The following is a 60,494-nucleotide window of genomic DNA, read 5'->3' as shown; positions in this document are numbered from 1 at the left end:
ATGTCACAAAGTGCTATACAGAAACCCAGCCTAAAACCCCAAACAGCAAGCAATGCAGATGTAGAAGCACATAAACCTTTGAGTATTACTTTATGGGTATTACTTTGAGCAGAGGTGTAAAGTAACTAATTAAAGCTAATCTCGTTACTATAACTGAGTAGCTTTTCCAAGTACTTGTACTTTTATGAGTATTTTTCAAAGTCAGTCATTTTACTAATTGAGGAAAATGTCATTATAGTAAAAGTACTTCTACGTGAGTAGGATATTTCAGTACCCCTGGTGAGTGAGTGAAAGAGGGAGTTTGTGTGTGAGTGAGTGAAAAAATTAACTCATAAAATACAACTCATAAAATAAATGAACTTAGTTCCTACTGTACATTAATTTCCTCTCTTCCCTTTTTAATTTAATGCATGGAAAAGATAATGTGTAGCACCGTTCAGGTAACCTTAATTATCAAGGTCAATGTTTTTTTTTAAGTAACTCAATTACTTTTTCTCTGAGTACTTTTTAAATGAGCTACTTTTGACTTTTACTTGAGTCGTTTTTTTTACTCAAGTAATTTTACTTCTACTTGAATAAAATGTAATTAAAGTAACAGTACTTCTACTTGAGTAAGCTATTTCAGTACTCTTTCCACTCCTGACTTTGAGCACCATAAAATAACATAATTTCATATTTTGTGAGTTCTCTCTATTTACCATGCATAAACAGTTTCCGTATGTCACGATGGACAGCAGGCCTATTCATGAAGATTACTAAAAAGGTATGAAGATGATAGAGTAGCTTTCAAGTGGGGTAATTGTTTTACTTTTTTTCAGTGGTCAACACTTAAAGCATTTATTTTATGAATTGTTTTACTCTCCTCCATCATTTGTTTTTGTTGTTGCCTCAACTACAGTGCCTTGCAAAATTATTCATCCCCCTTGGCGTTTTTCCTATTTTGTTGCATTACAACCTGTAATTTAAATTGATTTTTATTTGGTTTCATGTAATGGACATACACAAAATAGTCCAAATTGGTGAAATGAAATGGAAAAAAAGAACTTGTTTCAAAAAATTCTAAAAAACAAATAACGGAAAAGTGGTGCGTGCATATGTATTCACCCCCTTTGCTATGAAGCCCCTAAATAAGATCTGGTGCAACCAATTACCTTCAGAAGTCACATAATTAGTTAAATAAAGTCCACCTGTGTGCAATCTAAGTGTCACATGATCTGTCACATGATCTCAGTATATATACACCTGTTCTGAAAGGCCCCAGAGTCTACAACACCACTAAGCAAGGGGCACCACCAAGCAAGCGGCACCATGAAGACCAAGGAGCTCTCCAAACAGGTCAGGAACAAAGTTGTGGAGAAGCACAGATCAGGGTTGGGTTATAAAAAAATATCAGAAACTTTTAACATCGCACGGAACACCATTAAATTCATTATTAAAAAATGGAAAGAATATGGCATCACAACAAACCTGCCAAGAGAGGGCCGCCCACCAAAACTCACAGGCCAGGCAAGGAGGGCATTAATCAGAGAGGCAACAAAGAGACCAAAGATAACCCGAAGGAGCTGCAAAGCTCCTCAGCGGAGATTGGAGTATCTGTCCATAGGACCACTTTAAGTCGTACACTCCACAGAGCTGGGCTTTACGGAAGAGCGGCCAGAAAAAAGCCATTGCTTAAAGAAAAGAATAAGCAAACACGTTTGGTGTTCGCCAAAAGGCATGTGGGAGACTCATTTTACATTACATTTACGTCATTTAGCAGACACTCTTATCCAGAGCGACTTACAGTTAGTGCATACATTTATTCTTTTTTATTTTCATACTGGCCCCCCGTGGGAATCGAACCCACAACCCTGGCGTTGCAAACGCCATGCTCTACCAACTGAGCTACCTCCCTGCCGGCCATTCCCTCCCCTACCCTGGACGACGCTGGGCCAATTGTGCGCCGCCCCATTGGTCTCCCGGTTGCGGCCGGCTACAGCAGAGCCTGGATTCGAACTAGTGGCACAGCTAGCACTGCGATGCAGTGCCTTAGACCACTGCGCCACTCGGGAGACTCCTCAAACATATGGAAGAAGGTACTCTGGTCATCAAGGAAAAAGCTATGTCTGGTGCAAACCCAACACCTCTCATCACCCAGAGAACACCATCCCCACAGTAATAATAATAATATGCCATTTAGCAGACGCTTTTATCCAAAGCGACTTACAGTCATGCGTGCATACATTTTTGTGTATGGGTGGTCCCGGGGATCGAACCCACTACCCTGGCGTTACAAGCGCGGTGCTCTACCAGCTGAGCTACAGAGGACCACAGTGAAGCATGGTGGTGGCAGCATCATGCTGTGGGGATGTTTTTCATCGGCAGGTACTGGGAAACTGGTCAGAATCGAAGGAATGATGGATGGCACTAAATACAGGGAAATTGTTTCAGTCTTCCAGAGATTTGAGACTGGGACGGAGGTTCACCTTCCAGCAGGACAATGACCCTAAGCATACTGCTAAAGCAACACTCGAGTGGTTTAAGGGAAAACATTGAAATGTCTTGGAATGGCCTAGTCAAAGCCCAGACCTCAATCCAATTGAGAATCTGTGATATGACTTAAAGATTGCTGTACACCAGCGGAACCCATCCAACTTGAAGGAGCTGGAGCAGTTTTTCCTTGAAGAATGGGAAAAAATCCCAATGGCTAGATGTGCCAAGCTTATAGAGACATACCCCAAGAGACTTGCAGCTGTAATTGCTGCAAAAGGTGGATCTACAAAGTATTGACTTTGTGGGGGGGAATAGTTATGCATGCTCAAGTTTGTTTCACAAGAAGAAATATTTTGCATTTTCAAAGTGGTAGGCATGTTGTGTAAATGAAATTATACAAACCCCCCCAAAATCCATTCTAATAAGGGGATTTGTTTGGACAGAAAACAAACCAACCTTGAGTTAGGTCATTAAAACCACTGAAGTTAATCATTAGATCGGTAATGTCCCAGGACCTGATGCCTGTTGCATACCAATTTAAACATTTTAATAAAATATATAACAGGTGGAAAATACAGGCATGAAAAAGTGCTTATTATCTTTGTTTGGTGCAGCTACTTTGAGTGCAGGGGCCAGGGGTTAATTTCCCTATGTGATTGCCTCTTCATATTTGAATATGTGCAAAAAGAGGAGTAGTGAACAGATTATACCAGGAAAGGTTATCTGAAGCTCATGAGCTCACTCACAACATTGAAAACTGTCAGTTGGACACTCGTCAGCATCTGTCAGGTTAGTAAGCATGGTGTTCCTGTATTTGTATTTACATAAATAACTATTATTTGTTTCCATTTCTTTATGGGTAATGCAATAGTTCCACTAATCGTTTTCCCCACATTTTTCCTAACTGCAGATGGACAAGTAGTAGACCAATCTCATTGTGATGGTTGCACACTGAATTCCTGCTGTGGAGATCTTCTTTTGAACCGGAAATGCAGCATTTCACATTTGTCCTCTTGCTTTTAGCATGTAAATTTATGCTACCAGATTTGATTCTGTTTAATTTCAAACACTATGTTTTAATTGAAAAGTCAAGAAATGTTCAAATGAACATCACAATAATCGGTTTAAAAGAGCATCTAATACATGAAGTAGTAGTGAGAGTGGTGAGGCTGGCATAATTTGTCATTTTAAATATGTAAAATGTTAACAATCACATGAAAGATCCTATTTTCACCAAATTGTTGCTTATTATACAGAGTATAATATTAAGTATAACAATTATACATGTTGCTATTATTATTATGTTACAATATGAATATATATTAATTAATTAAACAATGACAATATATTATTATGGCATACAAAATGAGTTTCACTCTGTACCCTCTCTCTCTAGCTCATCTCTCACCAATACTCTGTCACATTGCTGTTGCGGTCTTTGACAGCAAGAACAGAACATGGTCTTCAGGTCAGCATTACTGCAGGAAGAAATACACTGACTTAGCCTTCATTGAGAATCATTCAGATATTGATGAGTTCCTTATGGTGAACTCCAGTTTCTTTGGTCCTGTCTGGATTGGGTTAAGACGTAACGTTAGCTGTGGTGAAAACTGGCAGTGGTCAAATGGGGAGAAGTTCCAGTTTGAAAAGTGGAGACAAAGGGAGTGCGAGAGTGTGGATGAGCAGGGATACTGGACAAGGGCTTCCTGCTCAGAGAAAAAGTCATTCATCTGCCAAAGTTAGTAACTTTATCCACTCTTACATTGTCCACTCTCTTACATTGTTTCATGCTTCTTTAAACATCAATTATAACACAAATCATGTTGTAAAATTGCTAAACAGGAAGTAAAAAGTTATGTATTTAATAAAAGGTAAGGGTAATATCAGACAATATACACATATTCGTGAGATGTAAAGGTGTGTATACAGTGTTGGAGGAGATAATGTTTGTCTGAACCCTTGTCTATGTGTAAACTTTTATGTCACAGGTGGCTTTGATTGGTCCAATCTGTCATTGATGAATAGGCCTTCTACTTGGTCTGAAGCCCAAAGTCACTGTAGGGCAAAATGTTCCAAACTGGTGGAGATTGAAAGCTTTGCAGAACTCAAATCACTCAACAATACAATGAAAGGGCGATCCATTTGAATCGAACACTACCGTGACACCTGGGAATGGGCTGATGGGAAAACCTCTGGATTCCGGTACTGGAATGATCCGGAGCCCAACGATGGAAATTCTGGACCATTCTGTGCTGAAGTTTATCTGAATGGATCTCATTATCCTGAAAAGAGAAGGAACGACGGAGACTGCATGTCACAAACATATTTTAATTGTGTTGCTGGTAAATAACTTTTGAAAGTAATCTTTTAAAATGATTACCTACCTTTCATTTCAGATAATTTTTTACAAATATATTGCTCCAGACACCTCAATTGATAATAGACAGTACCAAAAGGTTGTGCATTCATATCTGACATAATATACAGTCAAGTCCAAAAATGATTGGCACCCTTTAGAAAGATAATAATGAGCTAAATTTATATTACAGTGGGGAAAAAATTATTTAGTCAGCCACCAATTGTGCAAGCTCTCCCACTTAAAAAGATGAGAGGCCTGTAATTTTCATCATAGGTACACGTCAACTATGACAGACAAAATGAGAAAAAAAAATCCAGAAAATCACATTGTAGGATTTTTTATGAATTTATTTGCTAATTATGGTAGAAAATAAGTATTTGGTCAATAACAAAAGTTTCTCAATACTTTGTTATATACCCTTTGTTGGCAATGACACAGGTCAAACGTTTTCTGTAAGTCTTCACAAGGTTTTCACACACTGTTGCTGGTATTTTGGCCCATTCCTCCATGCAGATCTCCTCTAGAGCAGTGATGTTTTGGGGCTGTCGCTGGGCAATACGGACTTTCAACTCCCTCCAAAGATTTTCTATGGGGTTGAGATCTGGAGACTGGCTAGGCCACTCCAGGACCTTGAAATGCTTCTTACGAAGCCACTCCTTCGTTGCCCGGGCGGTGTGTTTGGGATCATTGTCATGCTGAAAGACCCAGCCACGTTTCATCTTCAATGCCCTTGCTGATGGAAGGAGGTTTTCACTCAAAATCTCACGATACATGGCCCCATTCATTCTTTCCTTTACACGGATCAGTAGTCCTGGTCCCTTTGCAGAAAAACAGCCCCAAAGCATGATGTTTCCACCCCCATGCTTCACAGTAGGTATGGTGTTCTTTGGATGCAACTCAGCATTCTTTGTCCTCCAAACACGACGAGTTGAGTTTTTACCAAAAAGTTGTATTTTGGTTTCATCTGACCATATGACATTCTCCCAATCCTCTTCTGGATCATCCAAATGCACTCTAGCAAACTTCAGACGGGCCTGGACATGTACTGGCTTAAGCAGGGGGACACGTCTGGCACTGCAGAGGAGTCCCTGGCGGCGTAGTGTGTTACTGATGGTAGGCTTTGTTACTTTGGTCCCAGCTCTCTGCAGGTCATTCACTAGGTCCCCCTGTGTGGTTCTGGGATTTTTGCTCACCGTTCTTGTGATCATTTTGACCCCACGGGGTGAGATCTTGCGTGGAGCCCCAGATCGAGGGAGATTATCAGTGGTCTTGTATGTCTTCCATTTCCTAATAATTGCTCCCACAGTTGATTTCTTCAAACCAAGCTGCTTACCTATTGCAGATTCAGTCTTCCCAGCCTGGTGCAGGTCTACAATTTTGTTTCTGGTGTCCTTTGACAGCTCTTTGGTCTTGGCCATAGTGGAGTTTGGAGTGTGACTGTTTGAGGTTGTGGACAGGTGTATTTTATACTGATAACAAGTTCAAACAGGTGCCATTAATACAGGTAACGAGTGGAGGACAGAGGAGCCTCTTAAAGAAGAAGTTACAGGTCTGTGAGAGCCAGAAATCTTGCTTGTTTGTAGGTGACCAAATACTTATTTTCCACCATAATTTGCAAATAAATTCATGAAAAATCCTACAATGTGATTTTCTGGAGAAAAAAATTCTCAATTTGTCTGTCATACTTGACGTGTACCTATGATGAAAATTACAGGCCTCTCTCATCTTTTTAAGTGGGAGATATTGCACAATTGGTGGCTGACTAAATACTTTTTTCCCCCACTGTATATTGTATACAATATAGCTCAGTATTTTTATTATTTATTTTATACAGTCCTTTTTGCTCATCTTTATCAAGGGTGCCAATCATTTTGGACCTCACAGTAGCTATGTGTTCGGCTAAATACTACAGTATCATAGACCACTGCCAAAAAAAATCATATTTCTGTTTTTCCAGCAGATGGCTGTTACAATCTCAGTAGTACTGCAAAGACATGGGAAGATGCCAAAGGCTTCTGCACTTTAGTCACTGTAAACAACAGATCTCACATGGATGACCTTTTCAACAACGTAAAAGGCTCTGGTATGGATTCAGCTTGGATTGGCTTGAGGAACAGGACTCAGGGTAAGAGTGGAGCGAGCTCCAGGAAATGGACAGGAGGGCCTGTGTGTGTCAGCATGGACCGCAATTGAACATGGGAAGAGAGAGACTGTGGGGAAAATCTAATCTTCATATGTTATAACAAAGGTAACAAATGCTGAGATAATTCCATATGTACTGTATGTGTTTGGTGAAACATTTAAGTGAATCTGCCTTAGAGAGTGGGATGGGGGGACAAAACGTTTTTATTTGTGTAACAGTGTTGCTTCCATCCAATGCAGTCTATAGATTTTAACCTTCAATTTCTCTGAGTCAAAACCTCCACAACAGACAACAACCATTGCAGATCTCCACAACCCTTCATTGGTTGAAGAGAAAAAGAACTGGACAGAGGCTTTGAAGCACTGTCATCTCAGCCACACAGACCTAGCCAGCGTGATGAGTGACGCATACAACGAGAAGATACTGGAGAAGCTGAGGAATACCAGTGAAGTTGCAGTGTGGATCGGCCTACACCATCAACCATGGAGACGGTCAGACCTCCAGCCACTGTCCTCCAACCTGACTCGAGAGCTACTGACCACTGAAAGTGAGTTACTGGACAAAATGGGGCAGTCGATTCAACATGGGTGTCATTCTGGTTAATTTTTTTTCCCGGTTCACCCTTCATTGTTTTATTTAATGCCTCAATAATTAAGTAATATGATTCACGTGATGTGAATTATCTTTTTCTTTCCTTTTTTAAATTTATACAAAGGAGAACTGTGTTGAAGCTGAATTTAGTAATGGTCAACTGCTGCTGCCCTTGAAATGAACCTCAGTTGACTGCAAAGTCAAGAAACCATTCCACTGCTATTTTGGTATGTAAACAACTTCCCTTTTCATAGCAATTAAAGCAAAACTTGAGTAGTTGCTACACTGGCGTAGCACACTGGCTGTGGGGAAATGGAGAGGCACTGGACTACCAGAACTGGAGAAAAAGTGAGTGGAGGGGAGAGAGCGAGAGAGCGAGAGAGAGAGAGCGAGAGCGGTAATTCAGGTAACGTGGTCAAACGTTTTGAGAATGACAAGTATTGGTCTTCACAAAGTTTGCTGCTTCAGTGTTTTTAGATATTTTTGTCAGATGTTACTATGGTATACTGAAGTATAATTACAAGCATTCCATAAGGCTTTTATTGATAATTACATTAAGTTTATGCAAAGAGTCAATATTTGCAGTGTTGACCCTTCTTATTCAAGACCTCTGCAATCCGCCCTGGCATGTTGTCAATTAACTTCTGGGCCACATCCTGACTGATGGCAGCCCATTCCTGTATAATCAATGCTTGGAGTTTGTCCGAATTTGTGGGGTTTTGTTTGTCCACCCACCTCTTGAGGATTGACCACAAATTCTCAATGGGATTAAGGTCTGGGGAGTTTCCTGGCCATGCACCCAAAATGTCGATGTTTTGTTCCCCGAACCACTTAGTTATCACTTTTGCCTTATGGCAAGGTGCTCCATCATGCTGGAAAAGGCATTGTTCGTCACCAAGCTGTTCTTGGATGGTTGGGAGAAGTTGCTCTCGGAGGATGTGTTGGTACCATTCTTTATTCATGGCTGTGTTCTTAGGCAAAATTGTGAGCAACCCCACACATGAATGGTCTCAGGATGCTTTACTGTTGGCATGACACAGGACCGATGGTAGCGCTCACCTTGTCTTCTCCGGACAAGCTTTTTTCCGGATGCCCCAAACAATCGGAAAGGGGATTCATCAGAGAAAATGACTTTACCCCAGTCCTCAGCAGTCCAATCCCTGTACCTTTTGCAGAATATCAGTCTGTCCCTGATGTTTTTCCTGGAGAGAAGTGGCTTCCTCGCTGCCCTTCTTAACACAAGGCCATCCTCCAAAAGTCTTCGCCTCACTGTGCATGCAGATGCACTCACATCTGCCATTCCTGAGCAAGCTCTGCTCTGGTGGTGCCCTGATCCCGCAGCTGAATCAACTTTAGGAGACGTCCTGGCGCTTGCTGGACTTTCTTGGGCGCCCTGAAGCCTTCTTCACAAAAATTGAACCTCTCTCCTTGAAGTTCTTGATGATCCGATAAATGGTTGATTTAGGTGCAATCTTACTAGCAGAAATATCCTTGCCTGCGAAGCCCTTTTTGTGCAAAGCAATGATGACGGCACGTGTTTCCTTGCAGGTAACCAAGGTTAACAGAGGAAGAACAATGATTTCAAGCACCACCCTCCTTTTAAAGCTTCCAGTCTGTTATTTTAACTCAATCAGCATGACAGAGTGATCTCCAGCCTTGTCCTCGTCAACACTCTCACCTGTGTTAACGAGAGAATCACTGACATGTCAGCTGGTCCTTTTGTGGCAGGGCTGAAATGCAGTGGAAATGTTTTTTGGGGATTAAGTTAATTTTCATGGCAAAGAGGGACTTTGCAATTAATTGCAATTCATCTGATCACTCATAACATTCTGGAGTATATGTAAATTGCCATCATAAAAACTGAGGCAGCAGACTTTGTGAAAATTAATATTTGTGTCATTCTCAAAACATTTGACCACGACTGTATTCATTTGTGCTTGTTAGGTAAATACACTAGTATTGCAAAAAATCAGTGTTGGAAAAAGTACCCAATTGTCATACTTGAGTAAAAGTAAAGATACCTTAATAGAAAATGACTCAAGTAAAAGTCACCCAGTAAAATACTACTTGAGTAAAAGTCTAAAAGTATTTGGTTTTAATATACTTAAGTATCAAAAGTAAATGTAATTGCTAAAATATACTTAAGTATCAAAAGTACAAGTATTTCAAATTCCTTATAGTAAGCAAACCAGATGGCATCATTTTATTTTTATGTATGCATAGATACAAATGAAGCATGTGTGTTTAGTGAGTCCGCCAGATCAGAGGCAGTAGGGATGATCAGGGATGTTCTCCTGATAAGTGTGTGAATTGGACCATTTTCCTGTCCTGCTAAGCATTCAAAATGTAATGACTACTTTTGGGTGTCAGGGGAAAATGTATGGAGTAAAAAGTACACACTTTTCTTTAGGAATGTAGTGAAGTAAAAGCAAAAGTTGTCAAAAATATAAATAATAAAGTAAAATACAGATACCCAAAAGATGATGCAATCAGGGTGAAAATAATTTATGAACTAAAATAACCAGATCTCAAGGTTAGCCCTCGGGGGACGTTTAGTAATGTACTTAAACAAAATAAACAACACCCATAAAGAAACAACAAATCAATCATATAAACCAGGGAAGGTAAGAGAAGGGAATATTTGGGAACGGGGTCCAATTAATGAAAATAAACAAAAGGTCCCTCCTCTTCTACACACCTAAACCTTCCTATCACACTCTAACCCTAACCCACTTTCCTACCTGTTTACCAAAAATACAGGGGTGACACCCGCCCGGCTAACCTAGTGTGTAAAACAATGGGTTATCTACGTGTGAATGTACACCCATGGGCAGATCTACCTTTCCCTTTTCCAGGACCTAGGTAGGGTGGAGTACATCAGGAGGACAGGCTGGAACACAAACAAAGATAAATTAACACAACCAATACCCAAACAACAAGTGTCCTCTCCCCCCTCTCTTCTTCGAGCTCACATGGCAAACAGGTATACTCTCGTCAATCAGCTACAGCTGCCAGGACTCCGGACCGAAGTCACGCCCACCATCGTCAGCCGCAACTCAGCACACCTGTAATGCCTAGAACACACAAACACACTACAAAGGGAAATGGGGAGAAAGAAAAATACGTCACACGTAACACCCTTCATTGTGGTTCATCTTCAAAAAACGTGTTTAATGTCTATGAATGCATTTGAAGCACCGCCAATTTTATTAAGTATCTTATTAATCATTAACTTTGTTCCCTCCCCATTATAATTTTGCTTTAGTGCCAAACACAATACATTTTAGAAGACCCACTTTGGGATTCTACTATAAGATTCTGGCAACATTGTCATATTAAACAATAATAATAAATAATAATAATAATAATATGCCATTTAGCAGACGCTTTTATCCAAAGCGACTTACAGTCATGCGTGCATACATTTCTTGTGTATGGGTGGTCCCGGGGATCGAACCCACTACCTTGGCGTTACAAGCGCCGTGCTCTACCAGCTGAGCTACAGAGGACCACAAACAAATATATTTCTGTTATATTATGTCTAGGAGTGTGACATACACAATAAAAGAGCTGTTAAATGATATTTGCATTATTTTCTTTTATAACCTTATCTTACAGCTACATCTTACATTTTGTCTTACATTGTACATTTACGTGTACTGATTTCTTTGTTCCAAAAGCTCAATTTGAAGCTAGTGCTCACACACACAGCATGAAACAGGAGTTGGCAAACTAAAAATATCAGATTGAATCATTCCACTTTTCAGGGAAATACAGAATACAGTACATTATCTACAGACCCAGGGGATATCCCAAAACATTACAAGAGGCTTAAGAAAATTGTAAGGAACGATTTTAATACAGTATGTTTCCACACACTGTGGTTCAATGCCTGCTTTTACACATGCAGCCCAGTTCTGATGTTTTCCCACTAATTGTCCAGTATCTAAACGTACATACAGAATATTATATTAGTACTCAAACACACATCACACTCACACCTCCCTTTATCACTAGTTATATTGGAATTCAATTTCTTGATCAGAAAAACATACTTGAAACATTAAAACCACAAATCTTAGATTAAAACAAGGTCATCAACATGGATTGAAGCCCTTCTATTAAAAGTTACACACTTTCAGGAAAGGAAGGGTAATAAAAGGTCGTAAGATATCTAGATAAATATCTTACAGTAAGCGATGAATATATGCAAAATTAAATACAAAATCAAGTGGACTTAAAAGACCATAACATATGGCAATTAAACTTTTGACACATTAATGTGTTCATATGCATCCAGATTCTTCAATACAAGGCAACAGTTTCTAATCAAAATCATTTTCTAATAATTACCAATCAAACCCTTATGTGCATTTAATGAGACGCAGTGTCTTACCACAGTGTCTTACCACTAAATATGGAATCTATTGCATACCAGTATGTCGGCTTCACAGCTAGGTTCAGCGAGGTGAGCTGAGGGAAACAACTTCATCTGCTGTGGAGAGGAGTGTGCTACCTAGACGAGACTGATCAAATCTACTATAGAAACCTGAGGAAAATTGCTGTATTGTTTCACCAACAAGGGGAGTACCAGGAACTGAGTTGAGGGATTTGTGACACAATCACAGTTGATAATTAAACTTTCAACTGATAGCACAAAAAGGGTGATTTAAATTACATTTAAATGACAGATCCCTGGCTCCATGCCTCGTTAAAAAAAACTTTATGGTATTCAAACTTTGCATGTCCTACTCATCATGTCCATTCACTCACAAACTGTCTCATCATACAGATATTTCTCACGCCAAAAGGAAAATGTATAAATGCCTTGAAATTCTGAAAGTGCAACCATTCCTATATGGACTGGGAGGCAGAGGGCTGGGAGCTACATATACTAGGCACCTTCTTTAAATCTGTATTTTTACAATTTGTTCAATTTTTTTGCCCTATGGAAATAGCACAGTTGCAAACGCTTAGTAAGTCTGTCCCAATATTGTTATGGCTTGGTGACACATACAGTGGCTTGCAAAAGTATTCACCCCCCTTGGCATTTTTCCCATTTTGTTGCCTTACATCCTGGAATTAAAATTGATTTTTTGGGGGGGGGTTTGTATTATTTCATTTACACAACATGCATACCCCTTTGGAGATGCAAAATATATTTTATTGTGAAACAAACAAGACAAAAAAACAGAAACCTTGAGCATGCATAACTATCCCACAACATGATGCTGCCACCACCATGCTTCACTGTGGGGATGGTGTTCTCAGGGTGATGAGAGGTGTTGGGTTTGCGCCAGACATAGCGTTTTCCTTGATGGCCAAAAAGCTCAATTTTAGTCTCATCTGACCAGAATACCTTCTTCCATATGTTTGAGGAGTCTCCCACATGCCTTTTGGCGAACACAAAACGTGTTTGCTTATTTTTTCTTTAAGAAATTGCTTTTTTCTTGCCACTCTTCCGTAAAGCCCAGCTTTGTGGAGTGTACGGCTTAAAGTGGTCCTATGGACAGATACTCCAATCTCTGCTGTGGAGCTTTGCAGCTCCTTTAGGGTTATCTTTTGTCTCTTTGTTGCCTCTGATTAATGCCCTCCTTGCCTGGTCCGTGAGTTTTGGTGGGCGGCCCTCTCTTGGCAGGTTTGTTGTGGTGCCATATTCTTTCAATTTTTTTTATAATGGATTTAATGGTGCTCCGTGGGATGTTCAAAGTGTCTGATATTTTTTTAGAACCCAACCCTGATCTGTAATTCTCCACAACGTTGTCCCTGACCTTTTTGGAGAGCTCCTTGGTCTTCATGGTGCCACTTGCTTGGTGGTGCCCCTTGCTTAGTGGTGTTGCAGACTCTGGGGCCTTTCAGAACAGGTGTATATATATACTGAGATCATGTGACACTTAGATTGCACACAGGTGGACTTTATTTAACTAATTATGTGACTTCTGAAGGTAATTGGTTGCACCAGATCTTATTTAGGGGCTTCATAGCAAAGGGGCTGAATACATATGCACGCACCACTTTTTAAACCAATTTGGACTATTTTGTGTATGTCCATTACATGAAATCCAAATAAATAAAAGTCAATTTAAATTACAGGTTGTAATGCAACAAAATAGGAAAAACGCCAAGGGGGATGAATACTTTTGCAAGGCACTGTAACCCCCTAAACATTTTCCTTCCCTACATCACAAAATAAAAGAGATGGGTGGGAGACTTCCCCCCTCTCTCAGCTATGGGAGCCTCAACAGAAAGGAAGCGTGGCTACACCAACATCCCACCAATCATTACAGACTATCATAGCTTCAGTAAAGGACCCTTATTAGTATGCTTGGGCCATACTAATAAATGTATACTAGGCACCAAATGGAGGAAAACAGACTAAAACAGGGAGGGACTACCTGAACTTTCCGTTTTCCGTTGCAAAATGTTTTGCTACGTTTTGCTGCGGTGTGCCTTAATGAATACAACCCTGATGTATTTAAAAGCCCACCTTAGGATAAAGTGGCACACAACTGTCATTCTTGGTATAATAAAACAGTAGTTTGTATTTCTCCATGTCTCCCTCCACCTATCAAAACAAAGTGGTGCTGCAAAGTCCCATGAGTCCTCCTTCCTGAGAGAATCTTCAACATCCTCTTCCCTTTCCCTCCCCCACATCCCTCCCCAGCTGGACGTAGAACCTGCTCCTAACCACAGATCTAGGATAAATTCCCTAACCATAACCATTATTAAGCAGATAAAAATATCTGGGCCCGTATTCAAAAAGTGTCACCGAGTAGAAGTGCTGATCTAGGATCAGGTCCCCCTGTCTATATAATCTAATTCGTTATGTTCTAAAAGGCTAAACTGATGCTAGTTCAGCACTCCGAGACGCTTTGAGAATACGGACCCTGACCCTGGACCAGTGGTTAGAGGCAGACTCTACCTAGTCCCCTCCCAGCCTTACTCTACTACAATCCACCGTAGAGGTGGATCTTGGCGAAGGAGATGGTCTCATCGTAGTCCTGGTGGCCTTTCTCGTAGATTACAAAGATGAACTTCCTGTCCTCCGCGCCGCCGCTCGTAAGTGATGTCATGCAGGAGTAGCCGCTTGGGCCCGCCCAGATCTGGACAGCCTTCTTCTCCCACGACGTGCCATTGGTCAGAGACCAGCGCAGGGTTAGGTTGATCCCTGGTAGAAAGGAAGGAGACAGAGAAAGAAAGCAAGAGGGACAGAAAGTTTGAGGGTGGAAGTAAAAGAACTCACCACTATCCCCCTGTCCAACCCACTCTGTCCACCAGAGGGCCACCAGAGGGCTCCGGCCCCATCCCCACCCCTTTCCTTACTGTGGGTACTGTCAGCTGGGTTGGTAAAGTACATCACGCCCTCCTTCTGCAGCGCCCCTGCCGCTACCATTGGGTCTATCAGGGTGGAGTCAAACACCAGCTGCTCCACAGGCAGAGTCTCACCCCCGTCTAGGCTGCGCACCACCATGCGGCAGCGGCAGTGGTAGTTGTTCTGGTTGCGCACGTTGATGACGATGCTGCCGTCCTCCATCTCTACAGGCTACGGAGGGTGGAAAGAGGCAGAGAGGAGTTTGATTGAGGAACTGAGGTCAGCCTGATCATGGGCTTTATCTGTTAAAAGCCAATACAGAGTTTCTCAAGCACTTCTCATCAAGGGATACTGATAGTTGTTAGTCAAATAAATCAATATCTTTCCAATCCCTGACACAAATAAAGTTGAGGAACTGCATTGTAATCAGTATACAGCACTATAGCACAAAACCAGAACTACAACTATAAAACTAGTACCAGACTAGTAAAACTACAGACTAGTAAAACTCAAGGGTTGCCTAATAACTATATAGGTATTGTACTGTGTGGCATCCTTTCCAGTCCTTCCTGCCCACTCCCTCCCTGGTTAGCTTTACCTGGCACTCGTCTGGGTTGAAGTCCAGGGCTTGTTTGGGCTGGTTGTAGGGGATGCTCTTCAGCGCGGCGCCATTCTTCCAGTTTTGTCCATGGTCGTCACTCAGAATGCAGAAGACCCCGTCACCCTCCAGGGTGCCATGTCCACACACCACCAGACGCCCCTTAGCAGGAGGGTAGTGCTTCTACGAGTGGAGACATGGAGAGACACAGTCAAAATAGTGTACTCTATCAAAGCACAACAGTTCAATCGAAACAACTGACCTCGGTGCATTGACCCTAAGATTTATTACTAAGGTTTATTACACACAATATAAGGGTTAGGGGTGATAGAAATTGGCCTCATAAAGGAAAGAACATCCAGAATGACTAGCTAAATACTGCTGAGTCCAAATACACACAGGCAGGTTAACAACACTGTAGGAAATGCAGATGTATTGAAAAAGAGAGAGTAGCTCATCGTGGGAGATATGACTCAAACTTACTGACAACACACAGTAGGCTACGTCAGCAATGGTATCACGAGGAAGGAAATAAGGAGCTCTCTTCTCATATGAAAGTAGAGATGACAAACAAATAAAGCGGGGGAAATTATATGAATTAAATTATATGAATTAAATTATATGCAGGGATGAAAGTAAGACGGAACGGTCCGGTATGGAGTAGCAGCAAAATAAATAGTGGGGGTACACCATACTGGTAAAACATGAGCCTATCACAATAGTTAAAACATAGATTTTAAGAAAACTGTAGGCTATTACACTATTTATCATTACCGCATTTCAGTCGTATGAAAAATTAGCGAAGAGACTTGAAAACTTGTGGAATACATGTTTTTTTGTTTTGTTTTAAGTTTTAAATGTCACATGCACAAGTACAGTGAAATGCCTTTCTTGCAAGCTCTAACCACAACAATCCAGTAATCAATAACAATGTAATACTAAAAATAACAAGGTAGAACAAAAACACACGAGATATCAAAATAAGAAGAACACGATAAGGTAAGTAAGCATACTATATACAGGTTCAGTTCCAGTACCATATTTACAATGTGCAGGGATACTGTAGCGATAGAGGTAGATATGTATAGGGGTAAGGTGACTAGGCATCAGGATATGATAAACAGAGTTGCAGCAGTGTATATGATGATTGTATGTGAGTGGGTGTGTGTAGTCAGTATAAATGTGTGTTGGAGTATCAGTGTGCGTAGTGTGTAGGGCCCTGTGAGTGTGCATAGAGAATAAAATACAAAGATCAACTCAGATCGTCCGTGTAGCCATTTTGTTAGCTATTTAGTTAGCTATTTAGCAGTTTTATGGCATGGGGATAGAAGCTGTTCAGGAGCCTGTTGGTGTCAGACTTGATGTACCGGTACCGCTTGCCATGCGGAAGCAACAGTCTACAGCTTGGGTGGTTGGAGTCTTTAACGATTTAATGAATACGCTCCAAAATGCGGTGTGGTTCAACAATAACACTGACATTTTTGCAAAGGCAAAGATTAGTGGCCGAGACCGACACTTTGTGTAGGCCTAATGAATGACAATCACCGAATATCATTCATTCATTTTTTTTTTGTTGTGTTTTGTAAGTGATGTCTCTGCATTTATCAAATGGTACTGTATGGATGCCAGATTTATTCCAATTATTATTGGAGTAGCCTAATGGTTGGAATAGTAACTGAAGTCTGGACACTGAATGTAAGCCTCACACGTAGCCTATTATAATGTTAATTCCTGCAGAATTAAGTGATCCTCGCAGTAAAATGATAGTCCAAAATGTAATGATAATTTTGGCTAGGGAACAGGAGTGGAGAAATATGATTCATTTCTTTCAGCATCTTGAGAGAATGCGATTGCGCACTTATGGACCTGTTGTGTAGCCTAAACGTGAAATTTATTCAGCAACATAAAAGCTGACAGTATTTCATTTTCAACCACATCAAATATGCATCCAAGACAAACTGAAATACTATCAAAAACATGTTGGATCTTTTTCACAGCTTTTCATTTCCTTTAAACCGGTCAAACTGATGTCATTTGGAAATCTCCCTGGTCCCTAAACATCCTCACTCTGTGAGAGAAGCAGAAATGAAAGAGAAAACTTTACCAATGTCAACTAGATTGATCTTTCTATCGATTATGACATTATTCTGGTGAGCAAGGCTTTATTTAGCATTCTATACGAGCATCAAGTAATGACAGAAGAGATGCTGCATGTATCTAATTTTAGACAAGTTGACTAACAAATAGCCTATCAAATGTTGGAGCTTATAAGCAGAAAAATATATAAATTAGGCTTAAAAATGTATTTCCCACACCATATCGTTTAGCCGTCCCTGAGTAACGTGCGCAGGTAGTCTTCATGAGCCTTTGAAGTAATTGTTTGACAATCAGATGAAAACATCATAAATGGTTGTGTTTATGCCACATTAAAAAGGTAGCCTCATACATTTTAAAAATGAAACGACAAATCTTTACTATTAGGCCCATAGAGATCCTATTTGTAATTCTATGATTAGGCCCATAAAAAAAAAAAATAATAATAAAAAGCACGTGCACACATAGGAGGTCCCCGTACTGGGAAGAAATTAAATCTACTTTCACCCGATATACAGTGAGGGAAAAAAGTATTTGATCCCCTGCTGATTTTGTACGTTTGCCCACTGACAAAGAAATTATCAGTCTATAATTTTAATGGTAGGTTTATTTGAACAGTGAGAGACAGAATAACAACAACAAAAATCCAGAAAAACTCATGTCAAAAATGTTATAAATTGATTTGCATTTTAATGAGGGAAATAAGTATTTGACCCCCTCTCAATCAGAAAGATTTCTGGCTCCCAGGTGTCTTTTATACAGGTAACGAGCTGAGATTAGGAGCACACTCTTAAAGGGAGTGCTCCTAATCTCAGCTTGTTACCTGTATAAAAGACACCTGTCTACAGAAGCAATCAATCAGATTCCAAACTCTCCACCATGACCAAGACCAAAGAGTTCTCCAAGGATGTCAGGGACAAGATTGTAGACCTACACAAGGCTGAATTGGGCTACAAGACCATCGCCAAGCAGCTTGGTGAGAAGGTGACAGCAGTTGGTGCGATTATTCGCAAATGGAACACAAAAGAACTGTCAATCTCCCTCGGCCTGGGACTCCATGCAAGATCTCACCTCGTGGAGTTGCAATGATCATGAGAACGGTGAGGAACCAGCCCAGAACTACACCACCGGAGGATCTTGTCAATGATCTCAAGGCAGCTGGGACCATAGTCACCAAGAAAACAATTGGTAACACACTACGCCGTGAAGGACTGAAATCCTGCAGCGCCCGCAAGGTCCCCCTGCTCAAGAAAGCACATATACAGGGCCATCTAAAGTTTGCCAATGAACATCTGAATGATTCAGAGGAAACTGGGTGAAAGTGTTGTGGTCAGATGAGACCAAAATCGAGCTCTTTGGCATCAACTCAACTCGCCGTGTTTGGAGGAGGAGGAATACTGCCTATGACCCCAAGAACACCATCCCCACCATCAACCATGGAGGTGGAAACATTATGCTTTGGGGGTGTTTTTCTGCTAAGGGGACAGGACAACTTCACTGCATCAAAGGGACGATGGACGGGGCCATGTACCATCAAATCTTGGGTGAGAACCTCCTTCCCTCAGCCAGGGCATTGAAAATGGGTCGTGGATGGGTATTCCAGCATGACAATGACCCAAAACACACGGCCAAGGCAACAAAGGAGTGGCTAAAGGAGTGGCTCAAGAAGAAGCACATTAAGGTCCTGGAGTGGCCTAGCCAGTCTCCAGACCTTTATCAGATAGATAATCTGTGGAGGGAGCTGAAGGTTCGAGTTGCCAAACGTCAGCCTCGAAACCTTAATGACTTGGAGAAGATCTGCAAAGAGGAGTGGAACAAAATCCCTCCTGAGATGTGTGCAAACCTGGTGGCCAACTACAAGAAACGTCTGACCTCTGTGATTGCCAACAAGGGTTTTGCCACCAAGTACTAAGTCATGTTTTGCAGAGGGGTCAAATACTTATTTCCCTCATTAAAATGCAAATCAATTGATAACATTTTTGACATGCGTTTTTCTGGATTTTTTGTTGTTGTTATTTTGTCTCTCACTGTTCAAATAAACATACCATTAAAATTATAGACTGATCATGTCTTTGTCAGTGGGCAAACGTACAAAATCAGCAGGGGATCAAATACTTTTTTTCCCTCACTGTGTGTATATATATATATATATATATATATATATATATATATATATATATATATATATATATATATATATTGTGTGTGTGTGTGTGTGTGTGTGAGTGAGTGAATGAGTGCGAGAGAGGGACCCACCTGAATGCCAAAGCCGGGCCCGGGGCGAAGTTCTTAACTCCCAGCTGGACCGAGAGGTTCCTTGGTGAGCTCCAGCTGAGACCGTCGTCCATGCTCTCCACCAGCATAATACTGGCGGGGTCACACTGGTACTGGTGGAAGCACAGAGAGTAGATCAGCAGCACAGAGCCAGTCTCCTCATCCACCACCACAGAACCCAGGTTCAGCCCGTCAGCCAGTGAGCCATCGTCCACTATGAAGGAGGTGGGAGACCACGTGGCACCTAGGGTGGAGGGGAGGTATAGAGGAGGGAAAGGGGAGAGGGGAGGAAAGTATCAGTTGTGAGTAAAGTGCTATAAATTACAGTGCATTCGGAAAGTATTCAGACCCCTTCACTTTTTCTACAGTTTGTTACGTTACAGCCTTATTCTGAAATTGATTTTTTTTAAAGAATCCTGAGCAATCTATACACAATACCCCATAACGACAAAGCGAAAACAGGTTTTTAGAAATCTTTGCAAATGTATTAAAAATAGAAAACATAAATACTTTATTTACATAAGTATTCAGACCCTTTGCTTTGAGACTCAAAATTGAGCTCAGGTGCATCCTGTTTCCATTGATCATCCTTGAGATGTTTATACAACTTGATTGGAGTCCACCTTTGGTCAATTCAACTGATTGGACATGATTTGAAAAGGCACACACCAGTCTATATAAGGTCCCACAGTTCACAGTGCATGTCAGAGCAAAAACCAAGCCATGAGGTCAAAGGAATTGTCCGTAGAACGCCGAGACAGGATTGTGTCGAGGCACAGATATGGGGAAGGGTACCAGAACATTTCTGCACCATTGAAGGTCCCCAAGAACACAGTGGCTTCCATCATTCTTAAATGGAAGAAGTTTGGAACCACCAAGACTCTTCCTAGAGCTGGCCGCCTGGCCAAACTGAGCAATCGGGGGAGAAGGGCCTTGGTCAGGGAGGTGACCAAGAACCTGATGGTCACTCTGACAGAGCTCCAGAGTTCCTCTGTGGAGATGGGAGAACCTTCCAGAAGGACAACCATCTCTGCAGTACTCCACCAATCAAGCCTTTATGGTAGAGTGGCCAGACGGAAGCCACTCCTCAGTAAAAGGCACCTATGCCATGACAGCCCGCTTGGAGTTTGCCAAAAGGCACCAAAGACTCTCAGACCATGAGAAAGAAGATTCTCTGGTCTGATGAAACCAATATTTAACTCTTTGGCCTGAATGCCAAGCATCACTTCTGGACGAAACCTGGCACCATCCCTACGGTGAAGCATGGTGGTGGCAGCATCATGCTGTGGGGATGTTTTCCAGCGGCAGGGACTGGGAGACTAGTCTGGATTGAGGCAAAGATGAATGGAGCGAAGTACAGAGAGATACTTGATGAAAACCTGCTCCAGAACGCTAAGGACCTCAGACTGGGGTGAAGGGTCACCTGAAAATAGCTGTGCAGCAATGCTCCCCATCCAACCTGACAGAACTTGAGAGGATCTACAGAGAAGAATGGGAGAAACTCCCCAAATACAGGTGTGTCAAGCTTGTAGTGTCATACCCAAGAAGACTTGAGATTGTAATCGCTGCAAACGGTGCTTCAACAAAATACTGAGTAAAGGGTCTGAATTCTTATGTAAATGTGATATTTAAGTTTATTTTTTATAAATTTGCAAACATTTCTAAAAAACAGTTTTTGCTTTGTCATTATGAGGTATTGTGTGTAGTTTGATGAATTAGAATAAGGCTGTAACGTAACAAAATGTGGCAACAAATTAAGGGGTCTGAATACTTTCCGAATGCACTGTATGTTTATATATATATATATATATATATATATATATATATATATATATATATATATATATATATATATATATATATATATATATATATATATTTCCACAATATGAGGTTGGAATAATACTGCAAAATTGTGAAAATGATAATGCCCTTTTAGTGTAAATTTAATAAAAAATACATTTCAGCCTTTTTTGGTGGTATTGAGTTTTAGCCTGCCTGGTGACGTCAGCAGGAAGTAAATGAGTTAACAGATCAAAAAGAAAGAGAGTTCCAAACCAATAACAGCTCGTTTTCAGTTTTCCCCTCCCCACTCAGACCACTCCCAGACAGTCCTAGCAATTTATTTTATTTTTTTAATCAATCACAGTGAGGTAATTGTTACCCAGAAATTATTTTATATTGAGATATAAATGGCTGCATTGGACCTTTAAGTGAACATTTGGTGCTTTCTGATTAAAGGTCCAATGCAGCCATTTATCTAAATATCAAAACAGGCTGGAATTTCAGGCAGTCTTTTCAAACAGCTCTTACACTAAAAGGCAATTATCATAATTTTCCCAATTTCACTGTATTATTCCAACCTCATAGCGTGGAAACATATATAAAACACAGGAAAATCACATTTGACGACACTGTGCCTTTAAGATAGAAGGGCCTGCTCAGAGAAGGTCAGATAGACATTTTCTCTGCTTCTGTGCTGGAGGGGTATTCTTGTTGCAACTTGTAATAAACATAGATTTTTTATTGATTTTATCTGCTACTGCTCTCCTTTTTGTTCACCTGGAAATTCCTATTAGTGACACACTGGAACTTTGATATGCCCATAGTATTTTATGTTAAACGATATATAGAAACATTAGCCACATCTTAATTTCTCTATATTCATGTTTATATTTTTCAATATTCATAAATTGTTAAAAATAAGTAAAATAAAAAGGTACTACTCATATTACAAAGCAAGTGGTAAATCTTCATATGACACCAATTTTTGCATTGTAGCATCTACAGATGAAACATTATGGAGTCTGAAAGGAGGCCTGGGTAAGGCCCAAATGTCATAAATATGCCAACTTTGAACAATTATTGCTCAATTATGCTTTTAGATACAAATGTCAAATATATGTCAACAAATCCTTCCTCCAAAGGACTATTCAATGGATTACATTTTGTAAAAATCCCCCAAATCGGGGTATTTTTTTGTCTAATAGAATACACAAGGTGTCATTTCGAAATTTGGTTGTGCATCAGCAGTTTTTCTCTTGTTATGTCAGTCACTGACAATCACTCAATTAGCCCATGTCAGGTAAAATGTTTTAGATTGGTCAATTAGTCTAGTGGCCAGCTATCTAAACATGTAGTAATCATGTTCGAATTACCGACCGGGGGGGCCCCCATTGATCATCAGATATCATATTAAAAACTGCAAACATTTGTCTCCACCCTATGGCAAAATGTGTACAGTTAAAGGAAAGTAGCTGTAAAACAAAATATTGCTTAGGGCCCCCAAAAGGCAAGCTGACTGCATGTGTGGGTATGGATGTGGGTACGCAGTTCCGATTTTGTGGCCCCCAACCCCATCAAAGTTACCCATTCCTGCAATACACTGTCTCTCTGTCTGTCTGTCTGTTTGCTCGCCCTGACTGCCTGCCTACCTCTGTCTGTGGAGCGTCGCATGGCAAGGAACTTGGCCCCCACGTCACTGGCAGACTTCTTCCGGGCCTCAGCGAAGGCCAGCAGACTGCCCTTGGGGGTGAAGGAGAGCAGGGGGATCCGGTAGGTGCTCACCTGCCCCGCCCCGCCACTCACCCACAGCAACTGCTCATCATAGACCAGGGGGTAAATCTGGGAGAAAGAAAGAGAGACTCTCAATTTGGCTCATTGCTTGGCAGAAGCAGCCACTTTCCAGAAACTGAGTGGGCAGAAAGCGAACCTCCGAGTTCCCTCTTGGAAGAAGCTTGGATTTTAGCAAACAAGAACTGTTGAAAGAGACAATTATAAAAAAGACAGCATGTGACAGTGACCACGTTTACATGCACACAGTATTCTGGATAGTAGCTCATATCCCGCTTAAGGTCTTATTAGGGATAAGCTGTTTACATGCACCTTTGATATCCCGTTCCCAAGTATCCCTGTATCCATGAATAAACAGAATTTTCCTAATTTAAGTTAATATGGGTTAAATGGAATAGTAATTGAAATATGGACACTGTCTGTAGGTCTATAACTTCTCATATGTAGTGTTATATAATATTAACAGAATTATGCATTTCTTGCAGTAAACTGATAGAACACATGTTAATTTTGTCTCGGGAATAGAAGTGGAGAAATATAATTTCCTTCTTTAAGCATCTCTTGAGAAAATTAGAATGCGGTGTAATGTGTTATCTTTGACACTTATGCAAGCAGACAGTATTTCAACCACATAAAATATGCACCCAAGACGAACTGAAGTCTTATCATTAATGTGTTTCATCGTTTTCTCAGCTTTTCATTTCCTTAAAACCTGTCAAACGGATGACATTTGGGCATTTTGCACAGGACCAATGTTTCGACTGTTTTAGAGTTATTGCGTTTTCTCCCCGGTACCTAAACGAATCAGACTACTTTACAGGCGTTAACTAGATTACTAATCCGTTCATTCTATCGATGGAAAACATTATTCTGGTGAGCACTAGTTTATTTAGTCTTCTCGGGCAACAAGTTAGAACAGAAGAGAAGCTGCATGTATCTAACTATAGTTGACAAACAAATGGCGGTAATTATAATATGGCCTACCAAATGTCGGAAATGAATTATAAACAGAAAAGTAGCCAGTAGCCTATACGGTCCAGTAGCCTACGGAGTATCAGCTAAATCAATTATTATGGAATTATGGTGGATCGAACTACGCAGGTAGCCTACTTTTTTAAGTAATTTTGACAATCAGATGAAAACATCATCACACACGATAATTGAGTCTGCGCAGACCGCGAAAAACAGTAAACGGGATAAGATGTTTACATGCCACAGTATCCCCTCTAAAATCATATCCCAGGCATTTTATCCGGGTTTCTTATAACCGGGACACAAGCTTTTCCGGGTTATTTTAAACGGGATCTGATGTTTATATGCGTCAACTCAAAAACAGAATACTTGAGTATCCCGATAATAACGGGATATTGGTGTGCATGTAAACGTGTTCAGTGACAGAACAAGACCAATAGGGTGTGTCAGTAAAATAATTATCTGTGCGATCGAAGCTCACTAATGTATGACTGGGAGTAGTGCATCATTAACTGTAATGTCGAGTGGCATGATCCTCCAGAACAAGTGATATTCATGTTCACATATGCCACCAATAAGTCAACTTATCTGCTATTATATTATACTCTGAAGACACAGGATGGATGACTACATTTTGAGGTGCAGGAGGTTAAGGTCTGTTTTGGTCGCTTAGCTTTGCAACGACCTGTGAGTGCAAACTTAGAGCAAGTCTATTCCACTGTTGGTCACAGATAACAGCTATTGGACCATAACTTTATTGTACCCGAAATCATTATACTGCGATGGTTTCTTGCAGTGAACAATCTACAACATATGTACATCTTGCAAAACTGTGCAGAATTCTGCAGAATAAAATGCATTCATAGATAGTGAATCAGGAAGACAACCCATGACCGACAAACCGGTCAAAATATCTGACAAGTTTCCTACCTGGCCAAAAGAAGTGCATAGACACGGAGATAGCGCAACCGAGAAAAGCACTGCGAGTCGGCTTCGTAGCCCCATCAAACCAGCCCTTGCAACCATGCTGGTAGGTCCGTTCGGTATTCTCTCGGCTCTTTGACAAAGAAAGTTGTGATACTGTGGAATCAGTGCAAAAAAAACTGCTACACTGTAAAGCCACAGACTTCCGGGAATCTAGATTCGAGCCGTCTTAAGTAGTCCAACATTTTATTACTCCAACCTCGTGAAAGTGGCAAACAGACACATTTTTATCAAAAACAACTTCCAACTCGTTATGCTGCACTGTCTTTGGTAGATCAGTGAACCATAAACACCGCGGTCATATGACTAAGGTTGGCGGCCACATGATTAACTCGTCATACATTGAAAATAAATCAATACAATTTGGAAGGGAAAAGTTACGACCGTCACAAAGTCAAAATTGGCTATATAGTTAAAATTCATAAAAACGAAAATTAGATTTTTGGTATTAATTTAAGGTTAGGGTTAGCAGTGTCGTTAAGGTTAGGGTTTGGTTTAAAATCGAAATAGGCGGGGTTTATGACTTTGTGGCTGTGGTAACTAGTAACGACCGGAAAAGCTGTGGGAATCAGATGGGCCATGCAATCCGGGATCCTTGGGACGTCTATCCGGGATTCTACCCCATTGAAGTTGAAATTAAAAATAGTTAAGGTAAGGGTTAAGGTTAGTGTTAGGTAAGGGTTATTTTAACCACTTGTATAATCTATTTGCATACACTTCAAACAGACATACATACCCACCAGACGCCACTATGGATTTCTTCACGGTACCCAAACCAAAAACAGATTTAATGCGTCACTCAGTTATGTATAGAGCCATGTCATTGTGGAATGCTCTGCCACCAGAGGTTACTCAGGCAAAAGCAAGTTTAGCTTTAAAATATATATATATATAATATATATATATATATATATATATATATATATATATATATATATATATATATATATATATATATATATATATATTGTATCACAGCGCTTCTCCTCTAGATCTAATTTAACTGTACTGTGGTCCTCTGTAGCTCAGCTGGTAGAGCACGGCGCTTGTAACGCCAAGGTAGTGGGTTCGATCCCCGGGACCACCCATACACAAGAAATGTATTTTTTATTTTTTTTATTTCACCTTTATTTAACCAGGTAAGCCAGTTGAGAACAGGTTCTCATTTACAACTGCGACCTGGCCAAGATAAAGCAAAGTAGTGCAATAAAAACAACACAGAGTTACATATGGGGTAAAAAAAAACATAAAGTCAGAAATACAACAGAAAATATATATACAATATATATACACGCATGACTGTAAGTCGCTTTGGATAAAAGCGTCTGCTAAATGGCATATTATTATTATTATTATACTGTATATAAGAATATGAATATGTATATATTAGTAGTGTGTAAATAGTATTTTAGTTGTCTTTCCTATATATAACTCTTATTTTATTATTTATTTTGAATTTAATGTAATATCTTTTGTTTTTGTTGTCTATTACTGTTCTGTACTTTGTCATGTATTTGTATGTTTTATGTGGACCCCAGGAAGAGTAGCTGCTGCATGTGCAGTAGTCAGTGCTTAATTTGTAAATTGGGAGGTGCCGGAACAGAAAGTGAGCCCGAGAGGGGGGTGACCTGGGGGACTCTGAGGTACCGGAACGCATAAAAATAACAAAAATCTTTCTAATAAAGCATTGCATGCATTATCATCGCTTTTGCTTACTGGCATAGAGCAGTGGTGTGGAGCCAGTTGCAAAAGTTGCACACATGGAGTACATTTTTTGTAGCCTAGAGTCCGGGAAAAATGTGGCCTTTTTTAAACGGATTTCATGCAATTCTATATCATTTTAGATGACTGGAGACTTTCGCAGAATCTTTTTTAATACCTCACAAATGATCAAAATGGCAGGCTACTTTGACACTGACAAACTGAGAATCTGAGATCAATAAAAACGACCTTCTCTTGAATCCATCAATAGCATAGGTGTGTAGAGAAACACATATTGTACAATATGAGGAGGAAATTATAATCCTAAAAAAGTTTATAGTTTCACTGACTCACCCAATGATGTGCAGCTCACTCATCGGCCAAAAGCTTATCTCTCTCTTGCTTTACATTGTAAAACAATGCTGTTCGCTCAATATGCCTATTTGGAAGTTGATAACTTGGTAACATACAGACAGATTAATATTTTATTTTCAGCAGGATCCATTTGCTTTCCAACCTGTGTTTTCCAGCGATTGTATTTGAAATATTGCGAAAGGCCTGTTTTGGCTGCATGCTGTTCACTGACAAGATTTGCCACACGTTCCCGACTGTAGCCTTGTGATTTGGCTACACACAATCCACAGCTAGGCTATTTTTAAAAAAATTAGCCATTGATCATCTGTGGCTAAATTATAGGCTTACTCCTGGTGTAGTATTGGGAATTATTTCATTTCCTTCTGAACAGCAGCACCTCCAGCACACTTCCCGCAGCTATTATTCTATTAGGAAATAAATGATGAAGTGCAATGCTGGAGAGATGAGAGTTGCAGGCTCATGTCTATAACAGCACAGAGAGGGAGAGAGATCATAGAAAGTGTGTCTCATTTCAGTTCTGTGAGAGATACCGACGTGCTTCTCTATCTCACCACAGTAATGGCCACGCGTTTGTCTATATAGGCTACAATGTTGCTCAAACCATAAACCCGGGACCGCCCAACATGAATCAATTCTTAGAATATCAGGCACGTTTTCACATTACGTTTTTTAGGGGACATGACAATTACAGAGGAATCAAAATTGAATTACTCTGATTGGTTTTATTAGGATTTTTACATTGCAAACAGTGAACATTATTGTTCATGCCACAAGAGGTAGGCTACCTGATCCTGGCAAATGGGTTCCGAAACGAAAGAGTACAAAACTGAGAAGTGCCGGATCCTGGTTATACCTGCTAGACCATGCTGGTCAGACCAGCTTGACCAGCATCCGACCAGCACTGACCAGCACCAGCATGGGTCAGCTAGTATAGACCACCATGGACCAGCTTGAAATGTATGCTGGTCTAGGCCAGAGCCAAATATAGAGAGAATTGGGCCAATGCGGTTTCTGTCTGAACGTTCATAGAGTGCCCCTTTCTCCTCCATAGCAGTTGCTAACTGATAATTGATGCTTCCACGTTGTTCTCTAGGTTGATGTTTATTTCTGATAGTTGTCAACCTATAAACACAGACTTGGAAACACATTATCCCAAATGCTAATCAATTAAAACGTTTGGTAAATTCGCTGCACTGTTTTTCTTGTTTACAGTGGGTCATAGGGAATTGTCGGAGGCGCTCTCGTGTTGTTACATCACCAACATTTCCAGAATAAAGGCGCTAACATGGCAGCAGTTCAAAAACTTGGCCGAACTCTCTATACATATGGCTCTGGTCTATGCTGTTTTTTTTAGCAGGGTTGGCCTTGGTTATATTTTTATATACAGTGGGGGAAAAAAGTATTTAGTCAGCCACCAATTGTGCAAGTTCTCCCACTTAAAAAGATGAGAGAGGCCTGTAATTTTCATCATAGGTACACGTCAACTATGACAGACAAAATGAGAGAGAAAAATCCAGAAAATCACATTGTAGGATTTTTTATGAATTTATTTGCAAATTATGGTGGAAAATAAGTATTTGGTCAATAACAAAAGTTTCTCAATACTTTGTTATATACCCTTTGTTGGCAATGACACAGGTCAAACGTTTTCTGTAAGTCTTCACAAGGTTTTTCACACACTGTTGCTGGTATTTTGGCCCATTCCTCCATGCAGATCTCCTCTAGAGCAGTGATGTTTTGGGGCTGTCGCTGGGCAACACGGACTTTCAACTCCCTCCAAAGATTTTCTATGGGGTTGAGATCTGGAGACTGGCTAGGCCACTCCAGGACCTTGAAATGCTTCTTACGAAGCCACTCCTTCGTTGCCCGGGCGGTGTGTTTGGGATCATTGTCATGCTGAAAGACCCAGCCACGTTTCATCTTCAATGCCCTTGCTGATGGAAGGAGGTTTTCACTCAAAATCTCACGATACATGGCCCCATTCATTCTTTCCTTTACACGGATCAGTCGTCCTGGTCCCTTTGCAGAAAAACAGCCCCAAAGCATGATGTTTCCACCCCCCATGCTTCACAGTAGGTATGGTGTTCTTTGGATGCAACTCAGCATTCTTTGTCCTCCAAACACAACGAGTTGAGTTTTTACCAAAAAGTTATATTTTGGTTTCATCTGACCATATGACATTCTCCCAATCCTCTTCTGGATCATCCAAATGCACTCTAGCAAACTTCAGACGGGCCTGGACATGTACTGGCTTAAGCAGGGGGACACGTCTGGCACTGCAGGATTTGAGTCCCTGGCGGCGTAGTGTGTTACTGATGGTAGGCTTTATTACTTTGGTCCCAGCTCTCTGCAGGTCATTCACTAGGTCCCCCCGTGTGGTTCTGGGATTTTTGCTCACCGTTCTTGTGATCATTTTGACCCCACGGGGGTGAGATCTTGCGTGGAGCCCCAGATCGAGGGAGATTATCAGTGGTCTTGTATGTCTTCCATTTCCTAATAATTGCTCCCACAGTTGATTTCTTCAAACCAAGCTGCTTACCTATTGCAGATTCAGTCTTCCCCAGCCTGGTGCAGGTCTACAATTTTGTTTCTGGTGTCCTTTGACAGCTCTTTGGTCTTGGCCATAGTGGAGTTTGGAGTGTGACTGTTTGAGGTTGTGGACAGGTGTCTTTTATACTGATAACAAGTTCAAACAGGTGCCATTAATACAGGTAACGAGTGGAGGACAGAGGAGCCTCTTAAAGAAGAAGTTACAGGTCTATGAGAGCCAGAAATCTTGCTTGTTTGTAGGTGACCAAATACTTATTTTCCACCATAATTTGCAAATAAATTCATTAAAAATTCCTACAATGTGATTTTCTGGAATTTTTTCCTCAATTTGTCTGTCATAGTTGACGTGTACCTATGATGAAAATTACAGGCCTCTCTCATCTTTTTAAGTGGGAGAACTTGCACAATTGGTGGCTGACTAAATACTTTTTTCCCCCACTGTAGGCCTATTGCACATGATGATGATTGTAATAGGAATTTCCAGGTGAACAAAAGAAGAGCAGTCACAGATAAAGTCAATCATAAATCAATTGTGTTTAATACAAGTTGCAACAGGGAGACACCATCCAGCATAGAAGCAGAGAAAATGTCTAACTGGCCTCTTGGAGTCAGGCCCGTTATATACTAATCAGACTGCACCAAGTGTACTGTAAACACCAGCCTGAAAGGCTTGTAGGAAGTCAAAACAAAAGGCAGTGACTTTGTCAGCTGCTACAGAATCACACTGTGTTTCACAAAAATTGTCACACCCTGATCTGTTTCACCTGTCTTGTGCTTGTCTCCACCCCTCCAGGTGTCGGCCATTTTCCTCATTATCCCCTGTGCATATACACTACCGTTCAAAAGTTTTGGGTCACTTAGAAATGTCCTTGTTTTCGAAAGAAAAGCAAAACATTTTGTCCATTAAAATAACATCAAATTGATCAGAAATACAGTGTAGCCATTGTTAATGTTGTAAATGGCTTTTGTAGCTGGAAACGGCTGATATTTAATGGAATATCTACATAGGCGTACAGAGGCCCATTATCAGCAACCATCAGTCCTGTGTTCCAATGGCACGTTGTGTTTGCTAATCCAAGTTTATCATTTTAAAAGACTAATTGATCATTAGAAAACCCTTTTGCAATTATGTTAGCACAGCTGAAAACTGTTGTGCTGATTAAAGAAGCAATAAAACTGGCCTTCTTGAGACTACTTGAGTATCTAGAGCATCAGCAATCGTGGGTTCGATTACAGGCTCAAAATGGCCAGAAACAAATAACTTTCTTCTGAAACTTGTCAGTGTATTCTTGTTCTGAGAAATGAAGGCTATTCCATGCAAGAAATTGTCAAGAAACTGAAGATCTCGTACAACGCTGTGTACTACTCCCTTCACAGAACAGCGCAAACTGGCTCTAACCAGAATAGAAAGAGGAGTGGGAGGCCCCGGTGCACAACTCAGCAAGAGGACAAATACATTAGAGTGTCTAGTTTGAGAAACAGGCACCTCACAGATCCTCAACTGGCAGCTTCATTAAATAGTACCCGCAAAACACCAGTCTCAACGTCAACAGTGAAGAGGCAACTCCGGGATGCTGACCTTCTAGGCAGAGTTGGAAAGAAAAAGCCATATCTCAGACTGGCCAATAAAAAGAAAAAGATTAAGATGGGCAGTCTGAGATATGGCTTTTTCTTTGCAACTCTGCCTAGAAGGTCAGCATCCCGGAGTCGACATTAACATTACAACATTAACAATGTCTACACTGTATTTCTGATCAATTTTATGTTATTTTAATGGACAAAGAAATTGCTTTTCTTTCGAAAACAAGGACATTTCCAAGTGACCCCAAACTTTTGAACGGTAGTGTATACCTGTGTTTTCTGTTTGTCTGTTGCCAGTTTGTCTTATCAAGCCTACCAGCGTTTTTACCCGTACTCCTGTTTTCTCTCTAGTCCCTGTTTTCTAGTTTTCCCGGTTTTGACCATTCTGCCTGACCGTGAGCCTGCCTGCCATTCTGTACCTTTCGGACTCTGCTCTGGATTACTGACCTCTGCCTGCCCTTGACCTGTTGCTTGCCTGCCCCTGTTGTTGTAATAAACTTTTTGTTACTTCGAACTGTCTGCATCTGGGTCTTCTCCTGAACCGTGATAGTACGAACTGGCCATGACTGACCCAGCAGACTCGGACCAGCTCCACAACGTCATCCCCTCCCAAGGAGCCGCCATTGGGAGACACGAGGAGTTACTTCGAGGTCTTGTGGACGGATTCCAGACCTTGGCAGAACGCCATGACTGTGCCTTGAATAAATTTTCTCCATTATCTGGGAGAGAGGCTGCCCGGAAGTTACTCCAGCTTCGCCAAGACTCCCGCAGTGTGGCGGACTATGAGATTGATTTCCGCACGTTGGCTGCCGATAATGCCTGGAACCCGGAATCCCTGTTAGACACATTCCTTCATGGAGGAGGTTAAGGACGAGCTCGCAGCCCGGGAGCTGCCTACGGATCTCGATTCGCTCATCGGCTTGACCATCCGGATCGATGGGCGTAGGAGGGAGAGGAGGTCTGATTCCGGTCCCAATCGCTCGCCCAAGGATCCCACCTTGCCTCCGAGGAACTCCGGAAGTCCCCGGCGTCTACGTCCCCGAGAGGATCCGAGCTTACCCACGTCCCCGAGAGTCTCCGAGGTCTGCCAACTCGCCTTTTTCAGAGCCGATGCAACTCGGCAGAGCTAGGCTGTCTCCAGCCGAACGCTTACACAGTTTTAACACCCAGAGTTATCTGTATTGCGGCACTGCCGGCCATTATGTGTCTACCTGTCCTTTAAAGAGACCAGGCTCATCAGTAGGTACGATCACTCTGTTGGGCCTTAAGGATAATTTTTCTTCTCCCCTTACTCGCACCCCTCTCCATGTCATCCTGCTGTGGGGCGACCAGTCTAAATCTCTCCGGGTTCTCATTGACTCTGGGGCCGACGAGAGTTTCATGGACGCCACCCTGGCATCCCCACTCAGCCCCTCTCCAGTCCCATGTACGTTAGAGCACTGGATGGGCGCTTTATAGGCAGGGTCACCCACAATACTACCCCTATCCACCTGATTGTGTCTGGGAACCACAGTGAGTCTATACAGTTTATGCTCGTTATGTCTCCTCAGGCTCCCGTGGTATTAGGGTTTTCTTGGCTCCAGCACCACAATCCCCTTATCAACTGGACTGCTGGTACTATCGTGGGCTGGAGCCTGTTCTGCCATGGCCATTGCCTGAAGTCGGTGCAGCCTGCCCCTGGACGTCTTCCGGTGGGCTCGGAAGAAGCCTCGGACCTCTCCGCCGTTTGCACAGAGTACCAGGATCTCCGGGAGGTTTTCAGCAAGGGCCACTTTGCTTCCTCCTAATCGACCCTATGACTGTGGGATCGACCTTCTCCCGGGCACTACACCACCTCTGGGATGGCTGTATTCACTGTAGGGTCCGGAGACCAATGCTATGGAGACGTACATCGAGGACTCCCTTGCTACAGGGGGTATCCGGCCTTCCGCCTCCCCTGCCAGTGCAGCGTTCTTCTTTGTGGAGAAGAAGGACAAAACCCTGCGCCCGTGCATCGACTACCAGGGCCTCATTGACATCACGGTTAAGAACCGCTACCCGCTACCACTCATCGCCTCGGCTTTCGAGCCGCTCCAGGGGGCCACTATCTATTCTAAGTTAGACCTTCCATCGCTCCACCATCTCCTTCCTTGGATACATCATAGCTGCTGGGAATGTGCAGATGGATCCGGGAAAGGTGAGAGCGTTGGTGGATTGGCCCCAACACACGTCCAGAGTGTAGTGGGGCGGCAGGTAGCTTAGTGGTTAAGAGCGTTGTGCCAGTAACCGAAAGGTCGCTGGTTCTAATCCCCGAGCAGACTAGGGGAAAAATCTGTCGATGTGCCCTTGAGCAAGGCACTTAACCCTAATTGCTCCTGTAAGTCGCTCTGGATAAGAGCGTCTGCTAAATGACAAAAAATGTAAATGTAAAAATTTAGCTGCAATGTTTCTTAGGGTTTGCCTATTTCTATCGCCGTTTTATCCAGAGTTACAGCACCCTGGCTTCTCCCCTGTCAGCACTCACCTCTCCCAAGGTTCAGTTCACGTGGTCCCCGACTGCTGACCGGGCGTTCCTGGACCTTAAGCACCGCTTCACCACTGCTTCCATATTGATCCATCCGGACCCGTCCCATCAGTTTGTGGTGGAGGTAGACGCTTCAGATGTCGGAGTGGGGGCCATCCTGTCCCAGCGTTCTGCCCTGGACCTTAAGCTGCATCCCTGCGCCTTCTTCTCCCATCGCCTTAACGCCCTGGAGAGGAATTATGATGTGGGGAATCGAGAACTACTCGCGGTGAAGATGGCCTTGGAGGAGTGCAGACACTGGTTAGAGGGGACGGAACTTCCATTCATAGTGTGGACGGATCACAAGGACCTGGAATATCTCCGCACCGCCAAGCGTCTCAACTCCAGGCAAGCTCGATGGGCCCTGTTTTTCACCCTTTCAACTTCACCATCTCCTACCGCCCGGGGTCTAAGAATGTTAAGCAGGACGCGCTTTCACGCCGCTATTGCCCTGCCTCTACACCCTCGGACCCCGAGACCATTCTTCCTACCTTGTGCCTAGCGGCTACCCTCGTTTGGGGAATAGAGAACCAGGTCCGTGAGGCGCAGCCCCCAGGGGGGCCCGGCTAACCGGATGTTTGTCCCAGACGCTGCCCGCTCCCCGGTCCTGGAAGGGGCTCATTCCTCCAGGCTTGCCTGCCATCCTGGCTCCCGTCGGACCCTGGCCTTTGTGCGACGATGCTTTTGGTGGCCCACCATGGTTCCAGATGTCTCCGCGTTCGTCGCCGCCTGCACGGTCTGTGCTCAGAACAAGACTCCTCGGCAAGCTCCGGCTGGTCTCCTTCAACCTCTTCCTGTCCCTCACCATCCCATGTCACATATATCTCTGGACTTCGTCACTGGTCTCCCTCCGTCTGATGGCAACACCACTATCCTCACGGTGGTGGAAAGGTTTTCCAAAGCCGCCCATTTCATTCCCCTCCCCAAGTTACCTTCTGCCAATGAGATGGCCCAGGTCATGGTGCAGCACGTCTTCCGAATCCATGGACTTCCGGTGGACATGGTTTACACACTTATTGGATCGTCGGCCAGTCTGTCCTCCGGGTTTCATCCCCAATCCAACGGCCAGTCGGAGTGTGCCAATCAGGACCTGGAGACGACTCTTCGGTGCCTTGTCACAGCCAAACCCACCACCTGGAGCCAGCAACTCGTGTGGGTGGAGTACGCCCAAAACACCTTTCTATGCTCGGCCACTGGGCTCTCGCCCTTGAGTGCTCTGTGGGTTATCAGCCCCCGCTCTTCCTGGAGCAAGAGGAAGAGGTCAACATACCCTCTGCCCAGATGTTCATCCGCTGCTGTCGGCGTACCTGGAAGAGAGCTCGGTCCGCTCTTCTCAAGACCACCTCCAGGTATCGCCACCAGACCCAGGCTCCCCGCTATCGTCTTGGGCAGAGGGTATGGATGTCCACTCGGGATCTGCCTCTCCGGGTAGAGTCCCACAAACCTTCCCCCCATTTTATCGGCCCTTTCCCCATTTCCAAGATCCTTAGCCCCTCTGCTGTTCGCCTTCTGTTGCCCCGCACCCTCCGTAAACATCCCACGTTTCATGTATCAAGGATTAAACCTCTGTCTCGCAGCCCTGTGTCTCCTCCACTGCCCTGGATTATTGACCTCTGCCTGACCGTGAGCCTGCCTTCCGTTCTGTACCTTTCGGACTCTGCTCTGGATTACTGACCTCTGCCTGCCCTTGACCTGTTGCTTGCCATCCCCTGTTTTTGTAATAAACTTTTGTTATTTTGAACTGTCTGTATCTGGGTCTTCTCCTGAACGGTGATAAAAATACAATAATCAGTGTGTCCTTGGTCCTTGTACCTCCAGTCTGGCGTCAATCACTATCAACAGATATGAGTTTAATCCATAACATACAGCATCTAGTCTAGTGAACATTACGAACAGAACACTGTAAATTATGTGTATTACAGAAAGGGAAAATATATAAATATGCTAAACATTGTTAAATCACTCTAAACTGAATATGAACTTTGTTCACCTTCAATATTACCATTACAATGATGATGATGATGATGATAAGTGCCAGACACAACTAGCTAAGAATTACATTTAATTTACTCCTTCATACCACAAGATGGCATACTAGGCTGAGAACTGTAGTGACATGAAAGACTGGCCACCATGCCTGTGTTGTGCCGTGCCACAGTCACACTGTTTACTGTAGTCTGCTGTGTCCAGAGTAATAAACCATTGAGACACCAAGTCAACATTTCATCTGGACTTTGCCCTCATCAAGTTCCTGAAATTATAGAGAGAACAATATGAAACTTTATTGTAATCTCAAAACCAAGGTGGAATCATTCACGCGTTTATTACATGGGTCATCAGATTGTGGTCTCTAGACAATCTTTCAGGTCAACTGAGTTAATCTATTTAGTCTCACAAAAGTATACAGATTTCCATGGTCCCAAGTTACTATCAATACCATACTCTCTGCATGTTCTAATTTGTCAGTGTTTTCATGTGTGTGTGTGTGTGTCTTTGTGCACGCTCGTGCGTCCATCCATGCTTACGTGTGTGTGTGCATGCATGCCTGTGGGGCATGAGTTAATGTGTGACAGTCTCAGCCCATAGCAGCAGACCACCAGACCAGATTCATGACAGCCTGGAGAACATCTGCTAAACTCACTGGCATCCAGATCAACTCACACACCAGCTAGGACAACAAGCTAAGGTAGGTAAGGAATAGTATTTGCGTGTATATGAGTGTGTTTGTGTGTGTAGCCCATGTGTGTGCATTGCTGCCTCATATAGTTCAAGTACGATCCTAGTTCTGTCACCTCTGTGAGGTTATTTCCATTTCTTTATTTCAAGAAAAGTTTGTTGTTATGTTTTAATACATTCCTCTGCCAGAAATTCAATAAACAAGGGACCCTATGCAGAGAGGGCAACCCATGTACACAATAACGATTTTTGTTAAGTGGACTCATTTTCTCATTCACTCTCTCACTCTGAGAAGCGTAGAACGCATTCCACCAGTCATGTGGTTAGGCTGATATGAGTCACAAGCTGGGAGAGAGGGAGAGAAAGTAAGAGAGAGAGAGCGGGGGGAGGGGGTGTAGTGAGTAAGAGGGGGTCAAGTAAAAGTAAAATACAAAAGTATGTGGACACCCCTTCAAATTAGTGGATTTGGCTATTTCAGCCACACCCATTGCTGACAGGTGTATAAAATCGAGCACACAGCCATGCAATCTACATAGACAAACATTGGAAGTAGAATGGCCTGTACTGAAGAGCTCAGTGACTTTCAACGTGGCACTGTCATAGGATTTTCAACATTTCTGTCCTGCTAGAGCTGCTCCGGTCAACTGTAAGTGCTGTTATTGTGAAGTGGAAATGTCTAGGAGCAACAACGGCTCAGCCGCAAAGTGGTAGGCCACACAAGCTCACAGAAAGGGACTGCCGAGTGCTGAAGCGCGTAGCGCGTAAAAATCGTCCGTCCTCGGTTGCAACACTCACTACAGAGTACCAAACTGCCTCTGGAAGCAACGTTAGCACAATAACTGTTTGTCGGGAGCTTCATGAAATGGGTTTCCATGGCCGAGCAGCCGCACACAAGCCTAAGATCACCATGCGCAATGCCAAGCATCGGCTGGAGTGGTGTAAAGCTTGCCGCCATTGGACTCTGGAGCAGTGGAAACGCATTCTCTGGAGTGATGAATCACGCTTCACCATCTAGCAGTCCGACAGACAAATCTGGGTTTGGCAGATGCCAGGAGAACGCTACCTGCCCCAATGCATAGTGCCAACTGTAAAGTTTGGTGGAGACGGAATAATGGTCTGGGGCTGTTTTTCATGGTTTCGACTAGGCCCCTTACTTCCAGTGAAGGGAAATCTTAACGCTACAGCATACAATGACATTCTAGACGATTCTGTACTTCTAACTTTGTGTCAACCGTTTGGGGAAGGCCCTTTCCTGTTTCAGCATGACAATGCCCCCGTGCAGGTCCATACAGAAATGGTTTGTCGAGATTGGTGTGGAAGAACTTGACTGGCCTGCACAGAGCCCTGACCTCAACCCCATCGAACACCATTGGGATGAATTGGAACGCCGACTGCGAGGCAGGCCTAATCGCCTAACATCAGTGCCCGACCTCACTAATGCTCTTGTGGCTGAGTCCCCGCAGCAATGTTCCAACATCTAGTGGAAAGTCTTCCCAGAAGAGTAGAGGCGGTTATAGCAGCAAAGGGGGGACCAACTCCATATTAATGGCCATGATTTTGGAATGCGATGTTAGACGAGCAGGTGTCCATATACTTTTGTCTGGGAAGTGTAGTTGTATGTGAAGAAAAGGGACCAAATAATTGAGAAAGGAAAGGGTTAAATGCTTCCGGGAGAATGTTTCAAATGCTGTATCTGTATTAAAGTAAATGGGACTTTTTTCGGGATTTTGGCAATGAGGCTCTTTATCTACTTCCGCAAAGTCAGATGAACATATGGATATCGTTTTTATGTCTCTGTGTCCAGTATGAAGGAAATTAGAGGTCGTTTTGCGAGCCAATGCTAACTAGAGTTAGCGCAATGACTGTAAGTCTACGGGTATGCTAGCAGATACACATGGACTTCCAGTCATTGCAATTACTTTCGTCTTAAGTGCGGGTGGGTAGGAACTTTAATGTAATAGTTTCTACATTGAATAGTCTCTGGAGAGTTGTCCTATTAGTCATGTGTCTTTCTTTATGTTCAGAACCTCAACTGTAACTGGTGCACATAACGATTCTGTGAAATTGTTCTTATCTTTAAAAATCATACCTAGAATTTGGAGTACAGAGGGAATAGATGAAGAGAAAATGCTTGGGGAGTACTCAGCCAAGCTGAAGAGCTTTCCCCCAAAAATTGGTTTCTCTTCTCTGTTGTAAAACCTTCTTGTAGATACACACAGACACACACAACACACATCAAACATCACAGCAATATACACTCATTCACATAAAGGTGTAAACAGGCACTTGTATGGTACTTTTTTCATTAGGTGCACCAACGTGGTCGAACTGTTTGAAAGTTGGCAACTCACTTACGGTGAGGGAAAAAAGTATTTGATCCCCTGCTGATTTTGTACGTTTGCCCACTGACAAAGAAATGATCAGTCTATAATTGTAATTGTAGTGTCACGATCGTTCATCGACGGGTCAGACCAAGGCGCAGCGTGATATGCATACATGTTTATTTGACTATTAAACTATTAAAAGGTACACAAACAACACACCTAACACGGAACAAGATCCCACAACCCACTAGTGCCAATAGGCTGCCTAAGTATGGTCCCCAATCAGAGACAACAAGCGACAGCTGCCTCTGATTGGGAACCACACTGGCCAACATAGAAATAAACATACTAGATTCTACAACATAGAACTAACACAACAAGGAATACACACACCCTGACTCAACATATAAGCGTCCCCTGAGTCAGGGCGTGACAGTACCCCCCCCCCCCAAAGGTGCGGACTCCGACCGCGCAACATAAACATAACAGGGTAGGGGCCGGGTGGGCATTCCGCCTCGGAGGCGGATCCGGGCGTGACCACCACCTATTCTCCGCCTCCCTGTTGCGCCCCTGGTCTGGTCTGGACCTCGGCGCGCTGCTTGCCCTCTCCTTCCTCCCACGAAGTACCAAGCCCTGTCTGGACCCTGGTGTGGGAGACCCCAAACCTGGAGAGGGGCTGACATCTGGGTCTGGACTGGAACCGCTGACTGGAGCTGAACCTGACGACGGTGGAGCGAACTGCTCTGGCTCCGGAGTAGAGCCACTGACCGGAGCTGGATCAGGCACCGGTGGAGCGGACTGCTCTGGCTCCGGAGTGGAGCCGCTGACCGGAGCTGGACTGGACCCCGGTGGAGCGGATTGCTCTGGCTCTGGAGTGGAGCAGCTGACCGGAGCTGAACTGGGCACCGGTGGAGCGGACTGCTCTGGCTCCGGAGTGGATCCGCTGACCGGAGCTGGACTGGACCCCGGTGGAGCGGATTGCTCTGGCTCCGGAGTGGAGCAGCTAACCGGAGCTGGATCAGGCACCGGTGGAGCGGACTGCTCTGGCTCCGGAGTGGCACCGGTGGAACAGGCACGGGCCGTGCCGGACTGGACACACGCACCACTGGTCTGGTGCGAGGAGCAGGCACGGGCCGGACCGGACTAGGAACACGCACCACTGGCTTGATGCGAGGAGCAGGAACGGGCCGGGCTGGGCTGGCGACGCGCACCACTGGCTTGGTGCGAGGGGCAGGAACAGGCCGGGCCGGGCTGGCGACGCGCACCACTGGCTTGGTGCGAGGGGCAGGAACAGGCCGGGCCGGGCTGGCGACGCGCACCACTGGCTTGGTGCGAGGGGCAGGAACAGGCCGGACCGGGCTGGCGACGCGCACCACTGACTTGGTGCGAGGGGCAGGAACAGGCCGGGCCGGGCTGGCGACGCACACCGCTAGCTTGGTGCGAGGGGCAGGAACAGGCCTGGCCGGGCTGGCGACGCACACCACTGGCTTGGTGCGAGGGGCAGGAACAGGCCGGGCCGGGCTGGCGATGCGCACCACTAGCTTGGTGCGAGGGGCAGGAACAGGCCAGGCCGGGCTGCGAAGGCAGACTGAAGGTCTGGAGCGGAGAGCTGGCACAACCCGTCCTGGCTGGCTGCCCACTTTCGCACTACACGTGCGTGGCGCTGGCACAGGACGCACTGGGCTGTGCACGCGTACTGGCGATACAGCTCGTAGAACTGGCGCAGGATATGCGGGACCGAGGAGGCGTACTGGAGACCAGGAGCGTTGAGCCGGCACACCCCGTCCTGGCTGGATGCCCATCTTCGCACGGCACGTGCGTGGTGCAAGTACAGGACGTACAGGACTGTGCCGGCGCACTGGCGACACAGTACGTAGCTCCGCATAACATGGAGCTTGCCCAGTCATACGTCTTCTCGCGTGAGTATGGGGAGTTGGCTCTGCTCTAACCCTAGGCTCCGCCAACCACCCTCTTAGCCCCCCCCAAAAATGTTCTTGAGGCTGTCTCTCGGGCTTCTTCCTCGACCGGCTTCCTCTGTGCTGCCGTTGCTCCTCTCCTGCCTGGGCTTCTACCTTTGCCCATGGCCCTTTCCCCGCAAATATCTCCTCCCATGACCACCATTTGCCCACCTGTGACATGGCAATTCGCTCTTCCTGGGCACGCTGCTTGGTCCTCGTTTGGTGGGATCTTCTGTCACGATCGTTCATCGACGGGTCAGACCAAGGCGCAGCGTGATATGCATACATGTTTATTTGACTATACGACAAAACAAGAAACGAAACGTGAAGTCCAAGGTACACAAACAACATACCTAACACGGAACAAGATCCCACAACCCACTAGTGCCAATAGGCTGCCTAAGTATGGTCCCCAATCAGAGACAATGAGCGACAGCTGCCTCTGATTGGGAACCACACCGGCCAACATAGAAATAGACATACTAGATTCTACAACATAGAACTAACACAACAAGGAATACACACACCCTGACTCAACATATAAGCGTCCCCTGAGTCAGGGCGTGACAGGTAGGTTTATTTGAACAGTGAGAGACAGAATAACAACAAAAAAATCCAGAAAAACGCATGTCAAAAGTGTTATAAATTTATTTGCATTTTAATAAGGGAAATAAGTATTTGACCCCTCTGCAAAACATGACTTAGTACTTGGTGGCAAAACCCTTGTTGGCAATCACAGAGGTCAGACGTTTCTTGTAGTTGGCCACCAGGTTTGCACACATCTCAGGAGGGATTTTGTCCCACTCCTCTTTGCAGATCTTCTCCAAGTCATTAAGGTTTCGAGGCTGACGTTTGGCAACTCGAACCTTCAGCTCCCTCCACAGATTTTCTATGGGATTAAGGTCTGGAGACTGGCTAGGCCACTCCAGAACCTTAATGTGCTTCTTCTTGAGCCACTCCTTTGTTGCCTTGGCCGTGTGTTTTGGGTCATTGTCATGCTGGAATACCCATCCACGACCCATTTTCAATGCCCGGCTGAGGGAAGGAGGTTCTCACCCAAGATTTGACGGTACATGGCCCGTCCATCGTCCCTTTGATGCGGTGAAGTTGTCCTGTCCCCTTAGCAGAAAAACACCCCCAAAGCATAATGTTTCCACCTCCATGTTTGACGGTGGGGATGGTGTTCTTGGGGTCATAGGCAGCATTCCTCCTCCTCCAAACACGGCTTGTTGAGTTGATGCCAAAGAGCTCGATTTTGGTCTCATCTGACCACAACACTTTCACCCAGTTCTCCTCTGAATCATTCAGATGTTCATTGGCAAACTTCAGACGGGCCTGTATATGTGCTTTCTTGAGCAGGGGGACCTTGCGGGCGCTGCAGGAGTTCAGTCCTTCACGGCGTAGTGTGTTACCAATTGTTTTCTTGGTGACTATGGTCCCAGCTGCCTTGAGATCATTGACAAGATCCTCCCGTGTAGTTCTGGGCTGATTCCTCACCGTTCTCATGATCATTGCAACTCCACGAGGTGAGATCTTGCATGGAGCCCCAGGCCGAGGGACATTGACAATTATTTTGTGTTTCTTCCATTTGCGAATAATCACACCAACTATTGTCACCTTATCACCAAGCTGCTTGGCGATGGTCTTGTAGTCCATTCCAGCCTTGTGTAGGTCTACAATCTTGTCCCTGACATCATTGGAGAGCTCTTTGGTCTTGGCCATGGTGGAGAGTTTGGAATCTGATTGATTGATTGCTTCTGTGGACAGGTGTCTTTTATACAAGTAACAAGCTGAGATTAGGAGCACTCCCTTTAAGAGTGTGCTCCTAATCTTGGCTCGTTACCTGTAGAAAAGACACCTGGGAGCCAGAAATCTTTCTGATTGAGAGGGGGTCAAATGTTATTTCCCTCATTAAAATGCAAATCAATTTATAATATTTTTGACATGCATTTTTCTGGATGTATTTGTTGTTACTCTGTCTCTCACTGTTCAAATAAACCTACCCTTAAAATTATAGACTGATCATTTCTTTGTCAGTGGGCAAACGTACAAAATCAGCAGGGGATAAAATACTTTTTTCCCTCACTGTACTTACAGCAGGAAGTGAGAATGAGAGAGTGTGTCCTTGAGAGAGAGAGAGGAGAGGGAGAGAGAGGAGAGAGAGAGAGAGAGAGAGAGAGAGAGAGAGAGAGAGAGAGAGAGAGAGAGAGAGAGAGAGAGAGAGAGAGAGAAAACGAGAAACCGAGAGAGAGGAGAGAGAGAACTGGAGTAGGGATAGAAGAAGACAACTTGAAATCACGCTTGCCAACAGCATTTTCACACGTTTGTGCTAAAATGTGTCTCCCTCTCTAACAATCAAACGAGAGACACAGGGCGGGAGAGGGAAAGAGGGACGGTGGGGGAGAGAGAGCAAAAACAAGAGAATGAGAAAGCAACAGTAGTGTCTAAAAATGTAGCCGCAGTCTCTTTATTTTGTCACTTTCTTTTTCAGAGTTTGTAGCTGTTGAAAGGAGAGCGATAACTTGGCTGTGTATGGTGCGTTGAAGATGGACCCTGTTGAGGTGCAGTATGTCTATCTTATAACTGTGGTACAGCTTAGCCACTTTTAACAGAAACCTGTGAATTGTGTAGGCACATTTTTTTAAAAGAACAGTACATTTAAGTCTACTCAGTCTGCTACTAAACTTATTGTTGGAACTTATGTTGAAACTTGAAAGTGTTGAATCAGAAACCTTGTTGGTAAAAGTTTAGATTCATTCTTCTGTTGGTTTCTCCAACATGCTGACAGAACATAGCAGAGCAATGTAATCAATTCTAAAAGGAGAAGTGATGTGGTTTCCGGTTGCTTTTGAAACATAGGACACATCAAGTGCTTGACTTCTCTAAAGTTAAGCTTTGGCGTTTGATGCCATTGCTAGATAAAGTTATAGTCTCAGATTGGGCCTCTCAAAGGGAGCTTCAGCTTCAGCCATTGGACATGTTCTCTCCAACAGTGTCAGTACAAGCCATGCCCCAGGAAAACACTATCTACTGAGGGAATATTTGTTACATTTTCGAATTTCAATGTCTTTCTTTGTTTTGCATGACACTGGAATGTGCTGCTTGCTTGCTATAATGTTGTTACTCACTTCAAATACTGTGTATACATCACACACACATCTGAAAACCTATGGCACATGGGACAACTGAGAAGTCGTGTTGTAATCAGACCAAGCATCTGTCTGCTTGAGCAACGGAAGTAGCCTGGTCCCAGATCTATTTGTGCTGGTTTGCCAACTCTTTCAGTCATTGTAGGAGTTGGCAAGACAGCAAAAACAGATCTGGGACCAGGCTAACGGAACTGTGTTGCTGTGGTCAGATGCACTGTGTATTTCACGCTGACAGTCAGGGCCATTCACGCTCTTACTCATTTCCTCTGAATTACGGTTTCAGCAATTTTGATTCAACTCTATGACTGTTTTTGCTCGTTCAGGGTCTCGTCATCATGGATGAGATGGAGGACAAGACTTCTGTGCCTTCAGATGAGAGTGATGTTGAAGCTGACCTAAGACGATCATCCAAGATCCAGCCAGAAAACAGAAGAACATCTAGATGGAAGAATGGTGCGTAGTAACGTAGTTATCAAATTGTACAATGGGTAAGAGTCTGACCATGTAAAATATGCTCTTTGTCAAATCATTATTCTTGTTTTTTTTCTCTTCCTTGTTCTATTTTTTCCCTCTTTGTAAGTTTTTGGGATAAACAAACCCTTTTCACAATGATCCACTTGATTTATTTACCCTCTATACCTTTTTTATTCTTTCTCTATGTTTTGACTCTCACACTCACTCTCCTTTTTCATCACTGTTAAAATCTCTGTCAGAATGTGTTATTGTCGACCTTAACACTCTCCCCCCCATCTCTCTCTCCCTCTCCCTCTCCCTTTTCTCTCTTCCAGGTCAGTGTGTGCTGGCAGTACCAACCTCCTCCATGCTGAGCCCCAGGTTTGATCTGTCGCTCTGCAGGGCTCTGCTGGAGAAGGACGGCTTCCAGGTCAGAGCACACACACACATAAACACACTCTCTCTCTCTCTCTCTCTCTCTCTCTCTTCCTCTCTCTGGGCGCCCACTGGCAATCTTTATTCTCATCAATTGCTGCGCCTCACTATGTCAAGCAGCCTGTCCACTTGTGTGGGGAGATTGAACTAGATTAGCTCGTTATCTCACTTCCTCTCTCAGACTGTCTTATGTCTCACCAAAATATAGGCCTACTGTTATTTTATCAATCTGAAAGGTTTTCATGAAGAAAAACGTGCTAAAGCCACAATCCTGAATTTGTGTGTCAGCAAACGGCACCCCCAACACTTGATTTGCTAGGCTGGAGAAATGCAAGCAAATTCATCGATAAAGCTTTGCATGCAATGACTTAGTCCATGAGATCAACATGATAGTTAAACATATTTTTAAGCTATAGGCAATAGTTTGTTTACAAAGACATAAATGACAACAAAACATAAACCATGGAGTGAGGCCGCGATTCAATCCTATTGCCCCTTTTCGGCTATGCACTTTTTAAAAGGCAATGTTTCCGTGTTCACAGAGACAAACGCTGCATGTCGGCTTTATCGGAAATTACCTTACAGATCGGAATGAATCCCGGCCTATCCTTATATTTTGGGTTATGATGGGATAAGACCGGTGTACTAAGCTCATGAGGCATTTCTAAGTTATATTCTTCAAAAATCAGTATACAGTATATAATTAATTGAAATGAAGATTGAACCGCAGTTAATATTGAACATTTTACCTCAAGTCAAAGTTGTTGGCCAAAATATCACATCCAGTGTGTGGTTTGTTTGTTGTCAAAAAGCCCTGTACCAAAACTTGGCACAGAAATTATGAGAAGAACACATCTGCAGAGTTGATATGACCACTGGGTTACGTGGCAATACCCCCTTATCTAGACTGGCTGTAGTGATGCTTTTGGAGCAGATAGGCTGCGTTGCCGAATTCTCTTCCCGATAGCTAAACAACCAACGCTTCTGCGGATGTGCAGGATTTGTTTGGCTGCCCAGAGAACAGGTTACTCTGGACAACTTCAATGATGAATGGAGAAGGGAAGGTGTTCAGGGGGGTGGAACTGGGGCGGAACTAGGCGATTACCTTCGGTCGCTCAGCATCAGCCCTTTTGGAGCACAGCTTATTCACACAGACCCTTAGTAAGGGACGTGAGAAATAACTTTCTTCAACTTTTTTATTTCCTTCTCGTTTCTTCTTTTAGAATTGTTCTACTTTTTACCCCTCAGTTGGTAGTTACAGTCTTGTCCCATCACTGTAACTCCTGTACGGACTTGGGAGAGGCAAAGGTCAAGAGCCATGCGTCCTCCGAAACACGACCTGCCAAGACGCACTGCTTCTTGACACACTTCTCACTTAACCCGGAAGCCAGCCGCACCAATGTGTCGGAGGAAGCACCGTACAGCTGGCGACCGATGTTAGCCTGCATGCGCCCGGATAGGAGGTATGAGTCATACAAAGAGCTAAACAACTGCTTTGACTTTTTAAACAATATGCCTTCACTTTCCTCACAATGCCTTTTTCTTTATTTTTACTATTTTCTACATTGTACAATAATAGTGAAGACATCAACACTATGAAATAACACATATGGAATCATGTAGTAACCAAAAAAGGGTTAAACAAATCAAAATATATTTCATATTCGAGATTCTTCAAAGTAGCCACCCTTTGCCTTCATGACAGCTTTGCACACACTTGGCATTCTCTCAACCAGCTTCACCTGGAATGCTTCACCTGGAATGCATCACTCTCCTTCTTGGTCAAATAGGCCTTACACAGCCTGGAGGTGTGTTGGGTCATTGTCCTGTTGAAAAACAAATGATAGTCCCACTAAGCGCAAACCAGATGGGATGGCATATCGCTGCAGAATGCTGTTGTAGCCATGCTGGTTAAGTGTGCCTTGAATTCTAAATAAATCACAGACAGTGTCACCAGCAAAGCACCATCACACCTCCTCCTTCATGCTTCACGGTGGGAACCACACATGCGGAGATCATCCATTCATATCACAGTCTTACTAAGACATGGCGGTTGGAACCAAAAATCTCAAATTTGGACTCATCAGACCAAAGGACAGATTTCCACCGGTCTAATGTCCATTGCTCGTGTTTCTTGGCCCAAGCAGGTCTCTTCTTCTTATTGGTGTCCTTTAGTAGTGGTTTCTTTGCAGTATAATAATAATAATAATAATATGCCATTTAGCAGACACTTTTATCCAAAGCGACTTACAGTCATGCGTGCATAAATTTTTGTGTATGGGTGGTCCCGGGGATTGAACCCACTACCTTGGCGTTACAAGTGCCGTGCTCTACCAGCTGAGCTACAGAGGACCACAGTAATTTGACCATGAAGGCCTGATTCATGCAGTCCCCTCTGAACAGTTGATGTTGAGATGTGTCTGTTACTTGAACTCTGTGAAGCATTTATTTGAGCTGTAATTTCGGAGGCTGGTAACTCTAATGAACTTGTCCTCTGCAGCAGAGGTAACTCTGGGTCTTCCTTTCCTGTGGTTGTACTCATGAGAACCAGTTTCATCATAGCGCTTGATGGTTTTTGCGATTGCACTTGAAGAAACTTTCAAAGTTCTTGAAATGTTCCGTATTGACTGACCTTCATGTCTTAAAGTAATGATGGACTGTCGTTTTTCTTTGCTTATTTGAGCTGTTCTTGCCATAATATGGACTTGGTCTTTTACCAAATAGGGCTATCTTCTGTATACCACCCCTACCTTGTCAAAACACAACTAATTGGCTCAAACGCATTAAGAAGGAAAGAAATTCCACAAACTAACTTTTAACAAGGCACACCTGTTAATTGAAATACATTCCATGAAGCTGGTTGAGAGAATGCCAAGAGTGTGCAAAGTGGTCATCATGCTTTTCCAGATGAAATGGTCCAGTTTAAAGAATTTATTGAAAGTGAGAAAAACACATATGCCAGGGCATTACTTCACATGTTGAGACAGAGAAATATACAAGCAGTTTCCCAATGTTGACATTGCCTTGCAAATATTCTTGACTTTACCTCTTACCAAAGCTGTCTCTTGTCATTAACAGACTGAGTCAATTCAGGTTAGAATCACATTTGGTAGCGATTACAGGTGTGAGTCTTTCTGGGTAAGTCTATAAGAGCTTTCCACACCTGGATTGTGCAATTATTCTTTTCAAAATTCTTCAAGCTCTGTCAAATTGGTTGTTGATCATTGCTAGACAACCATTTTCAGATCTTGCCATAGATTTTAAAACAGATTTAAGTCAAAACTGTAACTCGGCCACTCAGGAACATTCACTGTCTTCTTGGTAAGCAACTAGATTTGGCCTAGTGTTTTAGGGTATTGTCCTGCTGAAAGGTGAAATAATATCCCAGTGTGTGGTGGAAAGCAGACTGAACCATGTTTTCCTCCAGGGGTTTGTGTGTGCTTAGCTCCATTCCGTTTCCTTTTTTTATCCTGAAAAACTCCCCAGTCCTTAACGATTACAAGCAAACCCATAACATGATGCAGCCACCACTATGCTTGAAAATATGGAGAGTGGTACTCAGTCATGTGTACCAATGTGGATTTGCCCCAAACATAACACTTTGTATTCAGGACAAAAAGTTAATTGCTTTGCCACATTTTTTGCAGTATAACTTAAGTGCCTTGTTGCAAACAGGATGCATGTTTTGAAAAAATATATATTCTGTACAGGCTTCCTTATTTTCACTCTGTCAATTAGGCCTAGGTTAGTATTGTGGAGTAACTACAATCCTCAGGTTTCTCCTATCACAGCCATTAAACTCTGTAACTATTTTAAAGTCACCACTGGCCTCATGGTGAAATCCCTGAGCGGATTCCTTCCTCTCCGGCAACTGAGTTAGGAAGGTCGCTGTATATTTGTAGTGACCAAAGTGTAATTAATAACTTCACCATGCACAAAGGGATATACAATGTCTGCTTTTTTAATTTATTTTTTATCTTCCAATAGGTGCCCTTCTTTGTGAGGCATTGGAGAACCTCCCTGGTCCTTGAGTGTGCATTTCCTTCAATAATTTCCCTGTATTTAGCGCCATCCATCATTCCTTCAATTCTGACCAGTTTCCCAGTACCTGCCGATGAAAAACATCCCCACAGCATGATGCTGCCACCACCATGCTCGACTGTGGGGATGGTGTTCTTGGGGTGATGAGAGGTGTTGGGTTTGCGCCAGACATAGCGTTTTCCTTGATGGCCAAAAAGCTCAATTTGAGTCTCATCTGACCAGAGTACCTTCTTCCATTTGTTTGGGGAGTCTCCCACATGCCTTTTGGCGAACACCAAACGTGTTTGCTTATTTTTTTCTTTAAGCGATGGCTTTTTTTCTGGCCACTCTTCCGTAAAGCCCAGCTCTGTGGAGTGTATGACTTAAAGTGGTGCTATGGACAGATACTCCAATCTCTGCTGTGGAGCTTTGGTCTCTTTGTTGCCTCTCTGATTAATGCCCTCCTTGCCTGGTCCGTGAGTTTTGGTGGGCGGCCCTCTCTTGGCAGGTTTGTTGTGGTGCCATATTCTTTCCGTTTTTTAATAATGGATTTAATGGTGCTCCGTGGGATGTTCAAAGTTCCAGATATTATTTTATAACCCAACCCTGATCTGTAATTCTCCACAACTTTGTCCCTGACCTGTTTGGAGAGCTCCTTGGTCTTCATGGTGCCGCTTGCTTGGTGGTGCCCCTTGCTTAGTGGTGTTGCAGACTCTGGGCCCTTTCAGAACAGGTGTATATATACTGAGATCATGTGACAGATCCTCCCGACTGGCACAGTGGTCTAAGGCACTGCATCGCAGTGCTAGCTGTGCCACTAGAGATCCTGGTTCGAATCCAGGCTCTGTCGTAGCCGGCCGTGACCGGGAGACCCATGGGGCGGCGCACAATTGGCCCAGCGTCGTCTAGGGTAGGGGAGGGAATGGCCGGCAGGGATGTAGCTCAGTTGGTAAAGCATGGCATTTGCAACGCCAGGGTTGTGGGTTCGATTCCCACGGGGGTATGAAAAATAAAAAATTAAAATAATCTATGCACTCACTAACTGTAAGTCGCTCTGGATAAGAGCGTCTGCAAAATGACTAAAATGTAAATGCAATTATCACAATTGTTCTTGTTATATTATGGATTTTTTCCCCCCAGTAAATTTACCCACGCACCGCTACTGAAGTTAACGAATTGCATCTTTGTGGGCCGATTTGTTTACAGAACATTAGGGTGTGCCAGGAGGAGAAAATAAAAAATAAAAAAATCCCTGGGGCCTAAAATGTCTTAATCCGGCCCTGGGGAGGGGAGGTGGATGTGGACTGACAGGTCCAAGGTGGACTTTACCGACTGGTTTGACCGTGATGGTGGAGAGGCTCAAAACTGTGTAAATACAAACTATCAAATGCTGTGGATTGATAATGACTGCAGCAAGGGTTACACCTTTGTCTGCGCCGAGCGTCTCTGCGCCGAGCGTCTCTGCTAGTCAGTCGTCCGTCAAGATGGAGGGGCTGTCCCTGGCTGTCCTGAGTCTTCTATCCTGAGAAGAAACCTATTAACTAAACACCTTATATTATATATTTTTTTATAATTTGCTTATGAATTGTAAATAGAACTACAAAGGTTTGTGTGCTTGCATCAGCTGTCTTTTTATTTGGTCAAGAAGCTCTGTGGCACACAAAACCTGGCATATAAATTATGATAAAACACAGGGTTACATGGCAATACCTACTTTTGTGGAATGGCTGTAGTGCTGCCTTTGGAGCACAGCTTATTCACACAGACACAGTGAGTGAAGTTAATTATTTTGTTGTTAAACGTCACACACACACACACACACTTTTACAACCTTTTGACCAACCACAACCTTGACACATATTGCAGATCAAAGCATTTGTCTTTTTCCCGCTGATCTTTTTCCCTTATCTTGTTTATTATGTGGAATGCATTTTGGTAAAGTATGAAGGCCATTGCATGGAAAATTACATTTAGAATACATTATTACCATGTGTTCACTGTTTGGTTCTTTTGGTTTCTCCACTGTAGATTCCTGTAGCAGACTTTGAGACACCTCTGGATATAGCACTGGACATGCCCTCGGTCAGGAGATACCTGTTCTTTAACTCTTCTCTCTTCCACTTCATCATGGCACCGGTAGGGTCCCTCGAAGTATTGATTAATAACTCAAGGGTCATGTTGTTTGTTATTTTTTACATCCATTACGTTATTCACAATATAGTGTCCAGTATCTGTGTATCTCATACACTATCTGGGGATCTTATACTAATGTGTCCTGTATTTGTTCAGAGTTAGTGCTAGTTCTTCTATGTTTAGTTTATACTGTGTATCATTTTATCTCCCTTCCAGATTCTATATGTGGTGATATGGTGTGCTGTGTTCTCCACTCTTCATCTCTATCTCTCGGTCACTAACTACTGGGTCCTCTGCCTGTCTGTCAGTCTGGTCTCCATCTTACTCACCACAGCCATCATCGTCATCCTCCACTATAGTAACAAGGAGGTGGGTGTTCAATCTGTTTATCAGTCTGAGAGCACTTAACCTTTTACTGCATTGGGCTAAAGTAGGGTCATTCAGAGGGTTTCTTGGTAGTCTTACACAAATCTACTTTGAAGCAAAAGTATAAACCTCACACACATGGTTATGGGCTTAAAAAAAGAAAACACCCATACCTTGTCAGAGATAGAGTTGAAATGTAGTCAATTTTGAGTTTGCATCGCAATATTAAACTTTACAGTGCATTCGGAAAGTATTCAGACCCCTCACTTTTTCTACATTTTGTTACGTTAAAGCCTTATTCTAAAGTGGATTAAATAAAAAATGTTCCCCATAATGAGAAAGCGAAAACAGGTTTTTAGAAATGTTTGCAAATCTATATAAAAAAAAAAACAGAAATACCTTATTTACATAAGTATTCAGACCCTTTGCTATGAGACTCGAAATTGAGCTCAGGTGCATCCTGTTTCCATTGATCATCCTTGAGTTGTTTCTACAACTTGATTGGAGTCCACCTGTGGTAAATTCAATTGATTGGACATGATTTGGAAAGGCACACACCTGTCTATATAAGGTCCCACAGTTGACAGTGCATGTCAGAGCAAAAACCATGAGGACAAAGCCATATCTCAGACTGCCCATCTTAATCTTTTCTTTTTATTGGCCAGTCTGAGATATGGCTTTTTCTTAGCAACTCTGCCTAGAAGGTCAGCATCCCGGAGTCGCCTCTTCACTGTTGACATTGAGACTGGTGTTTTGCAGGTACTATTTAATGAAGCTGCCAGTTGAGGACCTGTGAGGCGTCTGTTTCTCAAACTAGACACTCTAATGTATTTGTCCTCTTGCTCAGTTGTGCACTGGGGCCTCCCACTCCTCTTTCTATTCTGGTTAGAGCCAGTTCGCGTTGTTCTGTGAAGGGAGTAGTACACAGCGTTGTACGAGATCTTCAGTTTCTTGGCAATTTCTCGCATGGAATAGCCTTCATTTCTCAGAACAAGAATAGACTGACGAGTTTCAGAAGAAAGTTATTTGTTTTTGGCCATTTTGAGCCTGTAATCAAACCCACAATTGCTGGTGTTCCAGATACTCAACTAGTCTCAAGAAGGCCAGTTTTATTGCTTCTTTAATCAGCACAACAGTTTTCAGCTGTGCTAACATAATTGCAAAAGGGTTTTCTAATGATCAATTAGCCTTATAAAATGATAAACTTGGATTAGCAAACACAATGTGCCATTGGAACACAGGACCGATGGTTGCTAATAATGGGCCTCTGTACGCCTATGTAGATATTCCATAAAAAATCTGCCGTTTCCAGCTACAATAGCCATTTACAACATTAACAATGTCTACACTGTATTTCTGATCAATTTGATGTTATTTTAATGGACAAAAAAATTGCTTTTCTTTTGAAAACAAGGAAATTTCTAAGTGACCCCAAACTTTTGAACGGTAGTGTATACAGTACCAGTCAAAGGTTTGGACACACCTACTCATTCAAGGGTTATTCTTTATTTTTACTATTTCTTACATTGTAGAATAATAGTGAAGACATCAAAACTATGAAATAACGCATATGGAATCATGTAGTAACCAAAAAAGTCTTAAACAAATAAAAATATATTTTATATTTGAGATACTTCAAATAGCCACCCTTTGCCTTGATGACAGCTTTGCACACTCTTGGCATTCTCTCAACCAGCTTCACCTGGAATGCTTTTCCAACAGTCTTGAAGGAGTTCCCACATATGCTGAGCACTTGTTGGCTGCTTTTCCTTCACTCTGCCGTCCGACTCATCCCAAACCATCTCAATTGGGTTGAGGTCGGGGGATTGTGGAGGCCAGGTCATCTGATGCAGCACTCCATCACTCTCCTTCTTGGTAAAATAGCCCTTACACCGCCTGGAGGTGTGTTGGGTCATTGTCCTGTTGAAAAACAAATGATAGTCCCACTAATCCCAAACCAGATGGGATGGCGTATCACTGCAGAATGCTGTGGTAGCCATGCTCGTTAAGTGTGCCTTGAATTCTAAATTAATCACAGACAGTGTCACCAGCAAAGCACCCCCACACCATAACACCTCCTCCACCATGCTTTATGGTGGGAACTACGCATGCAGACATCATCCGTTCACCCACACCTCGTCTCACAAAGACACGGCTGTTGGAACCAAAAATCTCCAATTTGGACTCTAGACCAAAGGACAAATTTCCACCGGTCTAATGTATAATATGGATTTTTCTATTCCAGTTTAAAGTTGGTAATTTTGTTTGTGTATTGGAAAAATAGTTCTCAGAGTTGGTTATCAGTTTTGGTGTGGTTTTGACATGTAGGTGTCCGGGAGACTGGGGAACCAGCTTCCCCCTGAAGCTAGGACAGCAGAGTTCCTGCCCATCTTCTGAAAACATCTACCTAAACAAGCCCTACCTCTTCGAAGAGTATCTAAAATAATCCCACAGCACCCCCTCTTGCTCCACATCCTCACCCCACCCACCCCAAAAATCTAAATGAACAACATAAATAAATAAAAGCCTTTTGTGAATTAACACTCACACTTGACTTCATTTCCCCCTCTTACTAGCTGTACTTACTATGACTGTGATCTGTGGTTGTCCCACCTAGCTATCTTAAGATGAATGTCGCTCTGGATAAATGACGAAAATGTAAATGAGCAGTGAGCAGCTGGTCAGCTGGTCATTTATGGCCCTGCTGACAGCTGGGGATTTATGACCTTGTGTTGGAGGGGAGCAAGGCTGATAAAGATCTCAACTGGTGATTTGGCTGGCTAAGGGCCTGTTTGACATAGAAACACCTGATTTTCAGCAGTTTAAAAAAATGTTTAAATGTTTAAACATTAATTATGAAAAATATGAATGAAATCCCACCCATGGGGCCACTAGAGGGCGCTTTTGGGCATTTGACTACAGGAAAAGGTAGAGTCTTAATGGGTAGCCCACATATAAATGCCTTCTAATCTTTAATCGCAGTGCTAAAATTAGTGAGCTGTGGTAGCAACATAAATTATGCATAGATATTAATAGGAATACATCTGTGCTTAATAGACTACATAGATATGCCACACAAGAGGATTGAAGTGAAATATTCAGACACCTTGAAACCAATGTGGTTCGTTATTGAACACCATGAATTCTATAGAGATATTGGACTATAGTCTGCAACCAGTTTTAAGACCAAAAAACGTTAATGTAGATGTACCTGTAACATTTAATGGTCTTCCAACAGATAAACATCAACATCGACGTGCGACTCATCCAGGTGAATGAGAGGCTGAGCCAACATATGCTGCTAGTGGGCGTGGCTGACTGGGTGCAGAACTGCACTGGAACTCTACAGGTAGGCTACTGTAACCTGCACATATAGGCAGCTCAATCTGAGAGGGCAGACATTTTGTGTCAAACCTTTTTATCACACTCAATTTCTTGTAATTGAGGTTACTTCTAAATACCTTTACTGTTTTTTGTGATATTAATCTAAGCAGATCCTTCGACCGATCAATACGGCAAGACACTTTGAAGTTATACATCAATGTATTAATTCTGTAGTTTAATTGAAATAGGACTTTCCAGGTGAACAAAAGAGAAGAGCAGTCAGAGATAAAGTCAATCAACAATCTATCTGGTTTATTACAAGTTGCAACAGGGAGACACCACCCAGCACAGAGAACTGGCCTCTTTGAGACAGGCCCTTTTATATCCTAATCAGACAGTAACAAATGTTCTGGCTCGTATAAAGTCAAAACAAAAAGACAGTGACTTTATTAGCTGCTGGAGAATCACAGTGTCCACAGAATGTCATCAATACAACATTGAATAATCAGTGTGTCTTCGGTCCTTACCTCCAGTCTGGCATCAATCACTATCAACAGATACCTGTATGAGATTAATCCATAACAAGTCTACCCGTTGGGCACAGACGTCTATTCAACGTCTATTCCACATTGGTTCAACGTAATTTCATTGAAATGACATGGAAACAACATTGATTCAACCAGTGTGTGCCCAGGGGATAGTGACCATAGACCCACACCTTGAGTGTCAATAATGGTATATTGGAAATTATGTGTATTACAGAAACTCCATATGCTAAACATTGTGTTGATCACTCTAGACCAAATGTGAACTTTAGTCATCTACAATGTCCATATTACATTCATCCATCTGTCTTTCTGTTTGTTTGTCTCTGACCATCTGTCTGTCTTTCTGTCTGCCTGCCTGCCTGTGTCTCGTCTCGTTCTCTCTCAGCTGTTCATTGTGTACTGGGATACGGCCCACTGCTTGAGGGCACTGACTGAAACTCTAGAGGAGATGAGCTTTGTCGGAGACGAGGCCCAGGTACGTACATCATGATGTCACCATGTTCGCTCTGCGACTCTATTGATTTGTGTTTGTGTTCTCTTTGGCAAGGCTTTCAGTAGTGACATGCTGTTTAGGGAAGGCAATGGGATATAATATGCATAGATCGATACTGACAAATCTCTGTGTACTGTTATAAGGAATTGTCTGAGGCAAATTGAAATGAAACTGGACATTGACAATAGGAGACATTTGAGCATTGTATATTGTGTGTTAGGCCTATCGGAGGGCTTTATTTGGTGTATATAGCCTTTCAATTGCCTAGTAAGGCAATCTTGTGACGTATAATGATGACCACCATTCAGTGTTTCTGTGTAGCACTAGCAGACAATGCACTCTAATGGGTTCCCCTTACTTTTCACTCACTCCCTAGAAGAGACTCAAGAAGAGAATGTCCCACCTTGTCCTGGTGACAGAGGTCATGACCCTTGACCCTGTGGCGGTGGGGTCAAGTGTTCATGAAGGTTCTGATGAGGAAAGGCCCCTCTTGGTGAACGATGAGGAGACTGAACGCAGTACCTCAACCAGCCAGAGGGAGGACACCAAACTCACCACTAACTACATTTTGGTACCGGACCAAATACTACCAGCTCAGGTAAGTTAGACTGCTTTCAATAATACTTGTAATCTTATGTTAAGATGTAGACTGCTCGCTAAAGGTATTCCAGATTAGTGGAGGCTGGTGGAGGGAGAAATCTGGGAGCCACCTATAGACTGTAGCATGTGTTCAATACAGTATTACGAAGTCTCTTTTGTTGTTCATGTTATACTAACATATCCCTTTTTGCAGGCCAAAGCACTCCAACTTCTACTGACCTACGGTGCGGTTTATGTCAAGCTGTTGGTGTCGGAAAAGCTGCCAAACTCCACACACCGCCCCCTACACCCCAGGATGAATCACTGCACCACCGCCTCCCTTTGTCTCTGTCAGTATATAAAAACCAAGGTCCTACAATTATAAGACGGGGACACAGAAAAGCTGATGCATTCTACTTATAATAATATGTTACTGTAGGACAATAGAATATTTGCACTGACAATGTAAAAGTCACGATTTAATACCCACTTTTGTGTACATTTTGCATTAAATTATACAAAATGTACACAAAAGTACACACTATCTTTAAGAGTTGTGTCCTTATATAGACAGGGATATTAATTTACTTTGATAAGGTACATGCTACAAAACATTTTGGGAGTGCATTTAGATAAACAGGGCAAAGTATGAAGAGATTTTGGGGAGATATAAAAAGAGAGAGTGGGGGCAGGAGAGGACAGATTCATTGATGCAGAGAGAAAGTATTAAGCTCAAGGGGTCAACATGAATCATTGGTCTTGGCTGACTGCACAGCTACACCGGAGGAGCATGTGGCACACAGTTTCATTCATTACCCATGGTTATTAATCAGCCTTGACGCAACTGCTGAGGTGATTGGCTCATACGTATCCTGTACTCAGCACGATGACACAAACACACACAGGGAGCGACAGTGCAGGTCCGCTCAGGGGAGGCAGGTATGTGTAGCCGAACAGAGATGCATGTTGCGACAGACCAAGTAAAACGATCGCAGAGACGCTGGGACGCTCTTTGGGAGGCTAAATGACCATCTGTGATCCTGCAGACACAGTCTGGCCTAGTCCCACCACCTCCCTCTCTATCTCTATCTCAGAGGAGGCTGGTGGGAGGAGCTATAGGAGGCCGGGCTCATTGTAATGGGTGGAATGGAATAAATGGAAAGGAGTCAAATGTGGTTTCCAAATGTTTGATATGTTTGATACTGTTACATTGATTTCACTATTACAATGAGCCCGTCCTCCTATAGCTCCTCCCACCAGCCTCCTCCCACCAGATATTGAGTGATAGTTCATGTTCTCACAGGGAGAGAAAGAGAGATACAGGGATGGAGGAATCCGGGCCAACTATAAATAAGCACCTAAGAGATGTAGGGAGAGGAAAGGCCACAGAGAGAGAGTGAAAGACAGAGAGAAAGACAGAGAGTGAGATAGATGTAGAGTACACATCACTGTTACCTAGTCTTGCACAAAAGACAATGTATTTTATTCAAACAACTGAATTCATACACAACAAATGCATGTGTAACATCCATGAACAGAAATAAACCCCAAGAAAAGTACATGTACACTGTGATTCGACCAGCCACTTTGAAAATGCAAATCCATTTCATTTACGAGCTCTGAGAAAAGGTATCAATACTGCAAAGAAGCAGTAGCATTTGCCCAGCCTGTCATCTTAAATGACATAGAACCGCCTTACAAAACAAGTATGTGGGGAGAGCACAGTGTAGATCTAAACACAACTAGATATGCTAGGAGTGAGTCTAAAAAGCATACGCACATTCCATACCAATACTTCTCTTGTATAGAGGTGAGTAACAGCACTACAGGTCACAGTCCTGTGCTTACTTTGCACTCAACATATTTCTAGAATACTGTGTTATCAGAATAAGAACATATTGTCCACATACAATGTACATTATAAATACAGTAATGATAATCAAATGTAAAAGTGATTACAATGTACCAGAATAATAGTAATAACCATAGTAATAATAATAATGTTTATAATACTTTTGGAATAAAACTTCATACACCCTAATACAATATTCAAATCTGTAATCATGGTCCTTCACGAGAAACAATACATTTTCTATATCTCTGAATAACTTTATTTTCTTTTACAAATAGCATTATCATAGGAATTGGAAACAGAAGAATAGGGAGAAGCAGATTCGAGATATGTCGACAATTACGGTCCCAATTTTGCAATGGACAGCAGAAAGAGACAGAGAGAAAGAGAGGGGGCTTGGGGTAATAGAAACAAGTGGAGGAGAGGAGAATGCTACAGTGTACCGTCTATTAGGCATAGATTTTTTTCTCTCCCCTCAGAGACATTCGTTTTCAGTGCCACCATCAGTATTTCTGCTTCACTGATTCCGGCTCAGGTCATTTTAGCTCACACTGTTACACGACAGTCCTCTTGGCTCTCTAACATGGGGCAGCACACCTCATAAAGTGATAGGCTTGATTAGAGACCAAATGTGTTTGACGCAACCCTTATTATCAGATAAGACAATTGGGGAAAAGCTGAGAGAATTGTAATAATGGCATGCATTACAGAGTTTTGTCTGTAGCATATCAATTCTTTGCCTACAACCTTTTTACTCTGATAAACTATTGACTTAGATAATACTATTTTATTGTCTATTATAACCATTCATATTTGAAAAACATTATTTGCAAAATAAGCAATTTCTCAAATGTACACTACACTAGCCCTATATATAATGACATATCCTTTTTAATCTTGCGTCCATCCAAGCACTTTCCATCAAATGTGTTGCTTTTTGTCTTAGTACTGCAATACTTTACTCTATGTATATGACATTAGAAAATTTATCAACCACTTCAATTAAGCAAGCTACTTTTGTTCTAAATGTGTCTATTTCTACAATTATACAATTTTCAAAAAAAAAAGAAAAAAAGAAAAGTGTATAGAAAGTTCTAGGCCTGCTGACATTAGCCAAGGTGTACAAAGTAACAATGTCAGTTTCTGTGCTATGTCAACGCTGGGAAGTGTAAATCATCACAAACGTCATCAAATGTAATCTAGTTAAGGTTTTCTAGGCCAATATGGGTACAAAAAACTATTGATTTCAACTAAAACATAATGGTGACATGCTAATAATCTATGAAAAATATATTATATAAATAAATTATAATATAGATAAATACATACATAAATAAAGAGAACAAGTATTAAACAATCTTGTGCAACAAACAATTTGTCAATGTAGCTAAAAAAGTCCATATCATATTAAAAAAAGGCGGGGAAAAAGTCACTGACACAGTATATCCTATGGTGTATCCCTCCATCAGCACAACTTTAAATAGATGTCATTAATCTCACAAGAAAAATCTATTTTTTTCTCTTCATTTACTTTCCATTTGATTGTGTGTAAAATGAATATAATATAATTTGGCAGTCTTATACTGTAATTTATACTATCCATTAAATAAATATTAAAAAATACTATCGTTAGATGGTGAGTGTTTCTGAAAATCATAATGAATCAAAAACTATAAATGACTACAAACACAATTCAATAAAAGTATATATATTAGAAGTAATTCAAAACAACCTCCTTATGCAATACTAATTATATATGGCACTAATGTCAGTTATGATTTGTGATCTATTTGGCAGTTTTGTGAAGGATTAAATAGTTTATCAAGATACAGTGTGACCCATGGTTTGGTCTACCTAGGTTCGAGGGGACTATAAATTCATCAGTAATTCATAAATAACTCATAGTTAAAGGGCAATTCTGCCACTTTTCAACCTCATATCCAGCACCATACCAGTGTCTACATATGTGAAAATGGCGCGTTTCTATGATCTGTGGTTAAAAACATAAGAAGAAAGGTCCTAAAAAATGCTTATCTGTGACATTACATTTACATCATTTAGCA

The 60,494-nt window shown here is 42.7% G+C and overlaps 2 protein-coding genes across 4 annotated transcripts; one reads left to right on the top strand and one right to left on the bottom strand.

Annotated features, from left to right (window-relative positions):
• Positions 1–13,665: 13,665 nt before the first annotated feature.
• On the bottom strand, positions 13,666–25,663 carry LOC121585558 (sialidase-1-like). Its single transcript, XM_041901879.2, is given in 7 exon segments — positions 13,666–14,733; positions 14,889–15,108; positions 15,476–15,658; positions 19,826–19,851; positions 19,854–20,087; positions 23,278–23,467; positions 25,319–25,663. Coding segments are annotated over 7 exon segments (1,170 nt in total). The 5' UTR covers positions 25,415–25,663; the 3' UTR covers positions 13,666–14,512.
• Positions 25,664–26,007: 344 nt separating this feature from the next.
• LOC121586356 (transmembrane protein 268) lies at positions 26,008–58,627 on the top strand. Of its 3 annotated transcripts, none has more exons than XM_045226319.1 (11): positions 26,008–26,023; positions 36,701–36,807; positions 43,571–43,640; positions 44,552–44,681; positions 45,017–45,111; positions 51,165–51,272; positions 51,486–51,638; positions 54,874–54,984; positions 55,893–55,982; positions 56,377–56,598; positions 56,794–58,627. In XM_045226319.1, exons 3-11 carry the CDS (start codon positions 43,626–43,628, stop codon positions 56,962–56,964), a joined length of 1,095 nt encoding a protein of 364 aa, XP_045082254.1. In that variant the 5' UTR covers positions 26,008–26,023; positions 36,701–36,807; positions 43,571–43,625; the 3' UTR covers positions 56,965–58,627. The 3 variants fall into 3 exon arrangements, with proteins under 3 accessions (XP_045082254.1, XP_041758909.1, XP_041758910.1); XM_041902975.2 differs by lacking the exon at positions 26,008–26,023 and adding an exon at positions 26,999–27,015; XM_041902976.2 differs by lacking the exon at positions 26,008–26,023 and having other exon boundaries at positions 36,704–36,811.
• Positions 58,628–60,494: the final 1,867 nt, after the last annotated feature.

Source organism: Coregonus clupeaformis, chromosome 17 (genome assembly GCF_020615455.1).
Source record: "Coregonus clupeaformis isolate EN_2021a chromosome 17, ASM2061545v1, whole genome shotgun sequence".
Taxonomy (NCBI): domain Eukaryota; kingdom Metazoa; phylum Chordata; class Actinopteri; order Salmoniformes; family Salmonidae; genus Coregonus; species Coregonus clupeaformis.
The sequence above is the reverse complement of the archived record's forward strand: the minus strand, read 5'-3'. Positions and strand labels throughout refer to the sequence as shown.

Coding starts and splice junctions, on each gene's coding strand:
- LOC121586356 (XM_045226319.1), top strand. Junction 45,112..51,164: donor TGGAGAAGGACGGCTTCCAG/GTCAGAGCACAC, acceptor TCTCCACTGTAG/ATTCCTGTAGCAGACTTTGA. Junction 51,639..54,873: donor TCCACTATAGTAACAAGGAG/GTGGGTGTTCAA, acceptor GTCTTCCAACAG/ATAAACATCAACATCGACGT.